The 60,925-nt window shown below is 32.0% G+C and overlaps 1 protein-coding gene across 1 annotated transcript; it reads left to right on the top strand.

Annotated features, from left to right (window-relative positions):
- The first annotated feature begins 11,578 nt into the window (after window positions 1-11,578).
- LOC139486521 (angiopoietin-related protein 7-like) lies at window positions 11,579-58,955 on the top strand. The gene is made up of 12 exons (XM_071271430.1): window positions 11,579-11,621; window positions 32,238-32,282; window positions 32,730-32,806; window positions 33,035-33,106; window positions 36,465-36,555; window positions 39,414-39,508; window positions 46,490-46,558; window positions 48,028-48,328; window positions 51,452-51,588; window positions 52,244-52,343; window positions 57,629-57,793; window positions 58,687-58,955. Exons 1-12 carry the CDS (start codon window positions 11,606-11,608, stop codon window positions 58,938-58,940), a joined length of 1,422 nt encoding a protein of 473 aa, XP_071127531.1. The 5' UTR covers window positions 11,579-11,605; the 3' UTR covers window positions 58,941-58,955.
- Window positions 58,956-60,925: the final 1,970 nt, after the last annotated feature.

Raw genomic sequence — 60,925 nt, 5'->3', positions numbered from 1 at the left:
CTATGCGGCTATATAGATTTAAATACTAGAATGCTTATATGGTCAGTTTTGGTTGTTGCGGACACATAATTTTTATTATCATGATTATATGAGTCAGTCTGAGGTATGAAAACTACTGAATTTTGTTTACGATTCAATATTTTGAATAAAAAAGTACATGCTGGCACTCTAAATTGATGTGAACAAAATTTTTTATTCATAATATTCAAATATTGCTACCTTTTTCATTATACAATTAATCCTTACATGAAAATATAACTCATTTACTATGCAGATATATAGATTTACATAATAAAATGCTGATATGGTCAGTTTTGGTTGTTGCGGACAAATAATTTTATTATATGAGTCAGTCTGAGGTATGAAAACTACTGAAATTTGTTTACGATTCAATATATTGAATAAGAAAAAGACATGCTAACACTCTAAATGGATACGAGTAAATTTTTTTAGTCATAATACTCAAATACTGCTATCTCTTTCATTATACAATCAATTCTTACATGAAAATATAACTCATTTACTATGCGGCTATATAGATTTAAATACTAGAATGCTTATATGGTCAGTTTTGGTTGTTTCGGACAAATAATTTTATTATATGAGTCAGTCTGAGGTATGAAAACTACTGAATTTTGTTTACGATTCAATATTTGGAATAAAAAAGTACATGCTGGCACTCTAAATTGATGCGAACAAAATTTTTTAGTCATAATATTCGAATATTGCTACCTATTTTCTTATACAATCAATTCTTACATGAAAATATATCTCATTTACTGTGCGGCTATATAGATTTACATAATGAAATGCTTATATGGTCAGTTTTGAGTGTTGCGGACAAATAATTTTATTATACGAGTCAGTCTAAGGTAAGAAAACTATTGAATTTGTTTTGCGATTCAATATTTTGAATGAAAAAGGACATGCTGTCACTTTAAATTGATGCAAAAAAAAATTTATGTCATAATATTTAAATATTGCTTCCTTTTTTATTATACAATCAATCTTTATATCAAAATATAACTCATTTACTATGCCGGCTATATAGATTTACATAATGAAATGCTTATATGGTCAGTTTTGAGTGTTGCGGACAAATAATTTTATTATACGAGTCAGTCTAAGGTAAGAAAACTATTGAATTTGTTTTGCGATTCAATATTTTGAATGAAAAAGGACATGCTGTCACTTTAAATTGATGCAAAAAAAAATTTATGTCATAATATTTAAATATTGCTTCCTTTTTTATTATACAATCAATCTTTATATCAAAATATAACTCATTTACTATGCCGGCTATATAGATTTACATAATAACTTGCTTATATGGTCAGTTTTGGTGTTGCAAACAAATAATTATATATTACGAGTTAGTCTGATGTATGAAAACTACTGAATTTTGTTTACTATTCAATATTTTAAATAAAAAGAGGTCATGTCCGTCAGGCTGGTACAAAAATTGCTGTCAATTGTTACGTATTATATGTTCAATTATGGCATGAAAATATAACTGAATTACTTCTATATAGAATAAGATAACTTGTTAAGAGGTAAATATTGTCAGTTTTGGTTAATGATATCAAATAATTTTGTTTTACGAGTCAGTCTGTCTAAGATGAGAAAACTATTATTTGCGAAGAACAAGAAATTTACTATAATTATTGTTCAATTAAATACAAATGTGTGACATTTTTAAATAACTTTAATCGTCAATATGTCAAGCAGAAATGACCGGTTGGTCAATTAATTTTGATGTTCCTTATCATTTCATATTTTAGGTCAGTGTATCCATGTTACGATGACAATCTAATGTAACGGCCGTTTACTACAAACAGTAAACGCGCGTTTACTTATTAGGAAAATAGAAGACGCGCATTTTCCCACGTTAACGCGGAGGTAAACGGGAAAGTAAACGCCCGTTTACTCTTTACAAAATTAGAAGACGCGCCGTTTTTGCGTTAACGCGGAGGTAAACGCTAAAGTAAACGCCCGTTTACTTTTAATGTCTACTGCAATTTCGGAGTTAACGCACAGTTAACGCGGCGTTAACATGAAGTGCACGAGAGTAAACGCCGCGTTAACTTTTTCGGCCCGTCTACATGTAATGCTTGGTCTGCACCCAACTGTACCTCCTGTTGCTGTTGGATTTCTTCTGCAATAAAAGTAATTAAAATTAGCACATTTTGCAATTTTTCTATTTGAACATAAAAATTTGCATCTAGTATATTTTAATATAATTAATATACATTCAATAAATGTATATAACTTTGTAAATGTTATTCTCAAATTTTATATTATACAGTTTTGAAATTGCTTGGTTAGCTGTGTATTTTTTTTTATCTGATGAGTCTTATGTAGACGAAACACGCGTCTGGCGTACTAAATTATAATCCTGATACTATTTATGATGCCATGTTTGGGTGGAAATTTTTTTGTTGTCCTTTTATATATTTTTTACTTCTTTTTTAGGGGGTATGTATCAGTTTTATAACTAATTTAATCATGTGATATACAATTTAATCATGAGTTGACTTATTTTCCATAATAAAAGAACATAATTTACAGTAAATTGTTCCATGTATTTTTTAAATTTTACTTTTTGTTATATTACAATTTTCAATATTTTATAATTTTATAATTTTATAATCTTTGACCTCTCTTTGTCAGCCATTTCCTTGTAGTGGTCCTTCAACCGCCTAGCCGCCTTCAGTTGTCTGCTCTTTCCATTCACACTCAACTTCAACACCTCTGTTTCCTTCTGATACTGGGTAGTTGTTGCGTCCCCTCTCTGCTCGGTCTGTTTTTTCTCTTCCTCTAACTGCTGGTTCCTGGTGACTAACTTCTCATGTTCTTCCTGCAAAGAGGAAAAAAAAACATTAGCCAAGGATTCAACTAATCCTCTTAGCTCTACAGGAATACCAACCTCTCCTACCCTCAGATTAAGGGATTTTAATCTGTCAACCAAGACATTACTGTTACCAGGCATGTCAAACAACTCTCTATTCAGCACTTCTATCTGGCTAGTCTGCTTTGCTGTCTTCATCTTTTTCATTCTATCAACTTCTCTCTTCACCCTAACATGCATGGTGTTCTTCTCGGTGTCCGTCATCTTGATTACCTGAAATAAAGAGCAAACTATACCATGAAATCTCTACTTTATTAATACTGCTATACTTATCTAAATACCTGTGGACTTCCATCAATAGTCCTAGCGACATCTGTCCAGAAGAAAGCTTCCTAGAGGCACCTATGTTCAGTAAGTCTGCTTCCGTCAGTCCATTTCGTCTGCACTCTGGTAAGTTCTCCAATTCATCTCTGGTCCTTGCATCTGGATAGAGGGGCATACATACCTGTGTTGTTGTAGTAAGATCTACTCTATCCAGCTGATTTCTCAGAAAATGATAGATGGGAAAGCAGGCTTACTAACCCTGGGCTGTATCTTACCAATATCACTCCAGACCATATCCGCCATACTTACTGTGGACTGACTACCACTCACCATTCCATCCCCAGATGGCCCTACCTCATACTCAGTCCCAAAACGTCTACTGGCATAGTCAGCTATGCTTCTCATGTCATATGAAAAAAAATGTACAAACCATTCACAAAGACTTACAAAAATTTTACCATAAACTGCTAAATGGTGTTGGCTCGTTAATTATAAGAAGAGTCGGAATTAATTCTTCTATTTCTTTACTTAAATAGATGTACTATGAAGGCCGCAGTGACCTGTAGTTGATAATTTCTGTGTCATTTGGTCTCTTGTGGAGAGTTGTCCTATTTGCGTTCATACCACATCTTTTTATATTAATACTATATCCTTTTAAGTACATATTATGTTTTGTATAGTTGTTAATTTCTGTGTCATTTGGTCTCTTGTGGAATGTTGTCTCATTTGCAATCAAATATTTTTCTCTATATAAATACAATATTTTCTTCTGGGTACATAAACCTTTAATAAAACTAAAGGTTACAAAATACATGTACACTAGTACTTTAAAATGAATATCTGGTTCTTGTCAGTCTGCATTCTAGTACCTGTAATATATTAATTTACTTCATTCTGAAATAAATCTTAGAATGATAGAAAACAATTCTGAAATTAAAATGCAAATAGGGTTTCATAAAAAATGTACATACTACAGAAAGATAGATATGGATGATCCTATGGATTAACTTTAAACTGCTATCACGGTTATTCCAAAGATAGGGGGGGGAGGGTGATCTTTGGGATTGATACTTTGGGGATGTTAGGGATTATATTTTTTTTAGATTTGGAATTAATGTTTTTAAGCCCGGGATTTCAGGATCAGGACCCCACCCCAATGATCTGAATTTTGATTACAGAATTTGTGTAAAGGAAAAATTTGATATTTAATCCTAATCATATATTTAAGTAGTAATAGTACATAGGTTATGAGAAAACACAGCATCTGTAATCCTGTTTAAACATTAATGTGTCAGTGAAAAGGCAAAAATATCAAATTACAAAATAAATTAAAAAAATAAAAGTGACATAAAACTCCAAACTGAAGGCAAAAAATAAAACCTGTAAACATCAACTAAAAGTCTTAAGTAAATTAAAAACAAAAATGAAATAAAGATAAAACAAAACAAAATAAACTGAAATGAAAATGAGATGAAAATGAGATAACAATATGTTTAAGTCACAATTCAAAATTAAACAAGATTCAATGTTCTTGTCTAAAATGTGTCACACATTTCAAACCGTGATCATATTTAAAGAAAATAACTTTGTGTATTATGACCAGCACTCCAGTTTCCAAAATAAAACATTTGTATGATATTATCATATAGTTTTAATAACAATTTTACAATCAAAAACATAAATGTAATGTGTGCAAATTCTCCAAAACTATCATAGCCAATTTTGACTGCAAACTTCTTTGAAAAATAAAAAAATATTGTTCATTATGACTGGTCCACAAGTAAGGAACAAATATATACTTAGTTACTTATTATTCTATGGGTGGAACAACATACTTTTGGCTTAAATAAAAAATAGTAATGTACTTTGGACTGTGCAATGTAAAGCACCGAAAATTCCGAAAATTATGAATGAATAAAACCCGAGATATTCCGACCGGATGACACTCAAACGTTAGGAGAATTTACCTCATTACATATTCAAATTTTATAAAATGGGCAATTGGGAGCATTTAAAAAAAAATTGCTGGTAGAAAGTCCCTTTCATTTTATAGATTAACAATTATGCAAACAATCCAAAAACAATTTGGAAACAGTTTAAAGAAATTTCTTGGGAATTTTATCGAATAAGAAATTCTCCTCGCTGAAATCGGATCAATTTAATTTTTTATGATATAATATATGTACTTACGATGCTTACCATACGTGATTGGCCTTCGTGGCCTATGTCAATCGTTGTCAACACCCTCAGTCAGCAGTCCGTCAAAAAACGAGTCGGTAAAAGGCATTTTTTCTCAAGGTAAAAAACTACGTACAACCAATGTGGCGGATTTGTAATTTCCGGTAAGCAAGAACAGATAACTCTTCGCGCTAAATTTTTTGTCAAAACCACGCCCTGATCATACACATATCCAATCAATTCCGCAAGCCGCTATTGTTTTTCATGTCAAACCAGGGATACGTATGGAAGGAGAAAGTTCTGGAATTTACGAATCCGAGTGTCAGTGGTGTTTACAAAGGCGAAAACAATTTTGTTTTTTTTCATCTTTTTTTTTTTTATTCTGAAAATCGATACCTAGGTATGACTGACAACCGGATCATAAAACTTGAATATATTTTCAAAATTTTAAGCCATCAATGAAGAAAATCGGACTAGTAACAGCTTGCGGAATTAATTTCAAAATCAGTAGTACTTTTGACACATAGTTTTTACGGCGGCCATTTTTTTTCAAAACTTCTCCACTTCAAACTTTTTTTTTATCGTACGAACTTACTGTAATACCTATAAAACTTATATATTTAGAAAGATAAATGTCTGAACTTTATTTGCATATCAACTGTTTGCCCATACAATATATTTTTCACCTTTTTAAAAGCAACTGAAGTTGGGTAAAATCCGACATTTTTGCTGTCGCAAGGAAATTATTACGTTACGATAATCGATTGGCGACCTCCCTATCCACAGACTGAATACCTCAATATCAATATAGAAAGTGGGGGTTGCAGAAATGTCATCTGAAGAAGAAATAAACAATAACAATGCTGATGATACAGAAGCTATAACAGCATTAATGTCAATATAAAATTCTCTAAAATATACTATTGAGGAACTGGAAGAAAAGTAAAAAGTTTGTTAAAATGCTGAGACAGTAGGGTTCCCTAAAGAAAAAAACATCAGAAGATTTCAAACTTTCTTTGAATATAATCACAGTGTACCATCTATGGCATCATCAGTTAAGCACACATTCCATATAAAATGGTCATGTTATATGTTAATATCATTATATATTTGTATAAAGGGGGCTTAATGCTCAATTGAAGTATTTGATTATTGTTGAAGGCTAGGCAATATCAGTCACATTCACCCTATAAGAACAATTCTAATTGATAAATTTCTCATTATCTTGGCTTGTCCTGAATATGTATCTGAACTACCACTGAATGTTTAAAGCTAATCTATAATTTGACACTTATTGGATAACTATAAAACTTAAATTATACTTTTTTAAATGCTAGAGAATGGGAATAAACCATTAATAAATTTATATATTTATAATTGCTGAATGTTAAGATTTTCTGATTATGGTTAATTTCAGGCTGATCATCATCTTTTCAACTTTAAATGTGTTCTTTCTGTTGATATACATTGTACAAATTGTAGTATGCTTCTGAATGGTAGTTTTGATCATGCTAAATTAGTACCAGACTAATACAGTATAATAATATGTTACTTTCTTTCATTGAACACTTTCTATAACGAATGCATTATAGAACATTATCAATCATACTGATAACTTATTTGTTTAAAAAATATCACTTCTAACTGTATGAGAGGATATTTCTGATATGATAAGACTTTTTTACTTTCTAATAGAAATAAACAATATTAAGAACACATCTGACAATATCTAATCCAACAATCGTTTGATTATAAATGTCTTTAATACAAATTTCCTTTTTATAATATCAAAATAAAAGTACTTTTTTTTAAGAACAGACCCTTAATTTTTTATATTTTTTCAAAGTATGATAGTATTACTAAATCTATCATGTCTATACAAAGAATTCAGTATTACTTTTATTATGTCCAACTGATACTCTTCATTAAAGGTCTAGTAAAATATAAAATACATAATTGTCTTACCTGTAATAGCTTGACAATGAAATTTGAATATAACAAAATTTACTTATATGAGCTTCTTCAAGTAGACAAAAATAACTTGTACTAGAAGTACCCCTGTACTAGAAGTAACCCTGACTGGTTTCTTGTAAAAAAAGTTGTTATTATTATGACATATTATTGCAAAATGACTTATTAATTCTAGATATAAATGGTTAAAATCAATGCTAGACCCTCACTTCTCATCATTTACACAGACACCAGTCTTTAGTTTAACCATCTTAACTGTTTTACTCTGGACAAAATACTTTTAAGTTTATTTATCATGTTTATTTAGCTAATTAACTATATAAATAAGCTCTTTAAACAAAAAGTTCATATTTCCCAATCTCAGAATTTTAATTTCATTCTTGTTTGTATTAAGTAATAATCAACACAAATTATCATAATACATTGTTTGAAAATAAAAAAAACTCAGATTTAGAAATAGGATGAGGTAAATTACAATAAAAGTACAGATAGAAACAAGGAATGTCACAGAAAAACAACCCCACCAAAGAGTAAAAAATTTAATGTATTTGTGAAAGAAAAAAGTAGCACAACATGTTTACATGTATGTATTGTTAAAAGAGAGAGCAAATAAAAAATTCTGACTTTTGAGGAAGATCTTTGGAAAAAGGGAGATGGGTACAAATGGGATAATCTCTGTTAAAAAGATTTAAAAAGTACTAGATTTTGCAACACTATATTTGTCTACTACAATGCCACTTCTGAATTTCATGTTTAATTGTCGACTTAATTTGACCATATGATAATCGATACGACTTTTTGAAACGCTATTGTGATTTTCCTGGGAGCAAATAAAAAGAAAATTATGCCTGCCAATATTTATTATTAAAAAAAGTTCTTGTCTGGCTTTAATTAATGGGTAAGTCCTTGCCCCGCTTGAAAAAACTATAGTACACATATGATATTTTTTTTAAATAAATCAATAATACATGTACATATCAGAGTTGATATTTCAACTAAAACGCATATATTTCAATATTATAAAGATTTAATTTTTGTGAAGGAAGTCAACTTAGGAGCACTGTGATTGGATGCAAGGGTACAATATTTTTTTATCTATGAATATCTGCAGTGTGTATATTTACAAAATCAATTTTGAAAACTATTGAAATATTATATTTATATTCATAAATTTGGTGATAAATGACCGTAAGCATCAGACTTCAGTTATGTTTTTACGTCTGGCGTACTAAATTACAATCCTGGTACCTTTGATAACTATTTACTTTTTTGAAGCTTTTGATTAATACATTTGATTTTTTATCACAAAGTATAGAAATGTTTCACTGAGAACATTAATACTGTTTCGAGAAAAAGTCCAAAGTCATCATAATACGTCAAATTGATGGGTAAATAATTAAGCTGTATTTTAGGATTTCAATATTAGCTATATTGTATAAACTGCACCACCATATTGTTCTTTTGTATTTGTTTTCACCTTTCGCAATGATTAATTTAATTGGAAGCTCAAGAATTCAAGTGGCAACAAATATTTTAACTGAGAAATTTGCCTTATTGGCTGTGTAATTCCCTAAATGTATCACTTGGGTATTTCTCTAGCTATAATCTTTTAAAATTAGAAATGTTAGATAGAAGTTAAGTTTGTACTGTTTATGGAGTAAGGCAATATTCGTCATACTAGAAGCATTTTCAGTATTAAATTGTCCATCTAAGAAAAAAAGAGACCAACTTGAGTTGAGGCTTTAGTTTGGATAGAATTTATATTCTCCTGTGTAAGAATTGTTCACATTCTTGGCAATTCATGCAGCAAATATTTCAATATTGATTCATTTAGTAGTTTCTATCTTCTTTTTTTTTATATCAGGCATATATTTTTTTTTCATTTCAACTGTTTGCAAGGACTTTTGTTTTACTCCCAAGGGACATAACTCAGCTGTATCATAGATTACGTTGTAATTCTTTTAATGTTTAAGAATTTAATTTTGTTATGGATTTATTATCGACTCCTAGGATATTAAGAATTGAACGATGGACAGTTAGTGCGTGAATTTTTCTTGCTACCTGATTGGAAGATATTACGAGACGTGAATAATCAAAGTTTATTGATTGGTTAGGACAATCCAAACCTAGTAAATGTTCTTCAATCCCGGATTTGTCCTCTCTATTTAAGCAATTAGATTTTACACAGGTAACTTTATCTATAAATAGTCGAATCTTCTGGAGTAAACAACAACTTTAAACGATATATACACTACTTCATAACGTGTGACCTCACGTGTGTGGTACAATTTGTTGATTGATGCACGTGGCTATTCTAGTAAATGAATTAATCTACAAAGCGACAACACTTAGCCCTTTTTGAAAGGCTAATGCTTGTTTATAATACATTTGAAGTTATTTTATGTTTAAGCATTTGTTTACCATGCGTTATGCTATGTTTAATTTACAAAATATTGTTTTTAGTTTTCAAGATGGTTTATTTATTATAGACAATGCTTAATAATAATGTACAAGCAATTTAATATTTGTATGCCCCACCTACAATAGTTTAAAGTTTTTGGTCAAGGTAGTTTTTTTTTAAAGAAGCTGAAGTCCAATCAACTTGATACTAAGTACACTTGTTGTTTATGATATGATCTTTCTAATTTTAAAGCTAAATTAAACTTTTGACCCCAATTTAACGGTCCACTGTAAATAGAAATTGAAAGTGGGAGTTTAAGGTTAAAGTTTTTGGTCAAGGTAGTTTTTGTTGAAGTTGAAGACCAGCAACTTGAAACTTTGTACACATGTTCCCTTATGGAATGATCTTTCTAATTTTTTTAATGCTAAATTAGATTTTTGACCCGATTTCACAGTCCATTGAACATGGAAAATGATAGTGCAAGTGGGACATCCGTGTACTTTTCTTGTTTTCTTGTTCTTGTTTTAACATGTTTAAAGTGCTAAATGTTTTATGCATTTGAGTTTCATGCTTTGATGCTCTTTTACTTTTAGAAGTAAAAAAAATAAACATGAATGATTATTTAAAGTATAAACACACAAAAATGTATTGAAGCTCTGTATTAGGTTTTATTGGTTTACATTCAATTGTGCTTTTTTTTTCTTTTATTTTTTTCCACAGAAATTACAAATATATGTATAACTGATAAGAACATTTATACATTAAGTCTAGTATACATATTTATTAATGGGCCAGCTGAAGGACGCCTCCGGTTGCAGGAGTTTCTCGCTACATTGAATATCCATTGGTGGCCTTCGGCTGTTGTCTGATCTATGGTCGGGTTGTTGTCGCTTTGACACATTACCCATTTCCTTTTTCAATTTTACAAAACAACTATTTGGATACAGGAAAGACATTGTGTAAAATTTAATAAATAATAAACAAACAAACAAACAAACAAACAAACGAACTAACAAATGATAAAATAAAAGCATTAAAAAACATTCTAACATATTTTAAAAACTTACTTTAAATGATGTCTTTTTTTAAACAGTGATCACTCTGTTTATTGTTATTTAATTTGTTGATCGTCCATATAATAATATATCATACTGTTGTTTTCTGTTGAGGCATTTGATAGAAAAAAATCATTTTGGATGTACTACCTTTGGGGTCCGACGTCTGTAAACTTTTCACTCTTTGAATTCTATCTAAGAGCTAATTAAAAGGACTTATATATCAATCTGTTATTTTTCTCCATTGTTGAAGCATATGATCAAAAGATCATAGCATCAAAGGATCTCTTAAATTGAGGGCACGAAATGATCTCTTAAATTTAGGGCATGTGTTTAAAAAGTAAAATCCCAAAATTACTGAACCCCGAGAAAAATTTAAAAAGGAAAACCCAAATTATAATGCGAAATCTAAACCACAAACACATCAATCGAATAAACTATCAACTGTCATAATCATAACTCGCTACAGGCAGTTTCTTATGTTGAAATAATGGATTAAACCTTATTTTGTAGCTATCTAAACCTCTCGCCTGCCTGACAGTCGCAAAAAATACCAACAGCATTGTTTTGTAATTAGTATTTTAATTGATTATATAATTAGGTTTATCGCTATCAATAAACATTTGCTAAATCATTATAACATGTGTAACATGTCTGACGTTTTTCATTTTATGCTTTCCATGATTATTCTTTGCCTTGCATCTCTTTCAAACATTTATAGGAAACGTGTCTATAAGCTAGAAACTTAATCAGTTTGAGTGTCCTTACCGTCGTAGATTATTATGTACAAATAAAACTGATAAGAACATTAACCTGCATTTGTATAAAATGACTTTAACATATTGTAAGTTTAGTTTATAATAGTTCATGCTAAATCTTCATTTAACAATACGCAGAAAACAAAACTTATGGTAAAAAATTTCAAGAAACTTCTAATCAAACATCTAGACATTATTGTTTTTGTCTTAGGGAGAACTGATTGTTCCCATTTTTGACTAGACAGAATATACATTAATTGTATTTGCTCATCATTTTCATGAACGTATTTGTTCAACATGTTGAACATGTTGAAAAAAGATACTTATTTCCTAGCTGTCTCTAAAAGATTTGTTGAACTAACAATGTTTTCGTTTAATCATGCACTACACGAAATCCCGGATTTGAAGAGGTATGCAAATGTTATGTAAATGTATTCAGAGACCGACATTTACATATATTTATAAACCGCTGCATTTAGTTTATCTTGTCTTTACATGTAGTAAATATCAACATTTCTTGTGCTATACCCTCCTATGGGCGGTTATGAGAGACCGCGGTTTATAAAATATATACCTAATCAAACCATTTTAAAGTTTAGAATTTGCATATATTTATAACCATCTCAAAACTTTTGCAAACTTATGTATTTGTATACCTCTGCAAATTGAAAATCTTTGTCATGTATTTTTCTATGATGTAAACTCATCCGCAAATGTGTTTCTTTGTCTAGGTAGCAAAGCATCATCATTTAAATAATTTTATAGGGGTTATAAAGTGTAAGGTGCATCTACATTTGCCTGGTATGTAAACCAATTGAAAACGAGAACTTTATAGAGGGGTGTAAAGCATAATTTCCTTTATTCTGCAGAGACCTTTCAAATGTATTGTAAAGGAATATTTTTGTTAGTCTTTATAGTCGGCTAAAATGTATGTCAAATCAGAACATATCAAAAGCCTTTGAGCATATTCCTAAATGTATGGTCAATACATAGATTTGCAGACAATTTGTTTAATTAAGAAATGTGGCCAAATGATAATATCAATGACCTGTGTAAATATATTAGGCATATGTAGCTTTGAATACATATGCAAAGAAATGATAAAGAAAGATATTTCAGACAGCTAGAAATGTGTGTGTAAATATATTGGGCATATGAAACTTTGAATATGTATGCAAAGATATTATAAAGAAAGATATTTAAGACAGCTAGAAATATATGGTAAATAGTTATATTTGCTTTTAGTTTCCTGATATATTTAAAAGGTGCATATTATATGGACAAATTTTGCCATAGCTTTACTGGTAAAGCTATGATATGACAAATATATCTGCTTTGGGATTAGTTTGGCATATTGGTAATATCATTTATTATACATGTATTTTAATAATTTCGTTTTAATAAAAAAAAAAAATCGGGTCTACAAAATCGGTTCTTGATCTCTTGATGTACTGCGTGAATTTCTTTATCCATCAAAATCTTCTACTCTCGGGAAGTTATGATGGTTCATTCGCGTAGCATAACACGATCGTTTCCTTTGAGTATCTCTTTGAAACTTCTGGAGTTGCACGAGTCATAATTCACTCTGTTTATAAAACATAGAATTTACTTTTTTTAAAAGAGACATATACTACAATATGTATTATATGTTACTGCAGAGACATATATATACTATATATATATGTCTCTTGTTACTGGTAGAAATAATACACATATACAAATTAAGCCAAAACATACTAGATAGTAACACATTTAAAATCGGTAGCATTCGGAAGGTTATTGAGCGATTTATCAAGTTTTTATAAAAAGTCCAAGTTTCTGAAATAGTGTAGAAATATTCCTTCATCTGTAGTAAAGTTGCCACATAATATTTGACACAAAACACATCTTGAGAGAATGTTTTTTTTTTAAAAGAATCGGCTAGTTTGCACACCTAATTATATAAACGTTAATCTATTGACGAATATTTTCCTTATCCGTTAGTCCTGTCACGAGATGTTGAACTCCGTGTGCTTCATGAAGTGTCCTCAGCAAAAACTTTCTTGTTAAAGTTAAAAATTACAAACAAAGAACCAGTGAGTCACGTGTCATAATTAACACACAATTTACCAATGAAACCAAACAAAATCGATAGATAATATCATTCCATCGACGAGATGTCGCCCTTCCTCCGATCAACGGGGTTTATCAGCAGTTAAGTGTGACAATTATCACTTTTTACAGAAAGATCTGGTCCGAAAAGATCAATAGAAGACAAGCGCTAGTATCAATATCCATCAATATAATAAGGCACAAATAATTATCATTTCTTTATGATTTATAAATTGTCTTAAAACAATGCTCCCGTTTTGATTGTGATTGTGTTATTCAAATACGCAAAACTTAAAACAAGTTATCGAACTATCAGTCATTCGAAATCTCATTTACCGCCTATTTTATCCTAAAATTTTACAGCGTTCCTATGTAGTTTGACAGGAATCGTTTTTTTTTATGCGCCCGTTTGTGGAACGTATTATGGTATACCGTTGTCCGTCTGTCTGTCCGTCCGTCGTCAACATGTCGGACAATAACTCAAAAAGGCTTGACCCAATTCGCACGAAACTTTGGTGAATTGTTAATATCTATTGACGTGAGCTCCCTTTCGATTTTTATCAATTTTAGATTTTAAGTTTCTGAATTTTGGGGTTTTATTTATGAAAAAAGGGGGGGATTTTCAGTGTTCGGACAATAACTCAAGAACACTTTCACCAATTTGCACGAAACTTTGGTGAATTTATTTTTTCTATTGACATGAGCTCCCTTTCGATTTTTATGAATTTTAGATTTTAAGTTTCCGAGTTATGGGGTTTTATTTATGTAAAAAGGGGTGATTTTCCAGTTTTTGGACAATAACTCAAAAATGCTTTCAGCAGTTTTTATGAAACTTTGGTGAATTGTTTATATCTATTGACGTAAGCTCCCTTTTTAATTTTATAAATTTTAGATGTTAAGTTTCAGAGTTACGTCATTTTATTCATAAAAAAAGGAGGACTTTCCAGTTTTCGGACAATGCTTTGAGCAGTTATCAAAAATCTTTGGTGACTGGTTTATATTTATTAAGATAACCTCCCTTTAGTTTTTCATGATTTTCTGATATGACATTGAGAAGTTATTAAACTTTATTCTTTGAAAAAGTGACGGGCGTATCATGCGTTCATGGCGCAGCTGTTTATATTTTCTATCATGATCAAATAAGTTTTTTTTGTGTTTTTTGTTGTTGCAATAATTGCATTTAACATAGTCTTTGCACACATTTCAATTGAAATAACATTGAAACAAGATTGAAGGTTATATAAGTCTCAAAAAGTTTTAACATAATTCAAGATGATTTGTAAACGACAAATACATATTACACTAATGTTGATAGGGGCTCGTATCATGGAAAAACTATCTTTAAAAATAAGGCAATTGTACCCTGTACAACAAGACGAAGTCTAGACTTATAGTTTTAGCGGAAATGTATATGATTCGTGTTTGAATAATGGAATATCTTGCACTTCTTTCTTATACATATTTACGCAAAGTCTTAAAATAACTATATGTATCATTGTACTTGCTTTCCACACAGGCGGACAATAAGGAAAGAGGGGGAACAAAAATAAACTACCGTTATTGTTAAATCGCATTGATAAGTGTTTAAAACTCTAAATAAGTTGAAATATTTTCCAATAAAAGAATAAAACAAAAACTCTTATTTTACATACTCCTCCGTTCACGATGTTGTAATACCTAAGCAGGTTGAACTTCAATTTAAAGGTTTATCTATTGAAGTTTTAGTTCTTTGGGTACCAAACGTGACCTTTTTGAATAAATTAATTTGTAATTAGTTAACTATGCAAAGTGCAAATCTGGCATAATCTATCAATGCAAATGCCCATATATTCAAATTACTATTCAAAATGTGAGGTTAGTTTATAAATTAATAGTCATTGTAAAAAATGCTTCAAAAATTAAAAAAAAAAAGGTGGCTCAAATGTAAAAAGAAATGTTAAAATTAATTGCTTTTGGCAAGAGACGCACACTCATTTCATGATTGTATCTATTAATCAATGCACATAAGTTATGGACTAATACTGCACCCGTATAGACTAGCATTGGGGGTCGCAAGTCATAGTCCAGGTACTAGCAACAGTGATTTTTTTTTATTGTTTTTTTTTGGGGGGGTGGGGTATGTGAAATACTGCTTTCCTGTGTTATGTCTCGTAAACTTAGGTTCTTAGTTTGTTAGGACAACAGTAATGCGCTGGGAAAAAAACTGCAGTTGCTATTTTCATTAACTAAGATAAAGATATGGGTGCCTCTGACCACTCTTACAATTTTCTGTAAAGTTTTCAGTAAAAAAAGAATGTTGACAAATATCATATGCTATGAGAATTCAAAGACGATTTAAGTAGAGCAAATAAAAATTAACCAATCGTTCCGAGAAGGGTAAAGAGTACTCTAAGGGTTGCAAGCGCAACATGAGTTTAAAGGCTGTCAATCCGTCTAAGATTGCTACTAGATACACTCTTAGCAGATGAGATTAATCTTTAGCACTAAGATTGTGCCAAAACTAATTTATGACAGACTGAGTGCTTCGTTTTTATCAACCAAGTTTCATTAAGCATTTACACAAAAAATTAAGTGTGAACGTTTACAACACAAAGACAAAAGTACAGAAATGAAAAATGCTACCCAGGACGTCAGAGTAGAGAGGAAACATGCTACAACGCCAGCGGATGAATACAATGAACGAAATGGTCCACAAAAGTAAAAAATAACCTAAGACTAGAACTATGTTATATGAAAGTCATAAAATGAACTACCTAAATATAAATCTTGTTCATTGTAAATAATAATAATCAAACTTAATACGTACGTAACTTTTTTGTAAATCGTGACTTTTTTGTCATGTGATTTCCTGTCCTTTTTAATTTTTGTCCCTTATTCGTAAAATGCACTAGTAAACTGAACTCTGTGATACGTAAAATAACGAATAGATATCAATTTCATTTGTAATAATAAGTATACCTAGTTGACAATGTTTCCAACTATACAAAGACTTTATGAGAAAAAAATACTATTTTTTCAAATCTATTTGTTCCTATGAATTACGGCGCTTCTTTCTTTATACAGTCATAGGATAAAAGAGGGTCTGGAAAAGGAGGGAGGTGGGTGTTCTTCAATTCTTAATATTATTTACGCCATTTTTTCTCTTTTCTATATAAATTTTGCCCATTATTCTCTATTTTTTATATTGTAGAAGTCCACTATTCTCTATTCTTAAATTTGGCCTATCCTTTTCTTTTCTATTCTTTATTTTTTTAGCACATTATTCTCTATTCTGTAAACTCCATCCACACCCTCATATATAGAAGATACCATTCTGGTTATCTACGTCTTTTTTTATTTCACTAAATTATTATGATTGTATCTCTTAATGTTAATTTTTTTTTATATCTTTTTTAAAAGTAGTGTCTTTTTCTAACCTAGATTTGTATACATGTTTAATTTTGCTCCAGATTTTTTTTCATTTTCAATGCAGTTTCGTGTTCCCCTCTAAGTGGGCAATTTTTCTTCATAATCCAAAACTGTGTACTTATATTTCAAGATAACACGACACCGAATGGCATATCTCCCGATTTCTAAAATTTTTGGCACACTTGTACTTTGAATCGAGTTACATCGGAATATGTAATAAAAAAAAATGGGGGTCACCACTTCTGTTTTTTCGTAAATTTGATTAGAAAACGTCAATTTTGACGACAAATTTACACAGGGAAAATGCTTTGTTGTAACTTTTCTTTTTTTTTTTTAAATTTTTTTCAATAGATGGCTTTGTTCTTATATACGGAGAAAAGTAAAAAAACTAACATAATATCCCGGATTATGCCTCTAAGGTGCACGCTTTTTGTATTAGTTGTTATTAGCTTTCAACAAGCTGTCAGTAACTGCGAGTACTCTGTACTTAAAGTCTTTTGGTTGTTGGGATGTATAAGTACCCCTCCACGTCCACTCTCTTTTTGTAAGATGTATTCTATTTGCATCCATCTGATGAGTTAAGCCTTTTTTAACTGATTTCTACAGTTTATTCTCATGTTGTACTGTTACACCACTGTCACAAGTTGAACTGGTCCGTCATTCCATCTTAAGCTTCGCACCGTTAGTGTAACGATAAGGGAACACAACAGGGGTCCAGTTTATGTCCCAGGTTAGGGGAAAGGAGGGTTGGCGCCTTTAAACGAGTTTAACCTGACCACATTCTGTATGTTCCTGTCCCGAGTCAAGTAGTCTGTAATTTAGTTTGTTGCTATGTAACATATTTGTTTTTCGTTCATTATTTTGTACATAAATTAGTTTTTCTCGTTTGAATTGTTTTACATATGTCATTTCGGGGCCTTTTATAGCTGACTATGCGGTATGACTTTGCTCATTGTTGAAGGGAGTACAGTGACCTATATATGTAAATTTCAGTGTCATTTTGTCTCTTGTGGAGAGTTGTATCATTGGCAATCATACCACATCCTTTTATTTTTTTTTTTATATATATAGAAACACATATGTCATCATCCTTGTGTTTTATATACATTGCTTCAAAGTTGACCGATACGCTTAGAATTTGACAGAAAACGTGTGACGTTACAGAATAAAGTAATTTGGTAAACAGTGATATTGAGGTACAATTTGAATTGATTGATTGATGGTTGCTCAACGTCCGGTGGCAACTATTTCATGCATTTACAGGACGATACAGTGCAATTTGAATTGTTGTGTCTGAAAAACACATTTGGTGCAGCAGTCAAGAAAGGTTAAACATTCTGTTATTTGTGGAAATTAAAAAGAAAATCAACATCCTGATACAATACACAATCTTAATATAGCATACTTTGTACATGTATGATGTAAACGTGTGGGTTGTGTGCGTAGTTAGTCGGACCATGGAAGTGGAAGTATTATATACTTCCATGGTCGGACAAACCTTGCAAACTGTATGCAAAATTTCACTCAAATACACCAAGTTCAACATTCTGTCGTTCGTGAAAAATTATAAAAGAAAAAAAAATGATCCCGAGAATATATATGCATCCTCAATATAGTTAAAAAAATATATCGGCGCAATATATTTAAAAATGCCAAATTTAGCAACATGTCATAAAAAAAAAAAAAAAAAAAAAAAAAAATTGACAAGATGAGAATCGTTAGTGTATGTACTAACACCAGGTACATCATTTAAAGGTTTAACCTTAAAAACTGTACATAATCCTACGAAATCAGCCGTATAATCCTATACTAGTATACCAAGTGCGGGACTGTCGAAAGGACACTGGTAAAACAATATGATCCCAGTATTTAGCCAAGGGCACACAATTTATATTAGCATATATATAATGATGTTCTATGTTATAAATTATTATAAATCATTTGGTGACAAAATATCTTTTTGTATAAGCAGTTCATAGTGGATGGTAATTGGGAGATATCAAATATAGCAAACTAACATGTACGTCATTTTGACTTTGATGGAAAGTTGTTTAATTGGCAATCATATCACATCTCCTTATGTCATAATGGTTTGAGTTTTTTCAAGACTAACAAATACGTACTAGGAGAATAAACTATGTTGCTGTTATAGCTTAAATCTTACTATTGTTGTGAACATGTGATGTTATAATTTGATAGATTAAATACTTGCTATACTAAATATACTTATTTCGGGGCCTTTTATAGCTGACTATGCGGTATGGGCTTTGCTCATTGTTGAAGGCCGTACGGTGACCTATAGTTGTTAATTTCTGTGTCATTTTGGTCTTTTGTGGAGAGTTGTCTCATTGGCAATCATACCACATCTTCTTATTTTTATAATTATAAATTTTCATATTCAAGAGAACCCAACAAATCTTTACTAAAACTACCGTAACAGATTAGCAGTAGAAAAATACTTGTCCATTCTGCATTAGTCACGTGTTATCTATATGTCTTTGGTTTTGATTGTCGTTATAATAATTGGCCGGTTGCTGTGTATATCCCACATTTCCATTTTTGCAAATAAAGAAATAGCAACCCTTTTAATTTACATAAACACTCGTATACTTGTTAGAACAACTCCTTACTGTGAATACTCTCGTGCTTTTCCCGACGCCCATGTGACCAATATGCCCCCCCCACAAAAAGGCACCTTTGCTAATCGCATGTGAGTCGTTTTGTCTCCCCACTTTGTGAAAAGGTGCGTTTTTTACCAGCTGTACCAGGCCTGTATATCATATCTAACTCAAAACACCAAAAACACACCCATAGTGCAAATTAATATGAATCTAAATTCAAAATGATTTTAAGATTTGTCCCTCGCGCGACGCGTTGATGTGGACATTGACATATCGGGCGTCCGTCCTTTCGTCCGGTCTTGTTAGCTCTCTAACGTGTACAATTCTTGCCAGATTTTTATAAAACTTATATATCAGGTATATATCAGCCTTGTTGCTGACAAGTTTCAAAATCAGTGCCGACTAACTGCTTATTGCATTGAGTAAAAACAAAAAGCAACTCAAAGACAAACACCAGTTCACAAGTATACGACATAAATATGAGGATGTCAGAATGTGACAGTAAACCGAATTTATTTTACATTTATTAATGACTTGCTATTTTTTTTACCGGATTTCCAGTCCCGTTATTGATTTATTGTTGTACTGCGGACGAGCAGGCGGACTGCTCCAGATATTTCCGTGCGATGACTTATGAACCTTTCATCCAAAGGTTTTCAAATTTTGATATGTTGTAACTGGTGAGAAAATGGAGGTTAAGAGTTCGATATTGACGATTAACTTTACATCATTCAGCAACAGCATTATTTTGATTTGAAATGAAATGCTATTGCTAAGAAATATTTTAAAAATTTTGAGCCTTCGATTAGAACAAATACATGTACTGGGATTTTTTTTTATATCATTATACCTATAAATAGGATAAAGTCAAGATTGGGAAACCAAAGGGCACCAAGATATTTTATTAAAATTTTGAATTGATTGAATACTACCATTTATCATATGTTTAGTAGTAAATACAGTAGTTTTGCATATGTGATAAATAGCCTGCTGTTTAATCCATATCGCGCAACTTTGATGCGCACCCTTTATCGCATACCCTTTATCACACCCCTACCCTTTATCGCATACCCTTTATTACACCCCTACTTTTTTTTTTTTTTTTTTTTTTACATAAAGTCAGTTTTGGTTTTTTTTTTTGCTTAAGAAAAATTTTCCTCAAAATAGGTAAATGTTTTGAATGACGTCATTGTTTGGTATGTGACGTCACGAACGTCAAGTTTTCATATTTTTTTGGCACACTAAATGCAACTATGAAAAATACAAAACACACAAATTAATACAATAATAAACAAAATATTTATAAAACAACAGCACACAAATTGTAAGGTAACCCAGGTGCTTCGGATAAGTAATTGAGCAGTTCTTTTAAGGCCTTTGAAACAAGACAAAAGTAGAACTGAAGGTAACCTAATGCTATGGATCACAAAACAGTTCATATAATATAATACTCTTCTGTTGAAATATATGATAAAGTGTATAATACATGGCAAAATCCGTATCACATGCCGTATCACCCTCGACCAATATCATCCCTCGGGCCTAAAGGCCCTTGGGCTGATATTGATGTCTCGGGATGATACGACATATGATACGGATTTTGCCATGTATTATTCTCTATATATATCTTCAGAATAAAACTGATACAGGAGCAGGAAGGTTATTGAAATTGATGTAGTTTTTTTCCATTAATGTCGGTCATTTTTATTCTTGTTAAAACACGAAATACAGAGATTACCTGATTCAAAAATTAAATTACTTGCTTTGCATCGAATTTATTGTATCTGCTATATGTATGAGAAGCGGGGAAACGAGAATGTTTTTTTTTTATATACAAAAGATAATTGTTTAAAAACAGTTTTACTGTATAAAATATTAAAAACATATTTTTAGATACAATGTTACAGTAACTGTCCTTATTTCTCTTTTAATTTTCAAGCATATAAACTTTTAAATTATCTGCGTTTTTCAATAATACAATATTTTATTACAAAGTATTAACACGTTTTCACGAATACAATCTGCATGTTTAATGATGTCTTTATCTGGCAACTCTTGGCTTGCGTAATTGGTATAATCTGTTTACAACGTCTGGATTTAATTATACACACTTAGCGTTACATTGTATTTGATCAATTTTGGTAATTACACATACGGTTTCCCTTTTAAAGTACCCTGTAGTGTTAAAAGATGAACCATTTCACAGTCAGGAAAATCCCTTCATTTACATACAAGTGACACATTTACCACCTATTATAGTGGAAGATATTAGCAAGCAAAATCGAGGGAATTGTGCAAATGATGATACAAGCATGAAAATTACCACAAAGCATCATCATTATATACTTTGTAAGAAATGACTGCTGGCCATTAAAAAAAATATTTTTTTTCAAGATGGCCACGGCCATTTTCTAAAATGGCTGTTTTCTTTAGTTTGAAAATACTGATTTTTCTGGGAAACTTTTCTTTGAACTTCTTTTAGAAAAACCAATTACCAGGTTTGGTGGCTACCTTCCTTACATCACATATTAATTAAAAATGAATATTTGACATATCCAGTAATTGCGCATGCGCGAAAATGTAACAAAATTCTTTCAAAACCATTTAAACTATTTACTATATATTTAGTGTTTTTGGATTTCTAATGATATTATGAATTGGTTTAATAACATTTTTCAAGGTTATAATACACATGTGTTTCACACTTTTGCGCATGTGCAAACTATTTATAAACATCAAGAGCGATTTGTATGCACTACCAGGTACTTCTCAGGTATTCGATGGTTAAGGCGAAAATGTTATTAATTTGGAGAAACATCAAATGTAACTGAAGATCAGCCACTTTTGGAAATGCCTTAGCAAATTCAGTGGGAATGGCCTTATTTGTAAGGAATATATAAGTGTATCGTCATGTTTGGTGGATTGGACATTGAAATGACTTGTTATAACACTCTGGGTGATATATTGCGTGATAGGGGATAGACATGTTGTCTTACTATAGCCAATATTGCAACACCAAGACCGGATGATTATATTTATGTATGTTCAAATGTACCTAGGACTAGACAGGCGCATCAGACAACTGCATGTATTTTGCTTAAAAATTGTTAATTTCAGATTATGAAAGCTAAACTCAGAATATATAATTATGTCATGACTCTGTGACGTTCAATGATTTAAAAGACTGGTGTAAGGAAAAAGAGTCATCTCGACCACAGTTTAATTCCTGGCGTTCAATTATAAATTAAGAACTTCTTCTGATTTTGGTATTATGCTCATTTCATGAGTTAGACAGTCCATATAAAGCATGATAGCGTAATGTTTTAGGTCTTGATCGTGTAATAAATTATGCTCGATCGTTAACGACTCATCTCCGAGATATGGCTTCCCTTCCCGAACATCACCCACAGGTGGCAATGGAATTTGAAAATGATAATTTCACTGTACGTAAGACCAGTAAGTTTCTTTCTTGTAACACAATTGATCAGGCACAAAAACAGAATAATGCAATTGTGAAGGGCGATATTGGTGCCATAGGATTAACCGAAGATCCCATTTAAACAAATGGATGGTAGCTGGACCAGGAGATCTAGTGATTTGGGTCATTCGAAAACAGACGAACGACATAATGAAGACTCTACGAAAACACAAAAAGATTTCTTAAACAGCTTTAAAGGCTTTGCAAGTATGATCGAGTTTGGAAATTCATTTCTAGAAGAGTCGTCAGATTTGTAAAAAAAATACTTCATTTAGGAAATTGTTGATTCGGAAACAGCTAGGTAAGATATGTAAATAAACTCCAAGATATTGGTCCAAACAATACGAAGATCTTTTGAAGCAAATGCAAAACGAAAGAAAACCTGCTTTTTATAACCAAATAAAAAAGAACAACTTCCTATTTTTGACGCAAAATGAAACTGGAATGGTCTTTGTCAAAAACAAAGCTAGAGAACCTTAAAAGTGGTTGCGATATCTTTTCTAGACTTTTCATTCATTCCTGCTCCTTTGTCTTTATCTCAGGATATCACTTGAAATAGTGGTATTAAATCGCTGCAAATGGGTTTACTTGAAACATTCTGCGATTTGCTGATCCGAATTCGGACGCATTTATCGTTGTAGGGGCAGCAATGGTTAATTCCAGGTCACAAAGTTGGGCAAAAATATTTGATGATTATGCTAATGATGTCATACTGCCTTATTTAAAATCTTGCATCGATAAGTATTCAAAAGTAGACATTGTATTTGATGTTTTATATTACTAAATGAATAATTTAAAGGCTGTGACAAGACAAAGGCAAGGTTCTTGTGCCACATGGAAAGGTGTTGGTTCTGGTAGAACACCAAGGATATGGAGTAGTTTTCTCTGTGAAATTTCTTGCTGACAAAATTGCTTCTTAAGAGACTAATACAAATGTGTATGTTACTCATGGTGAAAGTATTCTTTGCAATTTCAATAAAGATACTTGCTATCTATCCCCTTGTAGTCATGAAGAAGCAGATACACGAATGTGTGTCCATGTTCGGCATGATTATGAAAAAATGTAATTTTAGGTAGTACTGACACAGAAGTAATAGTATCAAGAATTGCAGCAATCGCAAAATTAGGTAGAACAAAATGCGGATAGGTTATGGAAGGAATAACGACTTTTGATGGCTTCCTGCAATGACATATCAAATGCGTTTGGTCCTTGTGTTGCTGCTTTTCCTTTCGTCCATGCATTTAGTGGATGTGGCACTTTGTCGAATTGTCATGAGAAAGGCAAAAGGTCAGCTTGGCTAACAATGGAAGGTTTTCCAGATGTAAAGGATGTTTTTTTAGGCTTAAGTATGGAGCGAGGCACGATGTGAATTGTTTGCCAGGAAGCAGCGGCATTGTGATGCAATTCCGCCTACAAGACGTTCTTTTCCAGAGCACATCAAAAGAGAAGTATATCAAGGAGGAGTTGCTTGGGTTCAGCCTGATTCATGTATTCGACAAGTACGTGTTCCAAGTCATGAACACTGTGATTGGATGAAAGAAAGAATCAATGACAGTTGGAAACCAAAATGGACTTCTTTAACTGCCGTTGCATCCTCGTGTCAGAAAATTTTGAAATGCGGAGCCGATAACCGAGCTGTGTTGATAACTGTAGATGCTACCGTTCTGGCCTCCCTTGTACGGGTTGTTGTATAAGGCAACTATCAGATAATTATAAATAAGCAGCCTGTCTTTCTAACCAAACTTGGCATTTAATCTTAACAAAGAGTGTTAACACTTGTTAAGTTGATGGAAATTATAAAAATATTTTCTATGTATTTGCCGCCATTTTGGAACCGGAAGTCACTATTTTTCTTCATTTATGTGTTGCTTCGTCGTACTTAGGAACTTTTTTTTAACATTTTATCATAACTTACATTGGATTATACATCCCTTGTGAAGTTGCTTGAAAGTATAAAAATTGAAATTTTTGACTTTTTTGCCGGCATTTTGAAACCGGAAGTCACCTTTAGTTTCATTAATGTATTGTCTAGTCGTAATTTAGGAACTGTCATTTACTTTTTATCAAATCTAACATTGGATTTTACATATAACACACCTTTTAAAGGATTAACGAATTATTGTCAATTTGTAATGACGCCATTTCCGAAATGTGTGGTGGCCATCTTGAAAAAAATATTTTTTTTTCTGGCCAGCAGCGGATTTTTTTTTAGTATCATTTAGTCAACCTTTATACCAAATTTCATGCTTGTATCACGATTTGCACAATTATGTCCATAATATCTCTCACTATGTTAAGTTGTCTTCACACAGGTATAGCTTTGCGAGACTGCAGTTTATATCTCGCATGCACAACAAACGTAAATGAGGGTCGTGGTTAGAGCTAAAAGAAGAAAAAAAGAAAATAATTTACTCCCAAAAAATTAGATAAAAAGGGTCTAATATATATGTTACACTCCCAAACGTGTCCTGTCCCCCAAACGTGTCCGATTCCCCCAAACGTGTCTATTCTCCCGAAACGTGTCCGTAATATCCAACATTCCCCAAACGTGTCCGATTTTATAACCCCCAAACGTGTCTGATAATTGTTATTCGCCAAAACGTGTCCACTATTAAACGCCAGAACGTCTCACGTCTTTTAGCGCTAATACATGAATAAAATCAATAACGTTTACGGCAATTCTATAATGGGGGCACAGTTGATAAAGTTGTCATTTATTAGTTTTAGTTGGTTCAATGCCGGTTGTTATTGCAAATTTAACCTGTAACATCTAAATCAACTTTTGACTTTTTTCAAGATGGCCACCACACATTTCGGAAATGGCGTCATTACAAATTGACAATAATTCGTTAATCCTTTAAAAGGTGTGTTATATGTAAAATCCAATGTTAGATTTGATAAAAAGTAAATGACAGTTCCTAAATTACGACTAGACAATACATTAATGAAACTAAAGGTGACTTCCGGTTTCAAAATGCCGGCAAAAAAGTCAAAAATTTCAATTTTTATACTTTCAAGCAACTTCACAAGGGATGTATAATCCAATGTAAGTTATGATAAAATGTTAAAAAAAAGTTCCTAAGTACGACGAAGCAACACATAAATGAAGAAAAATAGTGACTTCCGGTTCCAAAATGGCGGCAAATACATAGAAAATATTTTTATAATTTCCATCAACTTAACAAGTGTTAACACTCTTTGTTAAGATTAAATGCCAAGTTTGGTTAGAAAGACAGGCTGCTTATTTATAATTATCTGATAGTTGCCTATACAACAACCCGTACAAGGGAGGCCAGAACGGTAGCATCTACAGTTATCAACACAGCTCGGTTTTCGGCTCCGCATTTCAAAATTTTCTGACACGAGGATGCAACGGCAGTTAAAGAAGTCCATTTTGGTTTCCAACTGTCATTGATTCTTTCTTTCATCCAATCACAGTGTTCATGACTTGGAACACGTACTTGTCGAATACATGAATCAGGCTGAACCCAAGCAACTCCTCCTTGATATACTTTTCTTTTGATGTGCTCTAGAAAAGAACGTCTTGTAGGCGGAATTGCATCACAATGCCGCTGCTTCCTGGCAAACAATTCACATCGTGCCTCGCTCCATACTTAAGCCTAAAAAACATCCTTTACATCTGGAAAACCTTCCATTGTTAGCCAAGCTGACCTTTTGCCTTTCTCATGACAATTCGACAAAGTGCCACATCCACTAAATGCATGGACGAAAGGAAAAGCAGCAACACAAGGACCAAACGCATTTGATATGTCATTGCAGGAAGCCATCAAAAGTCGTTATTCCTTCCATAACCTATCCGCATTTTGTTCTACCTAATTTTGCGACTGCTGCAATTCTTGATACTATTACTTCTGTGTCAGTACTACCTAAAATTACATTTTTTCATAATCATGCCGAACATGGACACACATTCGTGTATCTGCTTCTTCATGACTTCAAGGGGATAGATAGCAAGTATCTTTATTGAAATTGCAAAGAATACTTTCACCATGAGTAACATACACATTTGTATTAGTCTCTTAAGAAGCAATTTTGTCAGCAAGAAATTTCACAGAGAAAACTACTCCATATCCTTGGTGTTCTACCAGAACCAACACCTTTCCATGTGGCACAAGAACCTTGCCTTTGTCTTGTCACAGCCTTTAAATTATTCATTTAGTAATATAAAACATCAAATACAATGTCTACTTTTGAATACTTATCGATGCAAGATTTTAAATAAGGCAGTATGACATCATTAGCATAATCATCAAATATTTTTGCCCAACTTTGTGACCTGGAATTAACCATTGCTGCCCCTACAACGATAAATGCGTCCGAATTCGGATCAGCAAATCGCAGAATGTTTCAAGTAAACCCATTTGCAGCAATTTAATACCACTATTTCAAGTGATATCCTGAGATAAAGACAAAGGAGCAGGAATTAATGAAAAGTCTAGAAAAGATATCGCAACCACTTTTAAGGTTCTCTAGCTTTGTTTTTGACAAAGACCATTCCAGTTTCATTTTGCGTCAAAAATAGGAAGTTGTTCTTTTTTATTTGGTTATAAAAAGCAGGTTTTCCTTCGTTTTGCATTTGCTTCAAAAGATCTTCGTATTGTTTGGACCAATATCTTGGAGTTTATTTACATATCTTACCTAGCTGTTTCCGAATCAACAATTTCCTAAATGAAGTATTTTTTTTACAAATCTGACGACTCTTCTAGAAATGAATTTCCAAACTCGATCATACTTGCAAAGCCTTTAAAGCTGTTTAAGAAATCTTTTTGTGTTTTCGTAGAGTCTTCATTATGTCGTTCGTCTATTTTCGAATGACCCAAATCACTAGATCTCCTGGTCCAGCTACCATCCATTTGTCTAAATAGGATCTTCGGTTAATCCTATGGCACCAATATCGCCCTTCACAATTGCATTATTCTGTTTTTGTGCCTGATCAATTGTGTTACAAGAAAGAAACTTACTGGTCTTACGTACAGTGAAATTATCATTTTCAAATTCCATTGCCACCTGTGGGTGATGTTCGGGAAGGGAAGCCATATCTCGGAGATGAGTCGGTAACGATCGAGCATAATTTATTACACGATCAAGACCTAAAACAATACGCTATCATGCTTTATATGGACTGTCTAACTCATGAAATGAGCATAATACCAAAATCAGAAGAAGTTCTTAATTTATAATTGAACGCCAGGAATTAAACTGTGGTCGAGATGACTCTTTTTCCTTACACCAGTCTTTTAAATCATTGAACGTCACAGAGTCATGACATAATTATATATTCTGAGTTTAGCTTTCATAATCTGAAATTAACAATTTTTAAGCAAAATACATGCAGTTGTCTGATGCGCCTGTCTAGTCCTAGGTACATTTGAACATACATAAATATAATCATCCGGTCTTGGTGTTGCAATATTGGCTATAGTAAGACAACATGTCTATCCCCTATCACGCAATATATCACCCAGAGTGTTATAACAAGTCATTTCAATGTCCAATCCACCAAACATGACGATACACTTATATATTCCTTACAAATAAGGCCATTCCCACTGAATTTGCTAAGGCATTTCCAAAAGTGGCTGATCTTCAGTTACATTTGATGTTTCTCCAAATTAATAACATTTTCGCCTTAACCATCGAATACCTGAGAAGTACCTGGTAGTGCATACAAATCGCTCTTGATGTTTATAAATAGTTTGCACATGCGCAAAAGTGTGAAACACATGTGTATTATAACCTTGAAAAATGTTATTAAACCAATTCATAATATCATTAGAAATCCAAAAACACTAAATATATAGTAAATAGTTTAAATGGTTTTGAAAGAATTTTGTTACATTTTCGCGCATGCGCAATTACTGGATATGTCAAATATTCATTTTTAATTAATATGTGATGTAAGGAAGGTAGCCACCAAACCTGGTAATTGGTTTTTCTAAAAGAAGTTCAAAGAAAAGTTTCCCAGAAAAATCAGTATTTTCAAACTAAAGAAAACAGCCATTTTAGAAAATGGCCGTGGCCATCTTGAAAAAATTTTTTTTTTTAATGGCCAGCAGTCATTTCTTACAAAGTATATAATGATGATGCTTTGTGGTAATTTTCATGCTTGTATCATCATTTGCACAATTCCCTCGATTTTGCTTGCTAATATCTTCCACTAACAGTATCAATGTTTCATATACTAACTATGAAGTAAATAAAATGCATTTCTTTACGTATATAAATACATCCGACAAAAGTTTTCAAAAATAAGCAAATATTTGTCAGCATTTACTTTGGTTGTAAATGTTTTATAAACCGCGGTCTCTCAAAACTTTGCATACGTCTATAAAGATATGTTGCAAATATTAATATTTATCAAAAAACTATGATAGTGGAAAGTATTAGTAAATAAAATACATGTCTTTACATACATAAACTATATCGACAAATGTTTACAAATATAACACAAACATTTGACAGCATTTACTTTGGCTGTAAATATTTTATAAACCGCGGTCTCTCAAAACTTTGCAAACGTCTGTAAAGTTATGTTGCAAATATCGATATTTATCAAAATATTTATGATAATGGAAAGTATAAGTAAATAAAATGCACTCCTTTACATACATAAACGATATCGACAAACGTTTTCAAATATAACACAAACAGTTGATAGCATTTACATTGGTTGTAAATGTTTTATAAACCGCGGTCTCTCAAAACTTTGCATACGTCTGTAAAGATATGTTGCAAATATCGATATTTATCAAAATAACTATAATACTGGAAAGTATTAGTAAATAAAATACATTTCTTTACATGCATGAACGATATCAAAAAACGTTTGCAAATATAACATAAACATTTGACAGCATTTACATTGGTTGTAAATGTTTTATCAATCGCGGTCTCTCCATACTGCCAACACCTCAGTAAAACATTTGTGTAAATTTTAAACTTTGCATACATCTCCTATCCTGGAAAGTGCATGCAAATATAAGGCCTATCTTTACATATCTTTAGAGATGAATAAAGATATGGAAATAAAATAATTATCTTTAGCATATCTTTGAGAACGTCCTAAATAATGCCAAAGGAATAATGCATTTACATCTATCTACTGTAGGTCCGCAAATATATCTGGCAGAAAAGTAGTTACATTTGTCAAACATTTACATGATTGCCCAAATTGTTGTAAATCTGCCTTTTCGTGTAGTGATGTGCTTCTTGAATTTATCCACATAACGTGTGCTCAAATATGAAATGGATATCTTGCACTTAAAATCAAAGAAAAAAACAGTTTTTTTACATAAATTTTTATGTTTTTCTTTTTCATGACTATATCTTGAAAATTTGGAAGCAAACACCCCCCCCCCCTTTTCCGATACTTAAATCTCAATTTTGTATTCGCGAGAAACAATTATGATAAGTGATGTACTGTTTCCTAAGGTCATAGTTAATTATTATATTGCATAACTAAAAAATATAAAAGAAATTGATAATATACTGACAACATTCAATACCTTAAAGTATCTATAATAATAAAATAACGAGGTCCAATTTGTTAGTCGTCATGGGGTACAAACGACAAATCAAAGAATTCAACTTAAGTTTATATATAGCTAATAGGACAATGTTGTTGATTAAAATTACACCACTCCAGACCATTTTATTTTCAACATAATAAATATTGCGAATAATTAACAAGTTCCAGGTCGAATCCGATACCGATTCCAATAGTATATTCACCTGTTACCTATTGCCTTATCTGTACGTTCCGCATCTGACAGACGCACCACCAAACGGTGTATTTGGGATTTTGCTATATACACGGGTCATAATCACAGGGTTGACACTACTAAATTCAATCATTGTCACATTATTCCCTATTGTAGTATTTTAATCAGTAAGTCTTTCTAAGATGACAATACGAATTCTAAAAAATACTCCATTACAGGCCCTTTTATTTTCCAAATAATTAATATTACTAATAAAAAAAGTTCAAGGTCGATGGGTTCAAACAGAAAGATTATTGAAAGCAGTCATATAATCGACATGACTTTATCAGATGCCAATACCGATACAATAATTAGTCTTACGCATAGTTTTACTTTAATTCAGTTACGGATCCGCGATATCACGGGTGTGTTCTAGTGTGTTTTATAATTATAACATAAGAAGGTATAACAGCTGCTTATGATGTACATTGTATGCATACCCACTTTCTAGTTTGGTCCAAGAATATGGAACAAACGATTTTATCTTTTTTTTTAATTTTGCGCATATCGCAGTGTTTTCGATGTTCGTAGTATTATTATTTTTTATAATCAAATCCAGCATTGCTAATTGTGTAAATATTTTATGTCGATATAATTGTAATTGCTTTGGATTGACTCTTTCAACAGTTTCCTTCTAAAACAGATCTACTGTTTTTATCGGATTTACCTGACTATATCGGGATATGGGTATTTGGTCGAATCTTACATGTAACAGGAAGTTGGGATTCCATAAAAAAACGACATGGATAAAAATAATAAACATTGTCAAAATGTTCAGGTTTAACAAACTATTTATTTGGGTTAGACAATGCAAGCACACGATCTGTATTATGTCTTACACTATAGGACCCATATAATATTTATTAACTATCTTCGTATCAACGTGTTTTACAATTAGTTCGTCCATTGTATTCGAGATATTGTATTCTGTTTTTTCTTTGATTTTAAGTGCAAGATTTCTATATCATCAATATACACATGGTAAAGTTTTCATTGACCAAGGTTAAAAAGCCCAAATGTAACAGTATTCCATTTAATTGATTTGTTACAAATAAATGCAACTGTAAATCTTACGTCCACAGTTTAAGTAAGCATAGAAAACCATTTGAACAACATATAACTTACTCTCGTCTATGTATAGGTGTGTAAATGACAAATAGAAATATTGATAGAAATATTAACAACAGCATTCATAAGCTTGTTTACAATCTTTAAACTGTCGTTTCTGTGGGTTTTTTTAACAACAAATGTGTTGTCGTTGCTCATGTTACTGCTGACATAAATGTTATATGTTTTGCTACTCACGTTTTAATTTTTTACAGTAACCTTATTAGTACTGTTGGGTAATCTAGTTCAAGGATTAAACGGTAGGTATACAGCTATACAAACTAATTAGTTATTTTATAATAGGGTTTCGCTTATTACAAACTCACGCACAGCTTAAGATTTAAGGAATGAAAAGCTAAAATCAATAAGATAGTAATAGATATCCACATTTGTTCATTGACATGTGCCTATACATATATAGATAAAGCTATTGTGGAGATACACAATTCATTATGGCCTATTTGATATATGCATTGCAACCATAGTCACACACCCCTCTTAAAAAAAGCAAACAGAAAAAAAATCCATAATATTCGTCTATGGGTGTCTTTGAAACCTCATAATTTCTTTCAAAATTTCCATTTTGGTGTCTCCATGGGGGAAATCCCCCGCAAAAAGTGACAGTTGGCAGGTATGCAACATTTACAATTAGATTTCGTTCTTAAGCTTAAATATTTACATTTTAATACTTTATATGAAAATTGCAGGTCTTACTTGCTTTAGCTGTCTTGGTATCGCACATCCCCGGTTTTGCGATTATGTGGAGGACTGCACTAGTGAACAGGTAATTGAATACATCAATGAACTAATGCGTACATATATTCATATGTATATGCAAGTGGCTGTAAAGATGTATGGTGATTTTTCGAATTGTTCTGGTTAAATATCTAGCTTTATATCCAGCAAGTTATTTTTTTTATAAATTAATTTCGGTATAATACAATTTATGTACTATAATCATTGAAATTAAAGTCAATAGAGTATAAAAAGAAAAAAATAATTTATTTCACAGGTATGCGGCATTGAAAGCGTAGTTCATCCACATGGCCACACCGTGTTCAACATCGGATGTTTTGATAGAAAGGTAAAAAAGTTGTTATAGCTCAAATAATAATTTATCAAAATAATATTCTTATAGTAATATAAAAATGAAATTTAACATGACCAATCAAACATATGTTTTGGTCATGAAGAACAATATTGTTTAATTTGTGTAATCATAAGTTGCATCAACTATCCTATTTTCGGTTATTGGTTTTGTTCTTAAATGTTAGCAAAGAGTAACATTTGGAAAACAATTATTAAAGAATCTGGTTAACAATGAAATCCTTCATTTAAGAACCTACAGTAAAAATAGTTATAAAAAAAAAATTTCATTTACAATAACGCATGTTTTGAAATTAAAAATGAATAATAAAAAATAAAATAGAATCATAAATTTAAATTGACAGTAAACATGGTAAAAATGTCAAATTTGGAAAAACAGTATGGTGTTTAAATTTCATAAAAAAATATAAAAAAACCTCCATCAATCAAAACCAAAAAAGGGAAAAAAAACCAACCACAATTGAACTTTGAAATTTGGAATTTAATATTATCATGACCGTTTTAATTCATTACCAGACACGGTATTTGTCAGTCGATGCATACTGATGTGACCTCTGTTTTGTTTTTGAAACAAAAGACGATGGTAATTGTTTACTTTGTTATGATCTTCATTTACCTAAAAAAAAAACACAATAGTTAACATTTATGTGTGTAAGTTTCAACTATCAGGAAGACATGTAACTACACAGCTTACTTTTTGAACTGAAGAATTACAATATATTTGTGAAGATTCACAATGCCTATATATAGTATAAAAAAGAAGATGTGGTATGATTGCCAATGAGACAACTATCCACAAAAGACCAAAAATGACACAGACATCAACAACTATAGGTCATTGTACGGCCTTCAACAGTGAGCAAAGATCATACCACATAGTCAGCTATAAAAGGCCCCGATAAGACATTATAAAACAATTCAAACGAGTAAACTAACGGCCTTATTTATGTGAAAAAATGAACAAAAAAACAAATGTGTAACACATAAACAAACGACAACCACTAAATTTACAAACTCCTGACTTGGGACAGGCACATACATAAACATAAATGAGGTGGCGGGGTTAAACATGCTAGCGGGAACCCAACCCTCCCCCTAACCTGGGACAGTGGTAAAACAGTACAACATAAGAGCGAACTATAAAAATCAGTTAAAAAAAGGCTGAAATCATCAGATGGACAAAAATACAAGTGGACGTGGCCGGGTCCTTATACATCCGGACACAAAAAGACACAATGAACAGATATGAGAGTACTCGCAGTTATCTGACAGATAGTTCAAAGCCACTAACAACCAATAAAAAATCATGCATCTAAGACTAAACTATCAATCCGTACACATCCAACATCCAATGGATTTAGTGTAAAGACGTCATAAACAGCCAGAGAAAAACATAACCTTGTGCAATGCCAATGCAAGTTACAGGTATCGACATATTGTAGATCCATGAATATGTATATGTATTATAACATATTAGTAATATTTAGTTAGCTTTTAATTTACTGATAACAAAATCAATATTTATACCAATAAAACAATATTCAATGATCTTATTACAGTGTTGAATAGGTAACCTTTTAGAATAAGTTTATTTAAAGGAGCGACAAGTTTACATGGATCATTTTTAAATGTCCGAGCACAGTTTACAACATTTCCGTAAAAGTGAGGATGTGCTATCCCGTTTGAAATAAGTTTTCTACAGGTACAACCAAACTTTAATACCAAATCTTTATATCTATGGAAAAATTTAGAAATGGTTTTAAGTAATTTATGGTAACGATATCCCTGGTTTAAAAATTTTACCAGTAATACATAGGTTGCGTTCGTTAAGATCAAAAACGTCACAACAGACACGTGCATAGCGAACAAGTTGTGAAATATAAACACCGTAAGATGGTGCCAAAAGGAACATCACCATCTAAAAATGGAAAATTAACAATAGGGAACGAAAAATCTTCTCTTTTGTCGTATATTTTAGTGTGGAGTTTCCCGTTTAAAATCGAAATATCTAAATCCAGGAAAGGACAGTTATTACCGAATAAATTTGATTTATTTAAAGTAAGTTCCTTGGGGTAAATTTCAGCAGTATATTGAGAAAATTCTTGATCATTTAACGAAAAAATATCATCAAAATAACGGTAAATGTTGTTGAATTTATCAAGTAAATGCAATTTCGACGGGTCTTTTCTGAGTTTAGTCATAAACTGTGATTCTTAACAGTACAAAAACACGACTGTTATTGACGGGGCACAATTAGTGCCCATGGGGATACCTACAACTTGTCGATAAACTTTTTTGCCGAAATGTACATAAATATTATCAAGGAGTAAATTAACAGCTTCAATCATCTCATCACACCTCCAGTAAGTATATCTAGCATATTTACCTTTCTCATTAGAGAAAAATTCTTTAAATGAGTTGCAGCAAATATATCTACATTCAGATTTACCAAACGACCATTTAATTAAAAAGGAAAACTTTTGTTTAATAAGACAGTGAGGAAGTGTAGTGTAAAGAGTAGAAAAATCAAAACTATTAACATAATCAAAAGGACCATCAAAAGCACGTAATTTATTTAAGAAATCCAATGATTTTTTTACCCTCCAAAAATGATTTATACCACTATGTTCATATATTTTACTACAATAGTTTATGATAAGCTCTTTAATAGTAGTTAATGAACTAGTTAAGAGCACTGTAAGACTAATTGTAGAACACTTACTACACAGCTACTTTTGCATAGTTACTATTTCTGTACTAAAAATATGTAGTACTGGAAATTTACTTTTAATATTTAGTACTATTTCTTTACTTTAAAATTATTGTAATATTTAGGTACTTGTATTTTACAGTACTTGATTTGTACTAAATATTTTGGTACAGAAATAATACAATATTCCATGTTTGAAAATCAAAGTTCTAAGAGATTTAAAATATGCTGAAAATGTAACGGTAGTAACCAAAAATCTGTAGTACCTAAATTTCAAGTACAAATTAAGTACTGTAAATTACAGGTACCTAAATATTACAATAATTTTAATGTAACAAAATAGTACTGAATATTAAAAGTATATTTCCAGTACTACAGATGTTTAGTACAGAAATAGTACCTATGCAAAATTGGCTGTGTAGAGGCCGAGATGAAACGTTATTTAAATGGTGTTTTGTGTAGTTTGGTAGGCAAATAGTGTTTGGTAGGCAAATAGGCAATTTGTGTCAGAGTCTTTTATGCAAACAATTTGTAACACAAATGTTCATTGCTAATTTGTTAGATTCTATCACATAGCAATTCCTTTCATTGTTGTTTATCATTGCATAGTTCTGCAATTTTCCAGACTTGTGTTGAAAGTGGAACTGGAACACAACCTATGTGCCGGCATTGTTGCACGTCAAATATGTGTAATATGGCTGGATGTGGAGAAATCGGTATGTTGTTTACAGTAATATTTCATTAGGTTCTTTTATTTGATGTGTTTCCCTCAGTTGGCAAGCTATAAAACATATCAACATATCATATAAGATCCAGAAGTTTATATTTGTGTTTGGTACTACGATAAACTTAGTTTGATCTAGCCACTTACAAATACAATCACCGTGAAAGATTTCTTGTTTAGGTTTATCGTTAATTAAGGAATCCTTAAGATAAACAATTGTACAAATTTTGTCTAGGGTAAAAATATTCAAATCTGTTTTAGGGTAGGTTTATTTAAGAAATCTAGAGTCTAAAGATTCGAAATGAAACACGTGTAGTGCAGAGACAGGGATTTTGCCTCTGATATATACATGTTCATCTGCATGTATTCTTAAAAAAACTAACGTGAGATTAATAAATAGTTTTTAAATTTCGGTTTTTTTTTTGTGTTTTCTCTGTTAATGTTTTATTTGTATGCAGTTATATTTCATCAATTAGAAGATATATTTTGGGGACTTATTATATAAAACTTGTAACGAACTTCCGCATTGATACATGTATGCGCTTATATTAACAACAGGTGATCAAACTAAACGAGAATCATCGCCGGTGTTAGGTCCGCGAATAAATATTCATTATTTGTATCCACTTTTCATGTAGAGTATATTTTTTGCTCACTTTAAGTGATCCAACAATTGTGTGCAAAATTAATATACTGTTTTAGATACCACACAGCATGGATGTTTACGTTTACCTATTTGCTACAACCTTGCTCCATAAGTATGGTGCATTTTCATATTTTATACTTTATCTATTTCCCCTTTCCAGTGATTTAAAATTATAAAAAAAGAAGATGTGGTATGATTGCCAATGAGACAACTATCCACAAAAGACCAAAATGACACAAACATTAACAACTATAGGTCACCGTATGGCCTTCAACAATGAGCAAAGCCCATACCGCATAGTCAGCTATAAAAGGCCCCGATAAAACAATGTAAACTAATTCAAACGAGAAAAACTAACGGCCTTATTTATGTAAAAAAATTAACGAAAAACAAATATGTAACACATAAACAAACGACATCCACTGAATTACAGGCTCCTGACTTGGGACTACTAGTAACATTGTATGTTTTTCATTTGCACATATAAATTACTATCACATATACTTTCCTTTAAAAAAGTTATCTATAACTCATTTGTGTATAAAACATTTTAAACACATGTCTAATTTTGTTGTCAAAATCATCTGTAGCAGTATATCAATCGAAATCAATTGGTATGAACAAGTCTGACATACTTAGATAGTCCCACTATGGATGATTCCGACATCAAAAGTAGGCGTGCTGTACACCATTGTGGAAACAAATCAATTTAAATTTACGGCATAACAATTTTTAGTGGGGTTGACAACAAAGGAATATGCATTTTACGGAATTTAGCGACTGGATGACATTTTTCAAAAGTGCAAGTTAATATCATAGTGTTATATAAAGGTATATAGGATTTATTTATGCGACACGTGCCTGTGTGTGTTTATTATTAAGCATGAATTAATACCATATATATAGTGTTGCGGATAGCCCAGCAAGCATAGAGGACAACGGAATTTATTAATTTATTTACATACATGTATCTTAATATATATATATATATATATATATTCAAAACAATCTATTATCTATAACTCATTTGTGTATAAAACATTTTAAACACATGTCTAATTTTGTTGTCAAAATCATCTGTAGCAGTATATCAATCGAAATCAATTGGTATGAACAAGTCTGACATACTTAGATAGTCCCACTATGGATGATTCCGACATCAAAAGTAGGCGTGCTGTATATATATATAAGTATACAACCCGTCTAAACATCAACCCAACAATGTTAGATCTGTAAATTTGCTTTCGCAAAATTTTTGGTTCTTCCCTCGCCGGGATTCGAACCCATGCTACTGTGATATCGTGACACCAAATCGCCTGCACTGCAGTCGTGCCGCTAGACCACACGACCACCTGGGCTCTCAAAAAAAATTTTTTTCGCTGGCCGTGTGTTACCTTTCCTCGTCAGTTTTTAATCTAGCGGCGTACTACAGTACATGATATATAAGGCATGAAGATGTTATTGTTACAGATCAGCTAAATTATCTATAGTAAAGGATCCTACAAATTAATGTAATATACAGTCACAGAAAATAATTATATTTATAAGTATGTCTGAGTCAGTGACAACTCTACAACAGATGTATCCATCGGATTATATATATATATATAAGTATATATATATATATATAAACATATGATAAAAACAATAACCACAATTACTCCTAATAGCAAAACCTTGAAATATACTGTTAGATACAACTTAGCTAGAAAAAGTAAACCTTGTACCAACCATCGCGAGAGCTAAAATATAGCCGACATGAATGTAAACATGAAACTAAATACATAAATAACTCGATCATCAACGACCTCGCCAGCCAGGAACAACCAAACAAAAACCACTAATGGGATAAACTGGAAACCTTGGTCCGACCCTATGCGACAAGTCATCTCACGAGACATACTGGGACGAATATATTGTTTTGAAAAGTATATATAAATTCATGTATCAAAATATATTCATAATTTTATTGGAACTTGAAAGTTGTCCTGTCTGCGGCGGGCTACAAAGTCATAATATCAGGTTAAAAATTTCCCGCTACAAAATTAGTCACGTGTCTTATACCTAGCATTTTTTCCTAGTGAGGTAAACATATAAAACTATACGCTAGTACCGTATTTACAATAATTTCTCCCTATACTACGAAACATGAGAAATAGCTTTCACCTATCCGTTACAGTAATGTTGATCGTGTTGTCTTTCAGGAATAATACATTCGAGGGGACCAATTTGTTACAACTGTAAAGGAGTATTGACAATGGATGAATGCACAACTGTTTCTGTTTGCGAACAGAATCAGGTCAGTTATTGTTTTGTTAATTATAACAAAAGTGTATCATTAGTTTTAAAATGTCTTTCCATAAACAAGATATGAGTATATTTAGTAGATATAATTAGAAGGCGTAACTACGTTTGAGACAGATACCACGATCAAATGATGGAAGATATTTTTTTAACGAGTTTTTGTTTATTCCTTATATATTCTTATTATTGTCTCTTTGATTTTGTTTCATTTAAGTTTTATTACTTTGTTAATAGTGTTAATGTGACCTCTTTTAAGACATATGTTACTATGCACAAACGAATACAAATAATAAATATTTCTGCATAGTTTTTCAAGATATGAAAGAGGGACGAAAGATACCAGAGGGACAGTCAAACTCATAAATCGAAAATAAACTGACAACGTCATTGCTCAAAATGAAAAAGGACAAACATACAAACAATACATGATACAACATATAAAACTAAAGAATAAGCAGCACGAACCCCACCCAAAACTAGGGGTGATCTCAGGTGCTCCGGTATGGTAAGCAAATCCTGCTGCACATGTGGCACCCGTCGTGTTGCTTATGTGATAACAAATCTGGTAAACAGTCAGGTAAGCCACACTCATGAAAGGGAAGGGGATTGTAATTACGACGTAAGGAAAATATCCGAAACATTATGGAATCGGTTATTCCATAACGGTCAACTAACGCGTGATGCCGTCCGTAAAATGTCACTTATTCTTCTAGAGGATCATTGCAACACAGCATCTGCATTGTCCAACAAGAGCAACTACTTTCGTTAAACATTAGTTCTCCGTTAAAGCGCCCAACGTCAGAGTAAAAAATGATAAAATATAAATTGCAGCAAAAGTTGTCTATAAAGAACATAGAACATCTTCATAGTGTATTCTATTCACCCTATAAGTTTCAGCATGTAATATGCTACCGTTAATTTGTAATAATCGAGACAGTTTAGATAAAAAAAAAATAAAAAAAAAACATTTAACGTCATTTTATTTCCTTTGACGTCGTGATTTTCAATGCCAAAATGCTAAAAACTTTTTTTTTATTGATTCATGTAAATTTGTATTTCTTTTTCTTGTTAGTTGAAATTTAAGCATGATATTCAGTCATGTCTACAATATTATATAAGTTTTTTTATCTCTTCAACACAAATAAAGGTGATAAATCTTCACTTTGGCCTTTTCTGTGTGAACTAGTACGGTAAACAATCGACTCAGCATTTCAGTCTTGTACAAAGCAGGATTAATAATAAAATTGTATTAACATGCTTTCAACCCGAATATACATATAATTCACCACTGCATCCTCCTCCTTTTCGTCATAATCCTATTTCCAAATCTGTGTTACCATGAGTTATTACTGATGTGGTCATACTGATATCGAACTCAAATTTATAAATCAACTGTTTTAATTTACACAAGTATGGCGTAGAACGCATGAATCCCTTGCTTTGAACTGTTTTGAAAAATACTCGGAAGCCGAAGCACAACCCTTGTATGATCTTGTATCTTTGATGGCTTACTTCCTATTATATTCATTAATACCTTTTTGTTTATTGTATCGGAAATTTGAAAAAAAAATAGGAGAGAGACGAGAAGTGTCTATTAGTTTTTTTAGCAGACCAATGGGAGTATGTCTCTTAAAATTGAACACTTGAACACTTTAATATTACAATAAAAAGATGTGGTATGATTGCAAATGAGACCCCAGTCTAAATTCAACTAATAGAGATAGTCGATAATTAAAATAAGATACTTTCGTTACACAGTGTGTTATTGACCTAATACGATATACATGTATACAGGCTCAGTAAATTCCATATGAGGTTCTACTTTCGTCTTATGGAATTTACTGACCCCGTATTTATCGTATAAGGTCACTAACACACTATGTAACTTATAATATCAGACTAAAATTTAAACCAATCACTTATTTGATAATGTTTACAGTTAGTATAGTACTACAATTTTAGAGGAAATATGATTAATTTTATTGATTGATGTTTTCTGAACTTACAGTGGCAAATATTTTATGCAGAGTTAAGACCGGGAGAAGAATATTCAAAAAATGAATAAGATGTTACTTGCGTTGTCGTTGATAAAGAATTTAAAAGGGTTCAATATAAATATATATAAAAGAAAATGATGAGAGAGACACGACAAAAAATAATCCAGCAAATATAAAATATAAAATCATTTTTCATTGATATTTTATTCAACCTCTTTGTTGGTTAGTTGTAGCCTACTAATCTCGCGACTTGGATTTTTAGACAACCAGTAACGACCAATTGAACAGCTTCTTTTTGTAGATCCTCTTATACTAATTGTACTATGCATCGTATTCCGCTTGAATATCATGTAATTATTTGAAATAATCCAAGATATTTGAGGTGGTTTATAGATTAAAAATAATTTTGAAAATTAAGAATATGGTGAATTAAAAATAACAAACATAAATGATTTAAAGATTACTGAAACTTTCCGTTTTCTGCGTAATAAATTTATTATTGGCAATACATGTATTCCAGTAGATCATTCCGAAATAAACGTTGAACTTTCAAATTGGTTGTTAATGCGACTGGTCAAATGAAATTAGCGATGCAAATCTTATACATTCATAAGCATCAGTGTTTTTCGCCAAAATCACGATCTTGCATGAGTTAACTTATCATTTCGTTTCCTATTGCAGGCAAATTTAACCTTACATCCTTTTCGTGCATTGCGTCAGCAATTATTTAATTTTATACACCCTAAAAAAATAGTTCATGACAGATGTCAGACCACGATAATCCGATAAGCAACAAAAAGATCTGTAATAGTGGATGAAAAAAACAAGTTATAAATTCCAGGCGTCCGAAGCGAGCACTATTTTTTATTTATCTTCATCATTTACGCCCAGCGACAAGCATTTGAATTCCAAGGATATGAAAGAAGAAAGGATTGATGAGCTATTAACGAAAAGGACACACAAAAAATAGTCAATTCAGTTAATGTAACATTGGAGTTGAAACCTAAGGTATCTTTATAATTCCAAAATATATAAATGGACTCTTGATTGGAATTGTAAGAATTTGCAAAATCAAAACATTGTCAATAATTCTTACGTCTTTATTTTCATACTGATGCTCGAGGACGGATCTTCAATTTTTTGGGATATAAATTTTTTTAGTACCAATATATATATATATATATTAAATATATTTCATTATTCACCAAAACAATTTATTAAAAAGGAATGTTTTCCTACATTTTGTTGGACAGATGAGTAATCAATGATCTGTTTTTCGTGATCAAATTTTTATTTTATCCGATTTTAGATTTCTCTTTATGTCGGTTAGCTACCGGTATTGTCTTTGTTATAAACTGACCGTTCAGCTCCTCATTACTAGTACCTCAAATCACAAAGAAAATATGATAAAATATACCTCATATCATCTTTACTTTTGTTTATTATCCCAGCTATCCAACTTATTTCGAAGAAATTGAAATACTTTTCTCTCTTATTTTATACTTATTTTGAATATGGTATCATTTATGCAGTAGAGTGACATAATAAAAAAAAGAGGACTATACGGAGTAGTGTCGTCCTTCGATTGCTGTTGATACTCACAAGACAATATATATTGTCAAAATGTTATATACGGAAGTTTTCAAATGCAGGAACTGAACCCAAGAATTTTACAGAGAAGGGCATATATTTCTAAGTAAATAGAGAAAAATGGACAAAAGAATTACAGAACAGACCGTAATATATAGCATTGTAACGGATAGTTTTGTTAAATCTATTTAACTGCTTTTAATTTCGAAAAGAATGTTGTACAATGTGTTGTTAATAAATGTAGCGGACAATATATCACACCTTTTCAACCGACGTCCTAATTTCAAAGAAAGGAATTAAAAGCTTCTCTCCTTGGGCAACACAGAAAAAGGAAGAGCATTTTTTATGGCTACTTGCAATTGCATAATTGTTAAATCGAATTGAACTCGGTATCAAATTTATATTAATCATAGAAGTTTCATATCTTGAATATTGAAAACAGGTTTAAAGTATTTACTTGTATTACAAGTTATATAAAAACATCCGGTTCGGGTTTTTTCTTCTTCTAGATTTGAGAAAGAAGCAACTCTGTTACACTCAATCAATTGATTTATAAAAATTGTTACATGGTGTCTTCTTATGTCGTCTGAATTACAATATATTATTGATTTGTAAGTGATATATCCGCCATCCGTTATAACTATCTAATATGTTTATTTGGCATGCCATACTCGATAAAAATGCGGACGTGATAGAAAGCACTCTTTACCAAAATGTCACCGGAGATTACATTCCACGGAGGTTACATTTCGACGATTTCGTCATTTATGAAGCATAATATGTATATCTAAAGATCGAAGTTGTACTTAAATATGATGTTGACACCGATATCGATCTGTTGGATGTGGAGTTTATTTTTAAAATTTATGTTTGTTAAGAATTGACCATTCCACGGAGATTACACGCTTAGCAAATCTCTACAGTTTTCAACTTTGCTTCGTTTTTCAGACTGATGTAACTTGGAATAAATGACCATTGTTATAAACAAAATTATTTATGGTAACCTTATGATCAAATTTAACTCATATCACACTTTATAGTGTACTAAATATTTTGTCCTGCTTGGTCTTTTATCCATCAACGGAAATTTCAGTTTTTCGAAGAACACATTATGAACGGCCGGTACGATCACTATCGTTGTGCAATATGTACTAAACTTTATAAAAATAAAAAATGTAGATAATAAAGAAATCTAAAATTCTCAGATATAGGTATAACAAGCTACGAGTATATAACTGGATGTCGTTAGGTTTGCTTTCTTGCGTTGGGACAAAATAACGTCATAAAACGGGCGCCTTAACGGAGAACCAGTGTAAAGCATGATAAGGGTTTCTTGGAAACGTTCTATTGTACTTGATATGCAGTAAGGTTAAAAAACTCGACAATGTATGTGTGATTTTCAAAAAAAAATATAAAAAAAGATGTGGTATGATTGCCAATAAGACAACTCTCCACTAAAGACCAACATGACACAGAAATTAACAATTATAGGTAACAGTCAGACCAATTTAAACTCACGGCTTTAAAAAGCCTTGATAAAGCATTTTATAACTGATAAAGATAAAATGCAATCGTCTTTTTTTCATAAATTCATATTAACTGCTAACTTTAACTCATTATAAAATTTTAATATGACAAAACATGCATTGAGGAAAATAAAAAGGACTAGTTTTCGTTTTTTTTGTGTTAAATATTTGTTAAGCATTGAAAAGACGGGCTTTTGCTCTGAAATCTATTTAAAACAAAAAGACATCTTGGGGAAATCAGACGGTTAAAGATAACACACAGGTAAATGTATTTAAGCAATATTTTAAGCTCTGAATTTTCTTTGAAATTGAACTTGTCTAAGTGTGAATATCATTTACAAAAAAGCAAAATACCTGTCTGTCATACATACACATATCATAATGAGACAGTCAAATTGACTTATGATACTAAGGTAAACGAAAATCATATTGTTTTGCATTTTGTAAACGAGCATTTTGATAATATACTTACCAGTCGGTCTTCCCTTTGTCAGTATATGTATCACTCAGACCAGCTGTTGATAAAAACTGCATATCACGGCTTTGTGACAACAAATACGTTTATCCAGCCATACGAAGTTTGACCCAGACACGTCAACAAATCATACTGTATAAACCCACGTTAATACGTTTCACTCGAACTAATGAAGACGTCTTCTGGTTGAAAACACTGGTTTCTATCATACAAAATAGTCAAATACAACCCGATAGATCGATAATCTGATCGTCTCATATTGATATTGTAGAATATCAAGTGCAGGACACAATATAAACCAATCCAAACTCGTCAGCTGTGCTAATAGTAGCAGTATCATAATTTAGTACGCCAGACGCGCGTTTCGTCTACATAAGACTCATCAGTGACGCTCATATCAAAATATTTATAAAGCCAAACAAGTACAAAGTTGGAAGAGCATTGAAGTCCAAAATTCCAAAAAATTATGTCAATACGGCTAAGGTAACCTATGCCTGGGATAAGAAAATCCTTAGTTTTTTTAAAAAATTCAAAGTTTTGTGAGCAGGTAGTTTATAGAAATTACAACATTATTGAGACTCACCAGTGACGTCGACGCTCATATCAAAACACTTATAAAGTACAAAGAGGGATAAGCATTGAGATTGCAAATCCCCCCCCAAAAAAAAAATACAAAAAAAAAACCAAATGGAAGGGATTTTACTCAAGGTCTTTATCGTTCATGCCAGTCACTGCTAGCTAGTAGTCCTTTGTTAATGTACCATGTGTACGTATCATTGTTATTTTGTTTAGCTACTTTTGATACCTAGTCTGACATCGGACTTCTTTTGAACTGAGTTTTACTATCCGTATTACTATATAGATATAGGAAGATGTGGTGTGAGTTCCAATGAGACAACTCTCTATCCAAATAACAATTTAAAAAAAAAAAAAAAAAAAAAAGGATAAACCATTATAGGTCAATGTATGGCCTTCAACAGGGAGCCTTGGGTCACACTGCTATAAAGCTATAAAGGGCCCCAAAATCACTAGTGTAAAACCATTAAAACGGGAAAACCAACGGTCTAATCTATATAAAAAAACGAGAAACGGAAACACGTATATATTGCATAAACAAACGACAACTACTGTACATCAGATTCCTGACTTAAGACAGGTGCAAAGCATTTTTGTTAAAGGGCAAGCTGAAGCACGTTTTTGAGTGCGGGATTTTCTTTCCATTTTGAAGACCCATCGATGGACGTCTGCTGTGTTCTGGTCGTTGGTCAGGTTGTTGTCTCTTTGACACATTTCCGCCTTTCCATGATTAATTCGATTCATTTTAACATTGTTGATATCGATATTGTTTTCGATTAATATTTCAATGTACTTTTGCGATTGTTTTTAAGGCTTGTTTAATTGAGGAGCACTATAATGCTGGTGAAAGATTCTTTACCACAAGCTGCCAGTACACAAACGTAACTATTATTATTCGTAATCATAATTTTATTTTGTATGCCTTCTTATAATCACAGTCAACAGGGTTATGCAAACATTAAAAATAGAATAGTTGTAGGAAATACAAAGAAGCAAACGACAATAAACACTGCATTGTTCATCGTCTACTAAAAAATAATGTTTAACAAATAATATTTAAGGATTACATACATGTGATTAGCTCTATGATACACACTAAACTCAATTTAAATTGAACACATCTGACAAAACGATGATGAATTACGATAATTTAATGATTCTGAGGACATCTTGCTGACCGGAGAATGAAAGTCCTTTGCGACAATGCTGTGACCATTCAAATAGAAAACAGATGATCAATGTAAAGAGAGAAGGTAAAACATTTATTAACTAATTACGAACTTTTTATGTCAAGTATCCAAACGTTATTTCACCAAGTTCTTTCCTAAAGAATTAAGGCTGTGAAGTGGTTGATACAAATGAGAATAAGAAACTAAATGGGTCTATTTATTTACATGTTATGACAATCTTTGAAGACTCAAATGATTAAACACGTGTCTTACATCCATGACAAGTATGTTGATGTCAATGCATAGAAGGTTCCAAACAACATGGATTTTGTGTGAAAAAATAGATCACATATACTGCATGATAAATGAATAAGGTATTGCCAATTAACTTGAAAACTCAAAATATCCAACACCTATTACTTTGTTTAGTTACTTTTGTTACCTTATCTGTCATCGGATTTTTTAACGGAGATTTACTATCCATATTACTATGTATTTTTTTTACATTGGTAAGAAGTAAATCTGTAAATCGGTTTCTTAAGCAATTAACAGGAAGCTTTGGAGAATAATTATGAAACTTATGATCATATACATATTAATGATGTTTTACTCATTCAAATTTTGCCTCAATTCGACTTGAATCTAATATTACGTTACGTGCTACTTTTGCTTTGTATACGACATGTACAACGCCATGATAAAACTATCGTTATATTTACACTTAGCGTAGACTCTGAGATGTACATAATGATGACTTTTAAAATATTCATACCTTTTCAGTCAACATTTATCGTAACATATGTGCAAAACTATGCGTCACATATGTGCAAAAACTATGCGTCACATATGTGCAAAAACTATGCGTCACATATGTGCAAATACTATGCTGAATACGCTTTTTTTAAAATTGCAGTTGTAAAACAAATACACTACTGATACTTTATTCCTATTTATCTAACAAGATTACAAAAAGAGGTTAAATAGAGCAGTCACACACATTACATACCCCCCGCATTAGTTTTTGAATGGAAGGTATTCGTTCTATTAGATTTTAAAAAAAAATGGAAGCTATGGATGTGTGGGAAATTAACACATGACGTCGATATGATAATCGTTAATTTTAGAAATAGGTGAAACGTTTTGATTTGTTACTGCCTTCATTATGCTTATATTTGCTAAAGGTGTGTGAGGCTCTCTCAAATGGACTCGGTTTACCTGTCATAGGAAAACGATCATCCTCAAAGATGTATCGAAGCAGTTCGACTTGTAACAAATGTTGTTTCACTGACCTATGCAATAATCGATGCAATAAGCAAAGCCTAACAACAAGGAATATAGCTACAATTATAAGACAAGAAACCATTACTTCTTCCTCAACACAGACCACAACTAGTAATGCCATAGTTACCACTAACAGGATCCCAATCACGAATTCAAGTACTTATATCTTTACCACTACCAGGAGTCCGATCACAACTTCTAGTAAGGACATAGTCGATTATTTGTAATGAAAAAAGTTTATTCAAAAGTTTAGAATTGTTCGGAGTAGAACATGTAAAATAGAAATCATCTTTTAAAAGTGTTTATTTAATCAATGAGTAAACAAAAAGAACTACATTATTTTTATAATATGCTTTTCGTCGTCAGAAAACCTTACCAAATGGAATACAATCTCAACAAATGACATACAGCTTAAATAATGAACTATACAAATAAAATTGAGAATGGAACTGGGGAATGTGTCAACGAGACAACAACCCGACCATAGAGCAGACAACAGCAGAATGTCACCAATAGGTCTTCAATGCAGCGAGAAAATACTGCACCCGGAGGCGTCCTTCAGCTGGCCCCGAAAAATAATATGTACTAGTTCAGTGATAATGAACGCCACACTAAACTCCAAATTATACAAAAGAAACTAAAATTAAAATAATACAAGACTAACAAAAGCAAGAGGCTCCTGATTTGAGACAGGCGCAAAATTACGGCGGAGTTAAACATGTTAATGAGATCTCAACCCTCACCCTATACCTCTAACCAATGTGGAAAAGTAAACCCATAACAATAATCTATAAGACAATTTTGTTTATCATAATGCCTCTTGAATTAAAAGATGTCAGAAGATTTGATTTGGTTCTGCATTACTTGTTCTTATATTTGCTAAAGCTCTCTCGAATGAACTCGGGTTATCCGTCATCAGAAAACTTTAAACATATGCATTTGTTTTACTGTCCTGTGCAAGAATCGATGTAAGTCGAAAAAATCAACACAAGAAAATGTTTAACTTTTAATACACTCTTACGACATCAAAACATTTGTAAAATCTCTAAATCTTCACTTGAAAAGTATATTTATAGAATAGAGGATGAAAGTAGGTAATATATAATCAAGATAGCAACACGAACAAAGATTCTCCATCCCCCCCCCCCCCCAAAAAAAAAAATATACCAATACAAGGCCAAAAATAAACAAACACACGCCAAAAGCAGTAAAACTCAGTTTGCAGGAAGTCAGAAAAGTTATCAGAAGAAACTATTCAAAATGACATTAATACATAGATAAAAGAAGGACTATTTGCAGAAACTTACATACCAGCTCCAGACATCGATCAAACTAATTGAAAGATTACATCTCCATCATATGAAAATCAAGCACGTTACTTTCCGTTAGGAGAATAAAATCATACCATAATCTATACTATTGAACGAGAAGACCTCAACTTGTGTGTCTCTTCTCTTCCTTCTAAAATGTATTAATCATCATTTGTGTCCAATAGGTACCATGCATAGTTGCATTTGTCCTCCTCGCTTATGCTTATTCCGTTTGGGTCATATTTGGAGAAAACGATAATAAAGGCGTCCGGATATTGTTTCAGTCATTGGTTGGATTTTATAGTTATATACTAGACTTCCGTTTAGAACGGTACACATAGATTTTATGAGGGTCGTAATGGGGGTACCTTCATGAGAAATAACATTAAATTGCCAAATGACGTAAACGGTAATTCTTGGTGTATGACGATTATATGTATACTTTCTTCTAGACGATAAAAACATCGACTGATTTTGACGAATCACGTTATCCCCCCCCCAAATAAATGACGGTTACGATAATTATTAGAGACCTTTGACAATTGACGATAAGGATATCTTGACGAATCACGGTAAAATTTATCAAATTTGACGACTAACGAAAAATGTTTTTCGCTTTATCTTTAAACTATTAACGTATATAATCTATAAACAAATTGTACATTGTATTTGCTATTGACTGTCAATTCAATGTTTACCATCAACGGTGGTCATATATTATATAGGTATTATAATATATGTGTTCAAAGCATATGGAAAACTAATAGAAAGTTAAACAAATAACGAATTTTAGTGGAAAAAAGGGGACTACTAAAATAAATTGCTCTGCCACCAAGTACCTTTGACTTCTGATACTTCTTCTGAAATTCTCCGGTCATAGAATCATTTACAAAAATTTACCCTACAACAGTTTACATGTATGTAACAAAGCTCTAAATGACAACGATTTCGTGAGTGTGTTCTAGTTAATTATATAAGAAAAAAATAATCCGTATCATTCCAGGAAGACATATCTTTTCATATTTTATTTCAAAATTCCATAGTCGGTTGAAAACAAAACTTTACGACAAAAGAGATGATTTCAGCCTTCCAATTGTGAACTTTCCATTTCTAAGTAGCAACATTCCAGCAGCACCTGCATACGGGGTATATATCTCCCAATTGATACGATATTCCCGTGCTTGCATTTCCTATCATGATTTTCTTGATAGAGGGTTACTGCTCACAAGGAAGCTATTAAACCAAGAGTTCCAAATGGTGAAGTTGAAATCATCCCTTCGTAAATTTTACGGACGCCATCACGAGTTGGTTGACCGTTATGGAATAACAGTTTCACAAATGATATCGGATATGTTCCTTACGTCGTAACTACAATTCCCTTCCCTTTCATGAATGTGACCTACCGAATTAGACTATTTACCGGATTTGTAATCACATAAGCAACACGACGGGTGCCACATGTGGAGCAGGATCTGCTTACCCTTCCGGAGCACCTGAGATCACCCCTAGTTTTTGGTGGGGCTCGTGTTGTTTATTCTTTAGTTTTCTATGTTGTGTCATGTGTACTATTGTTTTCCTGTTTGTCTTTTTCATTTTTAGCCATGGCGTTGTCAGTTTGTTTTAGATTTATGAGTTTGACTGTCCCTTTGGTATCTTTCGTCCCTCTTTTATAGATATCTTTGTATTCATAAACACGTATTTTTCATAATTTTTTTTCTCCAAAGTTAGGCTTTTTGCTTGATGATTGATAGCAGGATTATATGTTTTGCACAGAATAAGAAATTGTATCTGCGGGATTATATACAACAGTAAGTTTTTTACAGTAAGATTTTTTAAATGAGTGCATCATGATTTACGAATATTCCTTAAATCCAAATGATAATACAAATGATTAATCTGATTGTTCAAAAGCCCTATTAGATATATTGTGATAGCAAATGGTTTACAGTCTACGAATTTTTAAAAACAGAATCCCTCAATGTTCTAAAATTTAAAATTCAACTTCTAATATTAGGTGAAATGGAACATGTGAAAGATTGTAATGACTTAAAAGGAACAATGTACCATAGTGGAGTTTATCATATCTACCCTAGTGGAGCTCCAGGATATAAGGTTTACTGTGATATGGATACAGACGGCGGAGGATGGACAGTATGTAGTTTTATAAGCGATAAGACAAGATAATAACTTATGCATCATATTTACACAGAAAGTAATTCAATATTTAAGCTGTTTATTTTAAGGATCAGAGAATTCAACTTGAAAAATAATTTTTATTCGCATTGTCATAATTATACTTTTAGCCTTTGAATATTACTCAAACATCGGACAGAATAATTTATTTGTTACATTGATTGTATAAATTTGTCAATATTTAAAATTTGACATACAGAAATCGCTGCAAAGATCTGTCATTGTAGGTAAAAAGAATGAACTATAATAATAACACAATTGTATTATTTCTTTTAATTTCATTTATTGATCATTTATTGTATAAATGTATACATAGTGTAGAGGTTGCAATTTTGATAGCAATCTATACTGAATGTTAACACATTCTCTCCGATAAGAAATACGTATCCTTTTGTTATACTTGTTAGATTTAATCGTTAAGACAATCAAGTTTAATTTGAAGAATAAAAATCTAGGAATTTTTCATATATTCATGTAATATCAATTATTTGTATATCACATTTTAAGGTAAAATAAGAAAGACCTATGATAGTCGACCAACATCTACGTGTATGTATAAATTTACGTGCGTGTTCAATTTCACAATTATAAACATAGACATGATTTCCCACAGGTATTTCAATATCGATCTGGTGGACTTCTTAGTTTTCATACAAAACTTTGGGCAGACTACAAAAATGGATTTGGCGAAGTCAGTGGGGAACATTGGTTAGGTACAGTATACTGAAACATTGGTTAGGTACAGTATACTGAAACATTGGCTAGGTACAGTATACTGAAATATCAGTTAGGTACAGTATAATGAAACATCGGTTAGGTACAGTATACTGAAACATTGGGCAGGTACAGTATACTGAAACATTGGTTAGGTACAGTATACTGAAACATTGGCTAGGTACAGTATACTGAAACATTGGTTAGGTACAGTATACTGAAACATTGGGCAGGTACAGTATACTGAAACATTGGTTAGGTACAGTATACTGAAACATTGGTTAGGTACAGTAAACTGAAACATTGGTTAGGTACAGTATACTTAAACATTGGTTAGGTACAGTATACTGAAACATTGGGCAGGTACAGTATACTGAAACATTGGGCAGGTACAGTATACTGAAACATTGGCTAGGTACAGTATACTGAAATATCAGTTAGGTACAGTATACTGAAACATCGGTTAGGTACAGTATACTGAAACATTGGGCAGGTACAGTATACTGAAACATTGGTTAGGTTCAGCATACTGAAACATTGGTTAGGTACAGTATACTGAAACATTGGGCAGGTACAGTATACTGAAACATTGGTTAGGTACAGTATACTGAAACATTGGTTAGGTACAGTATACTGAAACATTGGTTAGGTACAGTATACTGAAACATTGGTTAGGTACAGTAACTTGAAACATTGGTTAGGTACAGTATACTTAAACATTGGTTAGGTACAGTATACTGAAACATTGGGCAGGTACAGTATACTGAAACATTGGGCAGGTACAGTATACTGAAACATCGGTTAGGTACAGTATACTGAAACATTGGTTAGGGACAGTATACTGAAACATTGGTTAGGTACAGTATACTGAAACATTGGTTAGGTACAGTATACTGAAACATTGGTTAGGTACAGTATACTGAAACATTGGTTAGGGACAGTATACTGAAACATTGGTTAGGGACAGTATACTGAAACATTGGTTAGGTTCAGTATACTGAAACATTGGTTAGGTACAGTATACGGAAACATCGGTTAGGTACAGTATATTGAAACATTGGCTAGGTACAGTATACTTAAACATTGGTTAAGTACAGTATACTGAAACATTGGTTAGGTTCAGTATATTGAAACATTGGCTAGGTACAGTTTACTGAAATATCGGTTAGGTACAGTATACTTAAACATTGGTAAGGTACAGTATATTGAAACATCGGTTAGGTTCAGCATACTGAAACATTGGTTAGGTACAGTATACTGAAACATTGTTTAGGTTCAGTATATTGAAACATTGGCTAGGTACAGTATACTGAAACATAGGTTAGGTACAGTATACTGAAACATTGGTTAGGTACAGTATACTGAAACATTGGCTAGGTACAGTTTACTGAAATATCGGTTAGGTACAGTATATTGAAACATTGGTTAGGTTCAGTTAACTGCAACATTTGTTAGGTACAGTATACTGAAACATTGGTTAGGTACAGTATACTGAAACATTGGTTAGGTACAGTAAACTGAAACATTGGTTAGGTACAGTATACTGAAACATTGGCTAGGTACAGTATACTGAAATATTGGTAAGGTACAGTATACTGAAAAATTGGGCAGGTACAGTATACTAAAACATTGGTTAGGGACAGTATACTGAAACATTGGTTAGGTTCAGTATATTGAAACATTGGCTAGGTACAGTATACTGAAACATAGGTTCGGTACAGTATACTTAAACATTGGTTAGGTACAGTATATTGAAACATCGGTTAGGTTCAGCATACTGAAACATTGGTTAGGTACAGTATACTGAAACATTGGTTAGGTTCAGTATATTGAAACATTGGCTAGGTACAGTATACTGAAACATAGGTTAGGTACAGTATACTGAAACATTGGTTAGGTACAGTATATTGAAACATCGGTTAGGTTCAGTTAACTGCAACATTGGTTAGGTACAGTATACCGAAACATTGGTTAGGTACAGTATACTGAAACATTGGTTAGGTACAGTATACTGAAACATTGGCTAGGTACAGTTTACTGAAATATCGGTTAGGTACAGTATATTGAAACATCGGTTAGGTACAGTATACCGAAACATTGGATAGGTACAGTATACTGAAACATTGGTCAGGTACAGTATACTGAAACATCGGTTAGGTACAGCATACTGAAACATTGGTTAGGTACAGTATACTGAAATATTGGCTAGGTACAATATACTGAAATATCGGTTAGGTACAGTATATTGAAACATCGGTTAGGTACAGTATACTGAAACATTGGTTAGGTACAGTATACCGAAACATTGGTTAGGTACAATATACTGAAACATTGGTCAGGTACAGTGAAACATCGGTTAAGTACAGCATACTGAAACATTGGTTAGGTACAGTATACTGAAACATTGGCTAGGTACAGTATACTGAAACATCGGTTAGGTACAGTATGCTGAAACATTGGTTAGGTACAATATACTGAAACATTGGTTAGGTACAGTATACTGAAACATTGGTTAGGTACAGTATACTGGAACATTGGTTAGGTACAGTGTACTGAAACATTGGTTAGGTACAGCATACCTTAACATTGGTTTGGTACAGCATACTGAAACATTGGTAAGGTACAGTATACTGAAATATTGGTTAGGTACAGTATACTGAAATATCGGTTAGGAACAGTATACTTAAATATTGGTTAAAAACAGTATACTGAAACATCGGTTAGGTACAACATACTGAAACATTGGTTAGGCACAGTATACTGAAACATTGGTTAGGTACAGTATACTGAAACATTGGTTAGGTACAGCATACTTAAACATTGGTTAGTTACAGTATACTGAAATATTGGTTAGGTACAGTATACTTAAATATCGGTTTGGAACAGTATACTGAAATATTGGTTAGGTACAGTATATTGAAACATCGGTAAGGTACAGTATACTGAAACATCGGTTAGGTAGAGTTTACTTTAATATTGGTTAGGTACAGTATATTGAAACATCGGTAAGGTACAGTATACTGAAACATCGGTTAGGTACAGTATACTGAAACATTTGTTAGGTACAGTAAACTGAAACATGGGTTAGGTTCAGTATATTGAAACATCGGTAAGGTACAGTATACTGAAATATCGGTTAGGTACAGTATACTGAAACATAGATTATGTACAGAATACCGAAACATTGGTTAGGTATACTATATTGAAACATCGGTAAGGTACAGTATATTGAAATATCGGTTATTTACAGTATACTGAAACATCGATTAAGTACAGTATATTGAAAGATTGGTTAGGTACAGTATACTGAAACATCGGTTATGTACAGTATACTTAAACATTGGTTAGGTACAGTATACTGAAACATCGCTTAGGTACAGTATACTGAAACATCGGTTATGTACAGTATACTTAAACATTGGTTAGGTACAGCAAACTGCAACATTGGTTAGGTTCAGTTTATTGAAACATCGGTTAGGTTCAGTATACTGAAACATCGGTTAGGTACAGTATACTGAAACATTGGTTAGGTACAGTATACTGAAACATCGCTTAGGTACAGTATACTGAAACATTTGTTAGGTACAATATACTGAAACATTGATTAGGTACAGTATAGTGAAACATAAGTAAGGTATATACAGTATATTGAAACATTGGTTAGGTATCGTATACTGAAACATTTGTATGTGTAATCTATTATTTATATTACTTTTTTTGGGATTATTTTCCTACTGACGCATTTCAATTAGAAATTTAAAACGCAGTTCTTGATTTGGCTTATAATAAAATTAAGATCGTATTTTGGGAATGTGTCAAAGAGACAACAAGGTGACTAAACAGTAGAAAACAGCCGACGGCCACCAATGTGTTTCCCACAAATCGTGAAAATCCCGTATCTGAAGGTTTAAATGACCTCTCAAAAAAATGTGGAAGCTACACTAAACCCCAAAGCATATAAATGAACTTAATTAAAAAAAAAATAAACAACACTGGCTCGCTTAGTAAAGCTGTGCCATTATTAAAGTCAAATACATTATTTTAGACAAAATTTTGTTTTAAAAAATCCTGTTTTTATCATTAATCATCAATAAAGAACTAAATGAGTTAACTTAAGTGAAACTAAACATAATAATCACTAAATTACAATTTTGAATATACATGTTCCAGTATAGAATAGGAACATGTGTATGTGACTAAATTAATCATGTTATACAACGTTATGTTGTCTGTTATGTCGTTTTATGCAGTATACACATTTTGTTTTGTATTTACTACTTTCATTGAAATCAAGTTCTATGTATTTTGTTATTCAAATAATCGACAATTCAACAAAGTCTGTCTTGTCTGTGTGTTATATAAACTTTTATATAATGTATATAGTACGATATCTGCTCTGACAGTGACCTTGAATTACCACAATAAAGTCATGTAGGTATCTGCCGTTTATTTGTATCATCAGTAATTATAACACTTTTTTTTTAATTAGTAGTTGTTTAAAACCGTAGCGTCACTGATGAGTCTTTCGTAGACGAAACACGCGTCCAGCGTATATACTAAATTTAGTCCTGGTATCTATGATGAATTTATTTACAACCACTGGGTTGATGCCACTGCTGGTGGAGATCACCAGCCCAGTAGTCAGGACGTTTGTGTTGTATTATTGATATGGTTATATTTATAAATTAACTGTTTACAAAATTTTTATTTTTTTTAAATTCTAAGGCTTTTCTACCTCAGGCATAAATTACCTTAGCTGTATTTGGCTCGACTTTTAGGAATTTTGGTCCGTACTGCTCTTCAACTTCGTACTTTATTTGGCACTTTTAATTTTTTGGATTCGAGCGTCACTGATGAGTCTTTTGAAGACGAAACGAGCGTCTGGCGTATAATTTTTATACAAAATTTAGTCCTGGTATCTATGATGAGTTTATATATAAGAGCACTTTTCACGAATTCTTGAATCGTGTTAATGACTGTTACATTGGATCTTTGAATTATTAAGATTCTGGTAAATGTAACGGATATGATGCGTATATGTACAACGAATGTCTTCAGTTAATACGGTCACCATGGAACAATGGGTCAGCAATACAAAAACAATTATTAAATTTATATAATGATGTAACGTAAACGATATTGATAATAATCGAAATGCTATATTAAACTTACTTTTTCAAGTAAGCCAAAAAAAAAGAGTAAAACATAGTATTCAAAATCCTTCTTGAAAGAAGAGGTGTTTTATTGTTACTCATACCACATCTTCATATATCTTTAATTTCAGGGAATGACCGAGTTCATCAATTGACTGGATTGGGAAACAACGTTCTTAGAATATATCTTGAAGACTGGGAAGGAAACAGTCGTTATGCTGTTTTTAATAATTTTTCTCTCGGTGATGAAGTCTCAAACTATATCTTGTCATATGGTTCATATAGTGGTAATGCAGGTATATTCCGACACATGATAAGTGGAAAACATATTTGAAAATCCCAAAACATTTTAAGGAATAAAAATAATACTTCGTCGTAATGAGTTCCAAATGTTTTACAAAAGAACACAATCGGCAATGCTCTTCAACTGTGTACTTGTTTGGCTTTATAAATATTGTGATATGAGCGTCACTGATGATTCTTATGTTGATGAAACGCGCGTCTGGCGTACTAAATTATAATCCTGGCACCTTTGATAACTATCATACATTATTATATACTAGTTTTGATGAAAAGTAATATGCATAGTAATTAGCTTGAGACATAAAACTTAACAAGATTTAAATGATGATCGATTTTTTCAATTCGTTTTATATAACTATTAACTGTTTAAAATACTGTGGCCTGAAACTGAATCAATTACTGTTCAAAAAGAGAAAAGAACAAATAAATGTCAGCTTATTGTATAGCTTTCGTAAGTTGATGTCATCAGGAACTTAGTTCAAAGTAATAGAGTTCAGAAGATATTCTTAGAATTTTTGTTTATATATTTTCTGTAGATAAATTTTATGCTCGTTTAATAGTTTTTGTTATATTATACTTTGAGTAAACACTCCAAACAAAGAGCGATTTCATAAAAAAAAACCTGGGTCAGTGACTTTTATTTGTTTGTACGTTAGTGCATCAGGGTTTTTCTCATTTGATCAGTCTCGACCGTATACACAGATTTGATAATTTAAAAATCAAATCACCTTATCCCCAATGTCAATTATTTTTCTTTTGGAATAACTACAGAGAGTAGTTAGGGTTACATTTCGTTCAGAAATGACAAACTATTAATTTTTAAAATATACATAAAACCCAGTTGATCAAGTAAATGACAATCACAATGTATGTCTATCTTTTACAGGAAACAGTTTGGCTAATAATATGCAATTTACAACAGCAGACAGACAAAATGACGGTCGTGGGAAGGGAGACAATTGTGCAAAAGATAATTATGGAGGACCGTGGTGGTATACCTCTATGTGTGGTTCTTCCGATCTTAATGGAGAGTATGTTAATGTTGGTAAAGGTGTATCAGATGGAAAGGGTGTGGTTTGGAGTGGATGGAAGGGATGGGACTACTCAATGAAAGTTACAAAAATGATGATGAATAAATGAAACAAATAACCGTAACTTAGTTGTACTGTTTCACAGAGTCCAATTTACTGTCAGTTGCTATATACTGGCGTTGTAAAAGTATTGGACAACTTTTAATAAATGATCATGTTGTATATAAAATCAATATATAATAAAGCAACAACCTCGGTCTAAACAAAACACACGATGGTATTATTTTTTGTTTCCATGGCAAAGTTATCAGGTACGCACAGAAATAACAATATTATCATTATACTATACTTCGAAAGGCTTACATTGGATTTTACATTTTTTAACTTTTAATTTCAGAGCGTTTATTCAACTTCTTTTATTTACGAAAAATATCGTGTGTTAACACTTCTTAACAACACATCGACTGAAAACTGCTACGGAACACTATAAGCTTCTCAAATTTACACTAGATTTCCTGACCTACAACAAACTATCCATTATAAACCTTGACGCTTATTTACAACGATTAAGGTTTAACAAGTCAAAGCACGATCGCGTTGATAGAATACATTAATAGACCTATTTTTATCTGTTATGATGATTTATGTCTGAACAGCTCTAAATAGAGTTAAAAATACATTATTTAGTAATTTCAGTTTTTCTGTCTTTCGGTCAATTTCTGAACTCATTCGTTTCGAGGGATTAGATCCTTTTCAGAAGTTGTTATTAGCTTATACAAATCCGCACCATACTGAATTGTCTATAAAGCTACTGAATAGTACTGAAAAATAGAGTAGTAGACAATAACAATCAAAACCAAGGAGTAAACAAAGACTCACAAAACCAAAGGACATTTACATCAACAGTTATAAATAATAAATAAGAAACAACACGAACTCCAATAAAAACCGGGAGTGAAATCAGGTGCTCTGGCAGAGTAAGCAATTCCTGCACCGTATACGGCACCATACGTGTTATTTCGTTATTCTGTTCGGTAATAATGGAAGATTATTATGACCGAGGAAGAATATCAGATATGATTTCTGACACACTTTTGTCATAATGACCTATCAGCTAATGATGGCGACCGTAAAATTTCTTGAGTGATGATCTTAACTTGATTGATTCATAGCCCTGTTTTAGCAATTTTTGAGAAAGCAGTATTCCTCCTTCAACAAAATCAACGTACTTTGTGCTACCTATAGTGTAACTTATCAATTAAGACACATATACTCCACATTCTGGTGCCGCTAAGATGTTGCTACACAGAAATGAAAAGTTGACTATAGGAAAATTAAAATAATCGCGTTTTTCGTAAATTTTGGTATTTAACCTACCATAAGTAGTCATTTCGAGCAAAAAAAAATCTAAATATGAAGCCAATTCACCAAAGTGATTTTCAAACTAACAAACAAGTTGACAATGAAAAAATAAACCACAAAGACAACGACAAAACAAACAGTACACAATACACAACAAAGAAAACAATAAAATTAGCGACACGAACCCACTAAAAAACTGGAAGTGATTTCAGGTGCTCCGGTCCTGAGTTGACTGCAAGCGAAACATCTGAAAAAAATACAGAAATAGTATAAATAAAATAACCGAAATTCAACGGACAAAATTAAAAACCGTTGACTTTCTCAGACGACGGAACTAATTGACAAATAACTGATTTGGTACAGATATTGTCTGGAAAAAGTTGGTACAACCTGGAGTCATAGCTAGTTAAACATCCCACTTGTATGCATTTTTAATTGTTACAATGACAAAATTATGTGAGAAACTAAAACAGGCATAGCTGACTATGCGGTATTAGTTATGTTCATTGTTGAAGTCTGTACGGTTATATATAGTTTTTGAACTTTTGTGGAGTGGATTCTTGTCTCAAAGTCAATCATATCACATCTACCTAATTCTATAACTAGTTAACTTGACAATAATTGGAATTCAACCGCCGAAAACAATGAGAACACATATATCAGACTTCAGAATTAAAGTGATCATGCAAATACACCTGACAAAGATGCAAACAACAAACTCTTTGTAGCTGA

This window comes from Mytilus edulis, chromosome 8, assembly GCF_963676685.1.
Source record: "Mytilus edulis chromosome 8, xbMytEdul2.2, whole genome shotgun sequence".
Classification (NCBI taxonomy): Eukaryota; Metazoa; Mollusca; class Bivalvia; order Mytilida; family Mytilidae; genus Mytilus; species Mytilus edulis.
Note: the sequence above shows the minus strand (reverse complement) of the source record. Positions and strands in the feature narration are given on the sequence as shown.

What these genes read in the sequence shown, in the direction of transcription:
- LOC139486521 (XM_071271430.1), top strand. An exon ending in TCTAGTTCAAGGATTAAACG is followed by an intron (nt 32,283 to 32,729) that starts GTAGGTATACAG and finishes TGAAAATTGCAG; the next exon opens with GTCTTACTTGCTTTAGCTGT. An exon ending in TTCATATAGTGGTAATGCAG is followed by an intron (nt 57,794 to 58,686) that starts GTATATTCCGAC and finishes TATCTTTTACAG; the next exon opens with GAAACAGTTTGGCTAATAAT.